Here is a 72,089-nt window from a genome sequence, read left to right as displayed (position 1 = left end):
GAACAGAGGTGGCTTTTCTCAGAAGGGAGAGCAGTCCTTGCAGAGACACAAGCTGTTATTTTCCTTAACTCCACAGAAATGAAGAAATCCACAAAGCATTTTTAGAAGGTTGCATTTGTGGTCCTGCTTCCCTCTCAGCTCTGTTCCATCTGAGAAGTCCCTGTCCTCTGCCAACTCTGGGACAGCATTGCATTTCAGGATGTGAGGCATTAGTCTGTATCTAAATAGTCTGTTACATGAGCTGTGATTCAGACCTTGAGCTGGTTTGTGTGTTGAAATGAATGGAGCCATGCAGATTTTCACTGGCTCAGGATCTGTTCTTTTGTATGTTTTTTAAAAGTAAAGGGTCTGATTCACCAGTGAGGTACTCCCTCTCAGGGTATTTTCACCAGCATTACACTGGAGTGATGCAGTTTAAATTAATTGCACTTATATAAATTATAGGAGTGTAAGCAGTTAGCCCACTGGCTGAGCTGATTGAAGGATGTTAGGAATTGGATAGAAGGCATGTTATTACATGGTCCTGAAAGGATATTAGCAGCACATACTACCTGAGTGAGGTCTGCTGTCAAAAAAAGGGAGAGTCTGCGTGAGGAGTGGGTGAGTCAGAGTAAACAGGTGTTCTGGGTGTTTACAGCAAATGTGGATGAGAGGGCACTTGGAGATATGTGGCATCAATCCCCATTCAGGAAAAGCAATACAAAGGTCGAATGCAGAAAACAGGAGGTTTCCCCTCCTTGAAACAGCCAGAGAGGTGTAGAAGGTGGCAGGTGGCTCTGATAGTCATGCTGCCTGCAATCAAAGCCTTGCACCTACCTCCAAAAAATCAGGTCTAGAGCTTCCCTCTCACATTTTACAAGTAGTTGGTCTTGCAGGGATTCTTTTTGATTTTACTTTGAAAGCTTGTGAGCTTGTGTAAAGCTGTCTTGTTAATGCCATTGCACTGCTAATTGCCACTCTGCAAAGTGTGCAGGAAATGATACAAGCAATTCTGCTGCCTGAAACCTTTGCATGTGCTTTGCAGCAACTAAATGATTAGGACCAGAGTTTCAAACATGCAGCAGAAATGACTTTCTTTTTTTCTTAACATCAGGCCACTTGTTCATGTGCATAGATAACAAGCTGTGAGCCTCACTTTAATCTTCCCATTTCTGACAGCTCTACCAAATCCCTTTCCTTGTCAGGTTTTTTGAGAAGGGCAGCAACTTCGTTACTCGGCCTTCTGGAAATGGCAAGGTGCCAGAACTATGTTTATTATCAAAGAGGGAAGAAGAACCCAAGCTAAGCAATCAGCAGCTTAGTTCTTCTCATGACAACATTTATGTCCTTACCAAGCATCAATAAGCAAGCAAGAGAGTGGATCAGAAAATGTTAAATATCTGGATAAACCACAGCAGAATCAAGAAAAATAGTTTCAGAACAGTACATGAGTTGTGTTGGATCACTGTTCCCGTATTTCTCAGGCAGCACACTTAATCACATTTTGACTGCTATGGAGTCCACAGAAGGCAGCACAGCGAGGTTTGGAAGAACCCCCAGGAGGCACTGAGCCCAGCGGACCATACCAAAAATAGCACTGGAGGTTTATTGATGAAGGTGACGACTGTATCCTGGAAGAGGTAAAAGCACAAGTAACTCTCACCTACAGTGTAGCTCTTGCAATTCATAAGGCTCCTACATTTCAAAAGAAAGTGTGAAATTGTTAATATGAGGAAAAAAAAGGTGAGTTTTCAGTAGCCAGTTGAATGTAGAACATATCAACTCAGCTTCAACGTTACCATTATGCTTTCATATTTCCCTCTTAGTGCCACTGATATATCCTGGAAAGAATATACGCAGTGTAGCTTTCAGTAGCACTAGAAGCTGAGGAGTACCTCGAATGTGATTAGACTGGATGTCAGAGAGAAATAAGCCCAAAATTAACAGAGTAGAAGGAAACAATTAGGCAATGGTATTAATTTCTATTGCCCCAGCGTATATGCCTTAATTAATTTTGAAACACACTTTTAGAATACCTTTTCTTTCATGTTTTGCTCATTCTTCCAAATGCTCACCTGAATTATCAGCATAAATGGCAGCAAATTTAAAGAAGGACTACTACGAAATCATGTCAAGCTCCAGACTTGCAGGCTCTAAGTTCAATGGGTCATGATGAATGTATGCAGTTTGGAAAGTTTTTCCCAGTCAAGCAAGAAATCTCCACATTTTGAATGTTTTGCACTAATAGACACATTTTCTTCTAAAATCAGTAATTTTGCAGAGTTTGGACCTCTTTAAGAGACTGTCTTTGAAGAGCAAAAGTCTGGTTCAGTCTGAACTTTCCAATAAGTCAAGGCTCTTTGAAGTGGGTCTCTTAGAGATCTAAGCCCATCTCTACTTTATATATATCTATATGAAAATAATTTTTCTTACAAATAAAGTTGCATTTATTAATAGATGCAAAATGGTTCCTTTTGGATCAAGCAGTTCAAATAGTTCTGGCTTCTGTGTGCTCTCTCTTTCACACCTGTCTAGCTTCACTGACTTAAGAGAGGTCAATTTAGAGTCAAATTAGCCCATAATAAAAGAACCTGGTCGCAGTTCAATTTTCCTACGTTGTTTCTACATTAAGATATTTCAACAATGGGCCAAATTCCCCTGTCATTCCCATTTGTAACATCTCCACTGGCTCCAGCTGAGCTATTTCAGATTTACTCAAGCAGAACTGAGATGCAATTCTAGTCCAATAAATACAACTCTGTTTATGTGTGTAGTGCTGTGACAAGTATTCGTTAAACAAAAGTGTGTTACATCCCAGCTCAGGCTATTGCACTCTGGAAAGCAATGCTGATCTTCCAGTATGCCACTGCATTATTCATACGAGGAAGAAAAGATTTGAAAATGCTGACCTTGGGATCCAGGGACTGAAGCGAGGGCTCGCACAGCGTTATGTGGTTGGAAAGAGCCACCTGCTGGGCACAGCTGCCGCCGAGAGTGGGATGCTCCGCGGAGCCAGCACCGGGCCGGCCGCCCCACCGTGTGGCCAGCCCGGGAAATGGGGATCCTGCCGGCATCGGGACGGACCACCGCCGCCCTGCTGATTGCGGGGGGCTCTGGGGAAGAGAAAGACGGAGGGGCCAGCACTGGCAACGAAAGGGCTAAATCGCTTTCTGAATTTTGTAATAGGGCTAAGACCTATCACTTGTGCACATTTTTCATCATTACTTTTCGTTGCCTAGAGCAGTGAGACGTGAAAGCATCATAGGAGATTTCCTCTTCTGGGAAATGCGTATCTATGTGTGTGCGTGTGTGTGTGTGTACATGCCCAATAGAGATCAAAGAAGGGTTTGTGTTGGAAGGGACCTTAAAGATCATCTAGTTCCAAACCCCCTGCCATAGGAGGGACACCTTTCACTAGATCAAGTTGCTCAGAGCCCTATCCAGCCTGATCTTGAGCACTTCCAGGGAAGGACCATCCACGACTTCTGGTTTATACTAAAAATTTCTTCCTAACACCTAATCTAAACCTACTCTCTTTCAGTTTGAGGCCATCTTCTCCCTTGTCTTATCACTACACGTTCCAGTAAAAACTCCGTCTTTCCTATGGGCTTTCTTTAGGCACTGAAAGGCTAAGGTCTGCCCTATATACTTATTTGCCTGATATTGTGCAAACCTCATTACAGTCTATAACTTTCTCATGTGGGGAAGCAGAGGGGCAGGATTTTATCTCTTCTCTCTAGTGGCTAGCGACAGGCCCAAAGGGAATGGTATAAAGCTGTGTTACAGGAGGTTTAGGTTAGATATTATGAAAAATTTCTTCACCTGGTGGGTAGTTTGGCACTTCAACAGGTTCCTCAGGGAAGTGGTCACAGCCCCAAACCTGCCAGAGTTCAAGAAGGGTTTGGAAAATGCTCTTAGGCACATGTTGTGATTCTTGAGGCTGTCCTGTGCAACACAGAGTTAATATTTCTGTTTCAGTACAAAGTCGTCATTTTGCTGTGTCAAGAGAAGGTGAGAGCTGCTGGATTTTCTTCAGTGTCATTCCTCTGTTTCATCCTGAGGCCTAAGGACCTTCCCTAATCCTTGGTGCTCAAAATGACAGTAGTGCCACAAGGCTGGTTCACCACCTGTATCGCCTATTCTTCATTCCCTCATTTAATTTTATGTATTACATGTACACTGGATCCCAGGTAAATGCTGTACTTGACTTTTCTTATAACTTCTTAGATGGACTTCAAGAACTGGGTCTTTCTCAAGGTCTGTTTGGAAGTTCCCAGAACCCCAGAGATTTCTGATGGTGAAGATCTGTCTTCTCCTGAGAACCAGCTTCTTTGCATTCAGACTAGTACTCTGCTTCTGGCTCTGTTAAGCTTGATAAAGGCATCCTGCCGTATCTTCTGCTATTGCTTTAGACAATAACTGTTGCCAGCTGCAGGCCTGATGTCTGAAAGTCCTGTTTTGTCTTTATCTGTTATCACTGGAATAGCTTTGAGGGCAGGCTGATGTCTGGAGCCTTTGTTTTTCCTTCAGCAGTACCTGGCAAAAGGCACAGTGCAGACTGTAAGGGACTGGGTGATTCAGCATGCCAGAACCTATTTTTGACGTTGCAACCAGAGATCTTTTTAGTCCCAGACAAATCAAGCAGTATATCTTCAGGATTACCACACAGTGACTCCTTTGCAGGGCTCTGTTCCCTGATGGGAGGTTTCCCAAAAAACCAAGACATTTTTGAGGGCTTTTCACCACTGTAAAAATGCTAAAGGCTGCAAAAATGAAAAGACACAAATGCCAACTCTGGTTTCCATGAGTATGAGGATGTCTGGGCTTTCTGCTTTCCCCACTTCCTTCCTCAGCAACTCCACCAGACCTGAGGGATGTCTGCACTTTGAGTTTCTTACTAGCTTTTATGGGAGCCTTCATCTGACTACAGCATGTGCTGCAGGAGTTGATCTCCTTACAGTACATCTCTGTTAGGCTGCTAGAGAGGGCACCGAGTGACCATAATCTTTTCCTTTCATGGTGTGGACAGTCAGACACAGTATTTCAACCAAACTGCTGGTTTGCTTTAGTAATGTTCTCTGGCAATCCTACGGTGTTTGCATCAACTATTGTACATTTCAAGTAATAGTAACTTTTGTTTGTTTGTTCGTTTAATTTCTGTGTTAACATCTGGCTTCAAAACTGTTTTACTGCATACTGCCAGCACTTGGCCACATTTCTTCACCCTCATGTTGTGCTGCCTCTCGGTACTGGTGGGAATGCGCTGCATCTGTCTCTGCACGTTGGCTAGAACTGGATACATCATTGATCTCAAAGTCCATTTGTAGCTCTGTTGGTATGGCTGATTTTTGGATCAGCTGAATTTTTGCTGATCTGTCTCTCCAGCATTTTTTTCCATGGTTCTGAACATTTCTTCTGCAATGTCGGTGCTCACATACTTTTCCTGTTCTTTTTTTTAGAAACACTTATGCAGGATTACTGTTTCTTCAGTAGTCGGCTCTGCAAGGTGGTATGAAGTGCACAGTGAATGACTGTCTCTAGGCAGATCATTTGTATGCCTCCAATACTACATGAAGGTGTCTTCATTTTTTGATAAGAGTATCTAATTTTTTTCCTTTTTTGGGGACATGAAACCTGTGTTTCTCTGTAGTCCTGTTCTGTTTAATACTGCTCATTCTGCCAAGGAACTGTGACCTGGAGATGTGGTCTCACCAGCATCTCAGCAGCCTTCCCCACAGAGGCTGCTGAGGATTTACCCTCATCCCTGCTCCAACTGCATTTTAACTCGTGGAGTGTCTGTGCTTATAGATAGCGTATACCAAGAAGCCTTGTTTCATGTTGTACTGCCTTTTCCTCTAGTTCTTACCATTGCTTTAGTTCTTAGTGAATTGTATCTTTTAACTCCACTGTTATAAGAAACAGAGAGATAGATCTTTTCTGAACTCACCAGTGCCAGTAGGGTTTATGAATAAGATGGATAAGAAGACTGAGAAACTGCATTGCCACAGATAAACTGTATATATATGAATAGATATTAATATATATTCCACATGGAAGAGGTTAGAGACTGCCTTGAGGCTTAGCATCACAGCTGACTTCATGTCTTCAAATGTAAACTGGTCTTTTTTCCCCAAAACCGGGGGGCTACAGCTAAACTGTCTATTAGAAACAGTCTTGTAAAATGATGAATAATGTCTAGCCCTCAGCTGGGAGGACGCTAATGCTTACTGTCCAAAGCCATGATAGTAAAATGCTAAAAATGAAATAGTGTAGACATTTGTAATCCTGTGCCTTGCCTCTGTTTTATCTGCTAACCCAGACATAGTTCACATTCCTGAAATCAGACTGATTCTTCATTGAAGGAAATATTTCCAAGGTGTTGAACGCAGTTATTAAAACAGGACAAATCTTCTCTCTAGTGCCTCATATACACATTTCTTTATAAACTTCTCATCTTCCTAACAAGTTATATGCATTGTACTGTGCATTATGTCCTGACACGTATCTGTCCAGGGGGAAAAAAAAGAAAAGAAAAAATTGATATATTTTACTCAAATTATGGTGTAATTTTCTTATGTGTAATTTCAAAACTTCTATATGAGCCAGAGTGAATTTCTAAAATTCAGGCTATAGATTTTTCCACCTCTTCCCCTGTTTTTCAAAACTTTGTGTCAGCTTCATCCACTCATTATGAAACATCTATTTCTGCTTATTTTGTATCAGTTTTGTCATAGCCTCTTATCCATTGTTATCCTCCTATCCTCTTATCCATACAGCTATTGAAAAATCTCTAGATACTTGGTAAATGACTTCAAGAAGATATAGATATTCATGATGTCTGGAGAACAACTACTATTGATCCTGAATGTTTCACTCTTCCTCATGGCAGATGTGATAGAGGCAGGTGATAAGATGAAAATGCTGAGTCCCATATTATAAGCATCATCAGGAAGAAGAAGGAGTAACCAGTATGATCAGCTGACATCTTTTGAAGTGGAAGTAATAAAAACTTGCAAGAGGAGGTGAGCTGTTGCAAAATCACAACTGACAAACGTTCTGTGGCTGGTACTATTTCAATAAAGAAAGCCAACACTTTGTGCTGACACTATATATGTGATAGCCTACATTTCAAGTGCACAGATGTTTGAACATTGAAAGAGTAATATCCTTAAAACTTTAAAGATTACCCTACATCCTTGTGACAGAAGAGCAGTCCAAACAGCAGGTTTTCAAGATGAAAGGTAACTATATTTAAGGCTTGATTCACTTCATCCTGAGAAAAGTTTCATGTTTCATCATCCCAAAAAAAAACACGTCCCCGTTCTTCAGCAGTTTACTACTCTTCGTGTTTTGGTTGCTTTTTCTCATTTCAAAAATGGAACTTAAGACATTTTCCTATCTTCTAAGGAGTTCTCAGGACTACTGTTTTAAAGCACAGACAATACTAATGAGGAAATTAGTGGTGCTTTGGAGTGGATTAAAACCTGGAAGAAAATTCAGATGTGAAGAGGCATAGGGCAAGCAAACAGAGGGAGGAGAAGAGAGATGCAGCTGGAATGTGCACCCTGGAATTCCTTCAAGGTTGCATCATTTCCCAAGCCAGAAGCAAGTGGTGGTGCCATATTATTTTATTTTTTTTTTAAGCTGCCTTAAGTGTGCTTGTCCTGCCTTCTCCCTTCAGCCACTCTGCTCCTGTACCTTTTGTTCTTATTCCTTGGTAGAGTAACTGTCTGAGGTACCATTTTAAGAGATTGTGTGCTGGACAAAAAAAAAAATCTCAAGCTGGAACTGAGGCTTGCCTCCTGGTGAAGGAGAGATATGAATGAATTTCTCCTTCCATGTGTTATTGCATAATTCATGAGTTGAAATAAATGTGAAATACTTTGCTGAAATTTTACAGATCAGCCAAGAAAATGTGCATTGCAAAATTCATGATTGATAAACACAGAATACAGAAAAGAGAAGCCTTCAGGGTTTTTAAGAGGATTGCTTTTTTTTTTAAGAGGATGTTTTTTTTTTCTTTATTGCAATTTTCTTTTCCCATTAATTAGTCTTAATATGCAAGTCAATATTTATGTAGGTGATAACACTGGCTTTACCAGCTGCTAGAAATTGCTCATTTCAGGCAATTACCTGTTTCGAAATTGCTTAATCCCCAGTTTATTTATCCCCATGCAGAATAAATTGCTTTGAAGTTGAAACTTTTTTAGTGACTTGAGCAGATTGCAGAGGCTGATCCTTGAGGAGGTGAAAGGCAATTTTACCTTAAGTTTTGTCTTGATCTCTGCCCCCATCAGCGGTGGCTGCAAATTGCCTACATTCCACATGGTGATTTTTCTCATTTGATCACTTTTTCCTTATGGAATTAAATGATGTACCCAAAAATAACCTTGTGGTCTAAGGAAGCTTAAAAAAACCCCAAACCCAAACAAAACCCTAGTAAAATGAGCTCAGCATTACTTTTAAGCCATCACTGAAAGAAGGTGATTCCATCAGCAGGCCTTTGGTTTGCATGCAATTGGGAAAGTCCCCAAGTGCAAAGACAGCTGCGATGGGCAGTGACTGAATAGCACATTTTGCTATGATCTGTGTAATCAAGTTATTTCTCCAGTTACATGCAATGTCAACTGATGTGATACCTCACGTCTTGTTAAAATCTAGAGAATAAAGCTACCTGGAGAATCGGAGTAACATTTGAGAAGACATAATAGCACAAAAGACCAAGGGAATTCACTCTTAAGCACTGTCAGGGATGTTAACAAAATTACCAGTGAAGAAGAAAAAATGAATCAATGATGAATAATCATGTACTATATCAGGTAAGTCAAGCCTTTGTCTCTGTGGTAATTAACTGTTCCAATGATATGGGCTGGCAATGTAATGAAGAAGCATCAGTGAACATGCACTAATTACATTTGCTTTCAAATTCAACAGAAGCTGAACAGCTGTTTGGTGCAGTAGGTAAATTAAGTGCACTAGTCAGATCCAATTTTGAAGTGAATCCTTGATGTCACTCAATGATTAATGTGTAGGCTGAATGTTTAAGGGCATGATTCAGCTAAAAAATACTTTCACTCTGTGTCATTACTTCTTGCTGTCTTGATCACATCTTCCCTATACAAAAAAACCAGTTGGGTGTATATGTCTGAAGGGGGTAAGAAAGAAGCAGCTGAGGAAAGTGATTTCTGCTCTCCTTGCTGAATTTTCTTGTCAATCATTTGTGGGGAGCAAAAGAAGAACAGAATTTATTCTTTCCTGATGAGAAAGCAGCTATGGAGATAGTTTGAAAGACTTGCAGTTATAGCCTGTACCTGGAGGTAAACTAGGGCACTCCTCAGAGGAAAGGTCACATTAAAAGACATTTTAAGCAGGAAAGGAAAATTTTAACTATATATGTTAACACATGAAGTCCTCATGAATTGACTGAGTGGCTCCATGACCTACACCATTCCGTGTTCCCAGCTTTTCTTTTACAGACCCAACGCCTCTACTAGGGACTAGGACTCTGGCCTGTAGTAATAAACTGTAATAACAAGAATTTATCTTACTGTCTCCTGCTATGTCTGAAAAATATATTCCAAATTCTAGTTATCCTGGTTTCAGCTGAGACAGAGTTAATTTCTTCTTAGTAGATGGTACACTGCTGTGGTTTGGGTTCAGTATGGAAATAATGTCAATAACACACTAAAGTTTTAGCTGTTGCTAAGTAGTGCTTACTGTAAGCCGAAGACTTTTTAGTTTCTCATTTTCTCATGCTCTGCCAGGGAGCAGGTGCACAAGAAATCGGGAGGGAGCACAGCCAGGACAGCTGACCTGAATGGGCCCCCTCTGCTTGTGGTTAGTGGGAGGTGAGCAATTGTATCAAACTGTTCTTATCTCACCCACAGGTTTTGCATTTTTCCCATTCTCCTCCTCATCCTAAGGGACGGGAGAGAGAGGAGGGAGTGGCAGGGGAGGGATGTGTGAGGAGTGAGGTTGCCATTTTGGACTGTTGCGGTTCAACCCCAGCCAGCAACTGAGTACCATGCAGCTGTTCACTCACTTTACTTGAAATAAAGTGAAATAGAAAACTGCTACTAGTATTAACAATGAAAAGAAGAGAAATAAAACACTAGAAACACAAGTGATGCACCATAACGTTGCTTGGGAAGAGCACTGGAAGCTGTAAAGTCCTCGGCTTAGGGTAAGCACTCTTTAGCAACAGCAACAGCATCAGTGTTATCAATGATTCTCATACTAAGTAGAAAACAGAGCACTTTACCAGCTACTAAGTAGAATATTATCTCCATCCCAGCCAAATCAGGACACTGATGTTGGGCATTTTTTCTCCCCAGCTTGTAATGATTTTGGAGGGACAGTAGTTTTCCTTAGGAGCTGATATTGCAATTGACGTTGTCTAACATGTCAATATGGACACTGCAATTGAGTGCACCCTCAGCAAGTTTGCCAATGACACCAATCGGTGTGATTGACATGCTGGAGGGAAGGGATGCCATTCTGAGGGACCTAGATAGGCTTAAGAGATGGGCCTGTGTGAACCTCATGAAGTTCAACAAGTCCAAGTGTAAATTTCTGCACCTGGGTGGGGGCAATCCTAAGCTCAAATACAGGCTGGTCAGAGAATGGATTGAGAGCATCCATGCGGAGAAGGACTTGAGGGTGTTGGTAGATGAGAGGCTTGACATGACCTATCAATGTGTCCTTACTGCTCAGAAAGCCAACCATATCCTGGGCTGCGTTAAAGGAAATGTGACCAGCAGGTCAAGGAAGGTAGTTCTGCCCTTCTACTCTGCCTTTGTGAGACTCCACCTGGAGTGCTGTGTCCGACTTTGGGCCCTGAACACAACAAAGATACTGACCTGTTGAAACGAGTACATGGAGGACCATATATATGATAATATGATCAGAGGGCTGGAACACCTCTCTTATGAAAACAGGTTGAGAGAGTTGAGGCTGTTCAGCCTGGAGAAGACTTCAGGGTGAACTTAGAGCAGCCTTTCAGTACCTAAAGGGGGCCTGCAAGAAAGATGAAAATAGACTTTTCAGAAGGTCATGTAGTAATAGGACAAAGGGGAATGGCCTTAAGCTGAAGGAAGGTAGTTTTACATTAGTTTTTAGGAAGAAACTCTTTACTATAAGGGTGCTGAGGCACCAGAACAGGTTGCCCAGAGAGGTTGTGGACTCCCCATCCCTGGAGGTGTTCAAAACCAAGCTGGACGGGGCTCTGAGTAAGTTGGTCTAGTGGAAAGTTCCCTGCCCATGGCAGAGTGGTTGGAACTAGACGATCTTTAAGGTCCCTTCCAACACAAACCATTCTATGATTCCATTATTCTATGGTTCTATGATTGATGGTACTTAATCTCTCGTGACTTTTTTCATGCTTCATAAAAAATCCTAGTCTCAGAGTTTGATTTGGAATGGGTTAGCACTGGTCAGTAAGAGCTGAAGAGCCACCATAGCTGCTGTGTCTCTCTGTAAAGGTTGGTAAGACAGAAATCAGGAGAAAACACATTTACTGTCAACCATGTGCATTGTCAGAGAGAAAAAAACAGGGTTTACTTATTTAACACCTTTTCTTATTTGCATTCATCTTTACATAATGTATGAAGGCTATTTTCCTTCTTCTAATTTTTAAACCCAGAGTAAATCCATAGTAAAACACTAAGTGTAATGAATGGCATAATCTATTATCCTTGTATTAGCAAAGGGATTTTCTGGTTAGTGACATGTGACAAGTCATTGCCTTTTGTCATCTGAAACTCAGGTCTTGGTCTTTCTCCATTGAGAAAGGCCTTGATTAGCAAGTGCCTTTCCTTTACCAGTTTATTCAGCCAGTGCCCTGTTTTATCTGTTACAGTGATAGACTCCTTTTGATCACTTAACTCTTATTTTTTAAAGGAAAAAAGACTCTTTCTGATAGGTCAGTGCTGTTTTTGAAAATGAATTAGTCCTGTTCAGAGATTCTTGTCTCAGGGCAGCACAGAGAATATATAAGGAATTACATTCAGCATTCTTGTCTGGATGCTACTTCCCTCAGAGCTCATCAGCAGTCCTGATCCAAGGCACGACTTTGATTTAGGTGCATTTGTTAGCTGCATATAGATGAGAATTAGTTTTAGGATTATTAATGAGTCTACAAAGACAGAATCATGGCAGTGAAAGACAGAACACTGCCTGTCATCCTCCTTTCAATGAAAGATTGTATGGTTTCCAGAAATGAAGTAACTTGGGTGAGTCATATAATCAGTACTCACAGGGTCAGATGCAAATTTATGGTCCCTAAGTCCTCTCTAAATGAAAATAGTCTGACTAGAATCAGTACTTTTCTAAAGAGTCAGGTATTGGTGATTTCAGCATGTACTGATATAGGCTTGGTTAAAAGAGCTTTAGTGGAATCAAGCTACATCTTTAAAACTGATCTTCTTGTCATAAAATTTTAGTTTCTCTGTATAATGCCACAGAATCACAGAAAGCCAGGAATAAAGAAGTCACTACACTCAAAACTTCTTAGACATCCCTCTTCTGGAAGCACAACAAGGGTACAGAAAAAGAAAAGGTTATACAGGCTTGCTCAATTAACCCTATGTTGTAGTCAAGATATGAAAATGTGGTCTGCAAGGCCACACTGAACAAGATCACATCCATCTCAGAAAATAAATTGCAGATGCTTTGCAGAGCTCCTTGAAGGTTAAACTGAAGGTCTGCAGAATTGATCACCAACTACAATCAGAAACAGCAAAAGCCAACAACTACCTCCTCTGTGCTTAAACACAAATACATTGTGGCAAACTGCCTCTAAGAAATGTGCATGTGTAGATATATGCGTGATTGAGTGATCAGAGAGAACTGACCTTGAATTAAGGAGGCTATATCGACCTATAAGTCATAACCTTGAGGTTGGGATTTCCCTCTGAAAGCCAATCCCTCAGTGAAGAGGAGGAGGAAAATAACTTCAGCTGCCTCTGGTTTGGCCAAATTACACCATTTCTGTCACTTGTAATCTGTGACATAGACACACTGGGGACAATATTGGCAAGATAGAGAGCCTAAAGCTAAGAAGAGCGCATGTTGAGGGTGTGGAGGGAGACCATAAGGGAAAAGCATCTTTTTTTAATTCCTTTACAGTTAGATAACTTACTCCATCCTTTTTTTATTGAATCATCTTTGGAACTGTTACCTTTCAAGTCTGCCTAAAAATATTTGTGTTCTGTGGCTTCTCACTGTTCATCTATCAGTATGTCTCAGTATGTCTCCAAGTGTCGTGAGGAAGGCATTCACCTAAATTGGTATACAGCACATGTATTATATCATACATTACTTATCATGCCATCCAACAGTGAGAAAGAGTAGTGCTAAAAGAAAAGGCTTTACTGACATCTCAAAAATTCTTCCTATAATCCTGCCCTATCAACATTATTTTAAAAGCGGAAACTATTTAATGGAGATTAGGACATAACACCTACAGACTTGCATTGATGCTCACAGAAAAGATGTAGACCAAGAGAAGAGAAGTGGAATTCAAGGAGAAGCACGTAGCATCTCTAAGTCGGCGGAAATCCCTATGCTTAACTTCCTTCTCGAGGGCTGGTCTTTTCTTAGGGGTGCTAATACACAGTTTATTTTGTGAAGGGAAATGGCTTTATCATAATGTCAAGTGAACAGCTATGCAATAAGTGCTCTTTGCATATACATACATACACTCTCTCCTGTTAAAAAGTAGTGACTTGTTTTCATCCATTTGTATAATGTCTACCTTTTGAAATTTACTACTAAACCCAGCAATTTCTAAGGAACATTGTAGATTCTATTAGGTTTGAAATTTACATGAAAGTCTTGATATTTGTCTCCAAATCCAAGGAAAAGATTAACTTAATGGCAAAAACCACTTTTTGAAATAGGTAGGATATTCTCCCTTCTCACCAAAAGTGTTAGATAATGAAACTGAAAAAATGAGAATCTGAAAGGAACTGAAAACAGACTCTGAAAAAGATTGAGTAACATAGAACATAACAATACAAATGAATGTGGTGGGTAAAATCACATTGGACAGAATAGAAATGAAATTAAAGGAAAACAGAGTTTAACAAGATAGGGGACATGATGTCAAATGAAAAATATGGACAAAACCATAAAGGAGATAGGGTGGAATAATAATATGATGATTGCAAAAGATACTGAGTGAAAATGGAGCAATGTAGAAGAATGTAAAAGGAAGCAATGACAAAGTGTAAATGAAAGGGAAGGAGTAGATAAAGAAATTTAAAGAGGCCTACGTCCCAAGGCACTAAAATGAATAATTTCCATCATAATGTTAAAATCCATAAAATAAAATAAAAATCTATAGATATGGATAAAAATCCATAGATGTACACTACTGAAGAAAAGTAGGAAATGGACATTGCAATAAAATAACTGTGTTCAGAAAGTGGACCTTCTAAGTTTTGTCTTCGGAAAGAGATGGAAAGACAAATGTAAAGACATTAAACACATCTGTAGGTTTCCCTTCCATGGGTATAGCTAAGATATGATAAGCTAACACTGACAATAGGACTTTTCTTAGTAGCTACGATCTGTTGAATTTTGGAAGAAAAGAAAAAAGTATAGCATATCACAGTGTTAAGAGTTTGATTTCAGATAAATTGTGCCTCTCAGCTTTTACATGAAATGAATTTTGCAGTCCCAGGGTACTCAGGCGTGGATGAATACCAAATCATGCAATGTCTGTGGTACTGTGAGAACTCATCACACTTGGGAAATCCATCCTTTTTCAAACCTAAGAGTGTAATAAAAGAAGGGAAAGAGACTATATTTAAGATGCTGTAGCATAGGAGTATATTGGATAAAGCTTGTAAAATATAGCCACTGTGTCTGTGACCGGCAGCTCTTTTGCGATTTCCTTAGTATAAGCCCAGAGAATAAGCAAAATTGTTACCAAATAATTCCAACAAAGACCCACAGGTGTCTATTGTTATGACTAAGAAGAAAAAAACAGGAAAAGTTTTTTTTGCTGAAAATGGCATCTCATTAGCAATAAGACCATGAAACAGAGAGTATACTGTTACAACTGACCTTTTTCCTGTTTGGAACCCTGCATTTAATGTTATGAAAGCGAGATATGACTGTATCTCTCAACATCTGACTATCTTGTGATTCTGATATCCGACAACCTCTGCCCAGACTTCGGAAAATCACTTAATCTTTAGTATGGTTTGATATGTCTGAAGAGACTTATGACTCGTAAAATACTTAATCCATTCGTATTGATATACAGAAGTGATGCATTTTGCTTTTTCATTGACACTGTCATACTTTCCATGTATTCCCTACAGAAAAGTAACTTTCTGTTTGGATGCCTTTCATTCTAGAGCAAAGCCTTCAAGAGATCCAAAACAAATGTTCAGATTTTTAAGAGAGAGCATAGTATTTTCATATCTGCCTGTCACACTGGCCACCTTGAATTCATTGTACTTTTGCTTTTCAAAATTCAGTGGGATCAATTTAAGCTGCCTTTCAAAAAGAGGTACAAATCAATCACATTGACCAGTTACATATTTATATATAAAACTGAGGACAAATGTTCTGCTATAAAACTAGTAAAAGAATGATAAAGAAATAAAGCTTTTTAAGCTACTCAACAATATCTATGTGATTGAAATCCATAATAATCTGTAATTCACTCACAAAGTTTTGCCATTGTTTACAACATAGAGTGATGACTAAAACTCAGATTTGCTCACTATCTGCCTGCCTGACTTTCTGCTTTGAGAAAAACAAGTGTATATTTTACTAATATAAAGAAACCCCAACAGATATAAAAAGGTAATGTTCATCAGTTTATATTATTTCTGCAACATCATCCAAAATTCAGAAGGAAAAAAAGTTGTAAAATGCACATAGGTACGCTATAGCTGTAGTGTAGGGTAGCTATAGCTTCTCTGCTTTAAGTTGCCAGAAACTGTAATTTAAATCTCAATATCTTTACCTAGCTATTATTTCATATTTCTCCAATTTTTTTCTAAGCTTCCATTGTGATACACTGAAATTTGTGTTTCTTGACAACCTTCAGTGAAGTCTATCACTATACCTTTGGTTAAGACTGAGGAAATGCCATATAATGCTCAAAGGTTTTTTCTGGTTTAAGAGTGATTCTCTTCTTCTGTAAGATGGAAGGATGTATGACTCACAGGAAAAAGCCTTGCCCATTTGTGATTTTGAGCATAGATGCAATTTGTTTTTGAGACTCCAATTTCATGGGTAAGAGTGGAAGTGAAATATCACTTGCTGTCTGTTCCTGCTCATGCTTGCTCTCAGGAGCTCTAGAAAGGGCATTATCAAAGGGTGAGTTAGGCAGGGTTAAAGTACATGTTGCGGTCACATGGTGTGGAGCCTAAAACTTACCCTCCATACTCATTAGAGTATTCTATGCAATATTTTATACAGTTTTTCCAGTTAAGTCTCCAGGTTGTGTGTAGTGGCATCACAGCTGTACACTCTGTCAGCATAGCAGTGTACACATTTAATACAAAAGACTGCATTGACCCTCTAGCTGTGATCAGGATTTTTTGCATTGCAATTCAATGTATTTCCTTCTGGTTGCCTTGTCTTTCAAAAAAAAAAAAAAAAAATCCCATAGATTTTATTGGTCTTCAAGCCCAGAGAGCCAAACTGTGTATTTCTGAAATTTTCTTGTTTGAAATGCTAAGGAGCCTCACACAGCTATCTCATGTTGACATCAGTGTTGATATGTTCCTGCCTTTCATAAAGTGTTCTTTGAAAGAAAGCCATCTCACCAATTTTGCTTTTAACAATGAGCTATAGGAACACTAAAGAAAGAAACCAAGAAGAACTGCAACAATGTGGGTGCAATTTTTTAAGCCAACCAGGTCAAAAAGAAACTTGAACAGGCCCTCTGGAAGGCTAGTGGCAAAAAGATGATTGTGTTAAAGCTCACATCTGCTTCAGCATGTGACAGGAGCAGCTGCTTACCCGCACCAAAAGGCTACACAACGCAGCACTGTAATAAAAGACTTGAGGTTAAATGTTAGCAGTATAGTCTTTTCTGTAACTCATTTAATGTAATCTTGACATTTCAATATGCTTATACAGTAAAATAATTTTTTGGCAAGGCTTTTTTTAAATACACCGTAGTCTTAATTAATTCACTTCTCTGATCCAAAAATTGGCATATGAATGGCCACAGATATGGCAGAACCAAATACATATTCATGCAAATTAATGATATGTAATGTCAGTTGTATTTTAAGGGAATTTGACACTTTTCATCCTGAAGTTTATATATGAAGCCTAAACCCAGAGTAACATTTGAAAGCTACTAGCATATATCAAATGATCACGTTTGTGTTTGGGTTTTTTGTTCATTTTTCAGCAGTTTTTCTCTTTGGAAGTGGTAGAATAACACACTGAGATGATTATAATTTTATTTTTATGTATAATTTAAAATGTATTTAAAAAGTAAACAAAATAAAAAAATAAAGGAAACTGTAAAGTAACAGAGGTATTTCAATGTCATCAGTGGTTTACTATTATAATGCCCTTGTGCAAAAACAAGCAGCATCATGGAAAATAGAAATGATGAAGTCTGGTTTTTAGAATTGCTTCCTCTGCTGCTTTTGCTGCTGTCAAATAAGCAGTGAGTTCCAACTACAGCATTTCCATGGCTGGATATTTCATAACATTCCTCTTCTCAGTGGATTTCTGAATGGTTTTTTGAGAGATCAAACTACATGCTCTCAGTGAAGGTACTAAGAAAACCATCCTCGTCCAAATGGCTGATTTTTTTTTCTTTAAATTTTAGAAACTCAGAATTTGTTCTCTGTCAAATTTAATAGTGTATACTATAAGCAAAAATTACAGGCCGTGCAAACTCACATATGCTATGTATACATAAAAGATGATTACATAAGTCTTGTTTCTTTTTGGATAAAAATGAATTATGGCTTGCCAGAAGCTTGAAAAATAATTTAAGGAGATTAGGAGAAAAAAAATAATTTAAACTGCTTTATCCATCCACTTTCTGGTGTTTATGTGCATATTTCCCTACACAGAGCTAAGAATTACATCTTCAAATTTCAAGATGTTCAAAGTGATCTAGTACCTGTGAGAATACGTAGCATGCAACATAACAGAAAATAATTTTAATGATGCTATGACCTGCTAATGGATAATTTATTAAACAAAATATTTTTGTGTTTTTTACTTAGCACTCTGCAGCATGCTCTTGAACAGAAAAACCTATCATGCAAAACGGTAAAAGGTTACAGTGTCTTTGAAACAAGTATATCTGCTCTTTAAAAGCAGACATTTGGTATTGCAAAGACATAATGATTGCAAGGAAGAATTTTAAGTCTTATCCTTTGGTTTACATTCAGTAATTTGACTAGTGTCTGTAAAAATGAAAATCTTCTTAGAGGTTAGTTTTCTGTTTCTTTATTTTTCAAGGTAATTATTCACTAACTGTTCGACAATCATGCTAAAATTACCTGTGCGGTAAGAGAGAGGAAGAATGTCAAGGTTATATACAAACTCTGAAATATTTGAAGGGCAACCCAAATTTAGCAAGAAGAGAACAACATCAGGAAGAAAAAAACAGTTCTTGTCCTTGAATTTTCTCTTTGAAAATTGTATATGAAGCAGGCTTAAATATTGCACTTCATACACTGCATTTTATGTTTCTTTTGAGCTGCTATTTTTAATCTATTAGTAAAACCAGTTAAATAAAATTAGATTTTTTTTAAAGCAAAATGCCCAAATCAGTGAGAGATGCTAATTAACAATGAGTGCTCAGCTCACTGGAGTTTTTCTCCTCTTGATTCTGAATTTCCTACATCTCTTCCTTGCCTCTATTTTTTCCTAACTTCTCATGGATGAGGTTGAATCTGGTAAATACAAAATTGTTGTAGCCTAATGGAGAGATTCTTCTTAAGTTATGCTTTTGAAGTTAGAAGATTTACTGATCAAATGAATAATTGAACATCATCAACAGTATTTTGTCTCTTTACACGAATGCCTGTGAGTCAATGAATTTGGAAGATTTTGAGAACTTGAGGCATCATCACAGAATATGCTGAATTGGAACGGACCCACAAAGATCATTGAGTCTAACTCTTAGTCCTGCACAGGACCATCCCTAAGAGTCACACCATGTGCCTGAGAGGATTGTCCAAACACTTCTTGAACTCTCTTAGGCTTGGTGCTGTGATCGCTTCCTTGGGGAGCCTCTTCCAGTGCCCAACCACCCTCTGTGTGAAGAACTTTTTCCTAACATCCAACCTAAAGCTCTCCTGACACAACCTCAGGCCATTCTCTTGGATCTTATCACTGGTTACTACAGAGAAGAGATCAGTGCTTGCCCCTCCTCTTCCCCTCAGGAGGAAGTTGTATTATGTACACGTGAAAGATTTTATGGTTTATACTTAATTAGACAGAAGCGAAAATACCACGCTCCTGCAGACTTTAGCATTTTCTTCCTAAGTCTATTACCCCAATGCAGATCAACAGAGACGTGGCAGGAAGAATGTAACAAGGAACCATGGGAGTTGTAGTCTCCCGGGTTCTCAGACAATACTTGATTGTCATTGGTTGGAAGGTCATGTGACATGTTCAAGCGTGGTATTTAAACCTAAGCAGTTTAAATAAACGGTAATTCTGCTCTGGCACTCGTTCGTGTCTGAGTGGGGTTCGTGCCTTGAACAGCACCTCACAGAGAAGGTATTTCCCACCAAGTCATTTGATGTTGGTATGTTCTTGAGCTCAATGGCAGTTTACAGCCCACCTCTCTCTGCATCTGAGATTAATGAGACAGTTAATTGGCTAGCTTCTACTTGGTAAAGCAAGTGAAAGGGGAGCACTGTGAAGAGCTTCGTGGGGCTGTGAAGTGGATGAGAGTAGACTCCGTAGCAGGATGGACCCCTCTGCTGTGCCTTGTCATGAGTACATGGGTGTCACCAGAGTGTGGTTCTGTGGTACCAGTCTGCCTACAGCTCTGCCATGTCTGCCTCACATGCACTCCCATATCCCACCTTATTGCATGAGAAAATGCAGGTCTGGAAACTTTGCTCAGTACACATTTGAAATGGAGGAGCATGGAGGTAGATCTGGGCTGTGCACACACTGGCAGGATGAATAATTTTCCTCAATTCTATGCACATTTTTTTTTTAACATTGAACTTGTGGTTCTCAAGAAGACTTATTGATATATCTGCAAACTGATAGTCCAGGTGATATAACCTGATGTTAAGGAAAGCAGACTTTGGCCTCTTCAGGGATCTGCTTGATAGAGTACCATGGGATAGAGCCCTGGAGGGAAGGAGTCCAAGAGAGCTGGTTGATAGTCAAGGATCTCCTCCTCTAAGCTCAGCAGCGATGCATCCCAACAAAAAGGAAGTCAAACAAAACTGCCAGCAGTCCTGTGTGGATGACAAGGAGATCCTGGACAAACTCAAACACAAAAAGGAAGCCTACAGAGGATGGAATCAAGGACAGCTAGCCTGTGAGAAATGCAGATGAATTGTCCTAGCAACTGCGGATCAGGTTAGGAAAGCTAAAGACCTGATAGAATTAAATCTGGCCAGTGATGTCATGGGCAACCAGAAAAGCTTCTCTGGGTATGTTTGTGACAAAAAAGAAGATTGGGAAAAATGTGGTTCCTCTCTGAAAGGAAATGGGAGACCTGGCTACCAGGGATATGGAGGAGGCTGAGGTACTCAATGACTTTTTGCCTCAGTCTTCACCAGCATATGCTCCAGCCACACTGCCCAAGACACAAAAGGTAAAGACAGGGACTGATGAACCACCCACCTACTGTAGGAGAAGATCGTGTTTGAGACCTCTAAGAAGCCTGATGGTGCACAGGCCCATGGGACCTGATGAGATGCATCCATGGATGCTGAGGGAACTGTCAGAGGATGTGGTTAAGCCACTATTCATGATATCTGAGAGGTTGTAGCACTCCAATGAAGTTCCCACTGACTGGAAAAGGGGAAGCATAACTGCCATTTTTAAAAAGAGAAATAAGGAAGACCCAGGGAACTTCAGGCCAGTAAGTCTCACCTTAGTGCCTGTCAAGATCATGGAAAAAATCCCCCTGGAAGCTATGCTAAGGTACATGGAGAATAAGGAGGTGATTGGTGACAGCCAACATGGCTTCACTGAGGGCAAATTGTGCATGAAATATCTAGTGGCCTTCTCTGACAGGGTTACAGCATTGATGGACAAGGGAAGAGCAACCAACATCATCTACTGGGACTTGCGCAAAGTATTTGACACTGTCCTGCATGACACCCTTGTCTCTAAACTGGAGAGACATGGATTTGACAGATGGACCACTTGGTGCCTAAAGAATTGGCTGGGTGGTTGCACTGGGAGGGTTGCAGTCGATGGCCCTACGTCCAAGTGGAGACCAGTGAGAGTGGTTTTGCTTAAGGGCTGATATTGCAGCTGACACTGTTTAACACCTACCCAGCAATATGGACAGTGCGATTGAGTGCACCTCAGCAAGTTTGCCAGTGACACCAATCTGTGTGGTGTGATTGACACACTGGAGGGAATGAATGCCCTTGATAGGCTTGAGAGGTGGGCCTATGTGAACCTCATGAAGTTCAACAAAGCCAAGTGCAAATTTCTGCAGCGGGGTTGGGGCAATCCCAAACACAAATACAGGTGGAACGCAGAATGGATTGAGAGCAGCCCTGAGGAGAAGGACTTGAGGGTGTTGGTAGATGAGAAGCTGGACATGACCTATCAATGTGTACTTACAGCCCAGAAAGCCAACCACCTCCTGGGCAGCATCAAAAGAAATATAACTAGCAGGTCAAGGGAGGTGGTTCTGCCCTTCTTCTCCACTTTTGTGAGACCCCACCTAGAGCATTGCATCAAGTTCTGGGGTCCCCAAAATAAAAGGGATGCAAGCCTTCTGGACCAAGTCCAGAGGGGAGCCATGGAGGTGATTAGAGGATTGGAATCCCCCTCCTATGACGACAGGCTAAGAGACTTGGGGCTGTTCAGCCTAGAGAAGAAAAGGTTCCAGGGAGATCTTATAGCAGCTTTCCAGTACCTAAAACGGGCCTACAAGAAAGATGGCAATGGACTTTATACAAAGACATGTAGTGACAGGACATGGGATAATGGCTTTAAACTAAAAAAAGAGTAGGTTTAAACTTCTTTACTATGTGGGTGGTGAGACACTGGAATACGTTTCCCAGATCAGCTGTGGATGCCCCATCCCTGGAAGTGTTTAAGGCTAAGTTAGATGGGGCTTTAAGCAACCAGTCCCAACCATTCTGTGATACTGTGAAAACCTGTGAATAATAGACTTTAAAAATGCACATTAAAATTAATATTTTTTAAGGTAAAGGTTATGTTAAATTATTCTTACGATGGCAGGAGCAAACTTTTTCTTTTCTTCACACTGTTTTCAAATAGTTAACTATTTGGAGAGTGCTTTTGTTAAATGGACAACCTGGGCAATTTGCTCAGTGAGGGGGAAAAAAAAAAGAGCAAGTTTCTCTAAAACATCTGTTTTGGCAGATTTTGACATTTTTAATATTCTGTGACAATATGAGAGTGACCACAACAGCCAAAAAGACTAAGGATATTCTTAGGGTAGCAGATTATTGACTTGTAGATGCCGGATCTAGCCACCAGAGAGCATTGTAAATCCAAAGAAGGCCAGCTTCCGTAAATTATGTTCATGAGACCCGAATGTGTTGTTTTCCCCCACTTCTGTCAGAAAGCTCAAGAAATTATGACTATGTTTATTGATGTTTGCACCAGTCAGATAATTAATTATTTAGGGTTTTCCTGAGAAGTGAAAAGGTCACCTTCATTACACATAACTTTGAAAAATATTGTGCATGATATTGCAGATCATGAAACATTAAAATGCAAACAGTAATTGAGAATTTCAGCTCATGACTTACATGTCCTTTCAGGTTTGAAATGCTTACATTTATGCATTAATGAATGGTATGCATTAACATGTGATTAACAAACCCTGTGTTGGAAAAGTAAAGGCTGAGTTCTTTTCTGTTGTGTCTGTAAGGAAGATGAGAATTGCTGAAAAGAAAGTCTGAGAGAGATTGTGCAGTATTACTTTTCAGCTTCAAGAAAGAATAGAAGCCTAGTAAACAAAGGGTCCATAAAAGACCAGACAAGCAAGAAAAATGAAAATCAGGAAAGAAAAAGGAAAAATTTCCAGGCAAGAAATATTTAAAGGGTAGGCTAGAAGGCAACATAAGAAACTTGATTTCCAGTTGTACATCCTGCCAGCCTCTGGGCATGCACATGACTGCTCATTGCACATCTCTTTTTCTCTGAGCTTCTTCAGTAAACAATGACTGTATTCCAACTCCGCTGTTAGCTGTTGTGGTGGTGCATCCCCTCCACCCCCATCCTTGGCCCTGATCTCAGAAGCTCCTGATAAGCCTTGACAAAACTGTCTGAGTGGTGAAGTATCTCTTGACCTTACCAGTTGAGCTGTGAGGCATGCCCTGATCGTACTAGGGGCTCTTGCATGGTAGAGGTGGGAACTATCAGAAACATCAGCTGCCCAATCATGGTAGGAAATAAAGGATAAACTCCTCTGTAGCCTTGGCAAACCATTTACCTGAATCATAGGCTGAGTGCAGCGGTATCATTGTGAATTTTAGCCTTAGTAGAATGGTACCATTTTTACTGTAGTCTGGGAAAAAAGCCTGTTGATTACTGATTTGGCTTATGGCCAGGATGAAAACCAAAGTCAATCATCTTGTGACACTATATAGAGAAGTCCTAAGTGAGACCCTCTGAGCTCTTCTGGATTGTAGTAAGCTGTGTCAGCACCTCCCTCTGAGTGAGATGCCCCTCAGAGCTTGCAAGTATCAAGCATGTGATACTTGAAGAACCGTCGCTGATAATGAGGCCCAGACTTACAACTCCCACACACACATCTCCACACTCCTCAAGGTGTAACCCTTGCCTCTTGGGAAACATAAATTTGATGTGTTTCATTGAGACCAAGGGGAATTTTTGATAGATACCTTTACACACAGAAATAGGCGTATACATCGTTTTACCAGTGTGCTTGTGACTTGATTATTGTATGAATGTTACTATCTCAAATCTATAGAAATAGTTCTAGTTGTAATAAACCCTATAGGATCACTTTGTAAATGTTAAAGTACTTAATGATTAAGTGCTACTAAACGTTTTTGCACTCTTATCTACATCTCTATCCTTTGCACCTTTACCCCCTTTCGCATTACCAGCTTCATGTAAATCATTCCAAATTGCTTTAATTTGATCTTCCTTTGTATGCTTTATCCTGTGTAGTAAGTAATAGAGTGAACCTTCAAACCCTGTCAAGTGCTATCAAACCCTGTCAAGTTGCATTTTCACAAAGTCATGTTAAACCTTGCTTTTGCCAAGATCTTTCATGGTGTTTCTTTAAGCAACCAAACCAGTCATTTGCAACAGATGTCAGATGAGTTCTAGCAGCTCTCTTTGATTTAGCCTTGGGAAGACCTATATCCTTCTTCCCATGTTCTTGCTAGTACTGTGTGGTGAGGCTGCTGAGAGAGTCTCACCTTATTTACTCAGCTTCCTTGGGCGTCATTTCCAGATATGGAGTTATTTCTTGTGTAAGGTTGAAGAAAGAGCAACAGCCTTTCTCCACATTGCCTTGCAATCTCCTTCTCTACTCCCATGACATCCCACTGCCATAGAGACCTGTGACCATCCGCAGGATGGGGTTGATTTCTGGGAGACATAATGTCCTGCCTGGGAACATGCAACTGCAAAAATGGAAGAATAGCACAGTAGGACAAGTACCTCTGATCAGAGTTTATGCCAGAGACATTTCGGTAGGGAAAAGTTGGCATAAAGAGCGGGTTGAAATAATGGAAAAGATTTAAAAAATATAAAAATTTATGTATTATATTTCCCAGGCTAATGAAGTCTATTTAGAAGAAATTTCAATAAATGCATGCCAAACATGCCAGTTGCAGGGTCTTCCATCAGTGATTTTTCTAACATTTAAGTATACAAGCAGCTTGAGAGTTTTATCCAGATACATAGAGTACAAGCTTCTGAAACTCACTGAAAATAAATAATCAGTGTGAATAAAAGGATGGTTCTATGATATAAACAAATTATGTAAATTCTGTAGAGATCATATTTTAGCCGTCAGAGACACCAGATTAAAATACTCTGTAATTTATTTCATACTTTATGTCTGTTCTCTGCTAGATGGCTCTAGCCCTTTGGAAGTACCTTGACAAGGAGAAATAGAAGGTATAGGACTGTAGGACTGGAAATGAAACTGAGAGAAACAACTTTAACAATATGACAAAGATAAGATTCTGCAATAAATTTCTTGATTATTTTTGTGCCTGAACTTATAAGAAACTTGAAATGAAACTAGTAATGAAATTAAATTCGCCTTTCAGGGTTGTTTACAGTGAAGCTCAGTGATGTACAGTGGGTGCTGAAAATGGAATTTCTTCTACTAAAGCTGAAATATTCTTGCTAAGGTGAGTGTCTGACCCACTCTGCATGCAAAGCTACATTTTTATGACCATAATTGCAAGATTTGGTGGTGTCATCCTGGTGCCAGTGGCAGTTTGGAAGAGGTCCTCAGTAGCACTCGTGGTCACTTATTTGAAGGGTTATATCTAGTGACTGGACATATTGTGTATTATGCTAATTCAACTTCTTCCATACAATGGAAGGATAAACAAAGCTTCCATGTTATGGTTACATCTAAAAACCAGTGGAGGCAAAGGATACATTTTACAGCTAAAAACTGATCAGGAGGGCACATGCAGTAGTTAAGACTTCTGGCACTTCTGTTTTAGTGCTGGTATATTTTCCCTTCTACATTAGGTTGAAGGCTGACTGGAATTAAGTGGCTTTGGGAGGGAATTTCATAATAGAAGATGGAAGGACCATCATTCACATCTCAAAAAGGTGGTACCAGAAAACAATGTATAATATTTTCACCATTTACAGAAAAGAAGAAAATCATATACAATGTGCATTTAAAAGTGATGTGAGAAGGACTTGCATGGTTTGACATCTGGTGGGGTAAATGCTTTGAAGTATTCTGACAGAGCATTGAAGAGCAGGCTTAGTTGCTAAGTTCATTGGTCCAGACCAGAGGAAACCCTGTAGATTTGCAGTGCAAGATGTGAAAATAATATTTTTTTATACTTTAAATATACCTCTTCTCTTAGATGCTCTCAAAATCTTTCTTGATTACCTGTTTGGTTATAAACTCAGCAAAATACAGACAGCTATTCCACTTTCTTTGCTCGTGATCTTAATATAGCTGCAGGTTTGTTATTTACAAATCCTTTATTAAAAAGTTATGTTTGTTTGTTTTTTCATTGTGAATTTCTTTAAATATTACTTGCTAACTGTCCTGTAAGTGAGAATAAAAAATTTGGTAGCTCTCTAGGAAAAGTAAAGAAGAAAGTGGGGAAAATAAGAGACCTTGAGGAGAATATCTGGGGCAGCCGTGAATCTTTAGCTGTGGGCTTTTGTTAATGACCCTGCGCTGCTAAGAAGAGAAGCCCCAAGGCAGGATGTAAGCCTGGTCTGTATGTTCTGCCGAGGACAGGATGGGTACTTGCTGTTCAGACGTGAGGTTTGGCAAATACAAATACTGGGTAAGATAAAAACACATTGAGAACACTGAGAGAGCGATATATGCATTGTGAATGTAATGTAAATCTGAATCTGATCTTTGACAAGATGCTATCTGATGAGGCAAAACAGAAGCTCTGGGTCTTGATAACTGAGCCAGGAGGGTCTGTCACAGATGAAAGACTATGAAAGTTAGGATGTCCCCAGAGCCTTAAGAATCTGGAGAAACTATTCGAAGTAGAACTGACAGGGACGTTGATTTCACTGAGGCACTGATTTTGCTGCAGGCCGAAGAAGTTCCAGTTTCATGAGAAATGTCAAAAAATGTTGGGTTTAGCCTCATTCAGACCTAGCGCTTCTGCATTTTCATCTTCACCTTCTCACTAGATATCTGTGTGTTCCCTGACTAGCACATCTTCTAACAGATAGCCAGAAGAAATTGTGAGAAGGACTAAAAACAGTTGCTGTTCTCAAGTTCATTACATGCCTAGCATGAAATGCTTTACACGTAACTTATTTTCATAATGCTTGGACCACTATTTGAATAAAAGAATAAGCCTTTCTTGTATTCATGTTGAAAAAGTGACAGTCATTAAAATGAACAAGTGCCTGTTACCTATGAAGTAAGCCTTGGAGCAAGCTTCTCTCTGATCCAAACATCCAAATCAAGAAGGAGATGAGAACAGGAATCGTAATGAGAAAGTGGATGGAAGTTAATAAGCAGTTGCCTTTGGCATGTTTTTATTAATTTTTGGTTGATATGGGGAAAAGGGAAAGTGTTTAGTGAAGTTTTTGTGCTTCACAAAATTATGATGAAAATAGCAGTTCCAGTAAATAAGTGTTGAAGTAAAAATTGCTCAGGAACTATTTATTTGAAGAGTGAAAAATCAGGCAGCATTTTTTTTTTTTTTAAAAACAGCTGCTTTATGTAGTTATCCCTATCAAAATAACAATTAATATCCAGAAAAACGTTTTCTGGCTGTTCAATAAAGCTATCAAGAGAGAGGAAAAGCCAGGTCGTTGTTTCTTTCCTAACATTGTGCTGTTGAATGAGAGGAAAAGTCAGCAAGTCTCCTTGCCCCAGACTGTGATTATATTTGTTTTAAACTTTCTTCCAAAATCTTACTTCCAAGAGTTAAACCAAAAGAAAACATTTTGATATCGCCAATGTAGGGGGACTTTTTTTTTAAAGGTAAACTCTTTTTATTTTTTAAAGTGAACTTAGTGTGTTAGAGCCTGCTTTGGCTTTTGCCAGTTTTATATTTGCAGGTTACAGGTCTCTGTTGTTGCATAGAAGGAAACACATTAATTCTTTTTGTACTAGGAATCACCCTGGAAAAATCCACTGAAAGTTTGATTTTTTTACTACCCATTACGATACCACAAGACTGGAGCTCCTTCAATTCTTTAAGTTTCTAAAACTCTCAGTGAAAATTTCATCAGCAGTAATCTGGTAGTCTGAGCACAAATGCACTTGGGCAACTGGCTACAGAAGGCCTTTCCATTGCATTTTTTTTTTTTTCAGATAAGCAGTTCCATTGAGCCAGAGCTCCTTTTTCTATCCTCTGTGTGTCACTTGTATGTCTTTTGTTGGTGCTTGGAAACTCTTGTAAAAGAGTTGCCTATTGCAATGCTGGCAAAATTTTTTTCCAAATACAAGACATTGTCTTGGTCTGTGTAATTATATGCTCTGACTCTGTCAGTGCCTTTGTAGTTAAGGTATTCTTTGGGTAGTGTTGTAGATTCTCTGCTGTGTTCACAGGCAGACATACACTGACAGAGATGAATGATGTGGAAAAATGGAAAGCAAGAACAAAAAGCCAATTGCATACTCAATAAGCCCACAGTTCTCCCAACAGAATAAATTACTTGTTTTGGGAATGTGGAATTTCTTTAGACTCATAAATGCTTTTACATCTTTTTATGCTTATCTGAGTTTTGCATCTGTAATCTGTATAAACTACATCTGTTGCAGAGGTGAGATGGACTTGAATTACAACAAAGAACTTTTTTTGCATTACAGGAGAAAAGAAGTACACAGACTTCTAATTAAAATATTCTTTGACACTGTATATTATGAGTAGATTTGATTCATGTTTTGAAGAATTTACAAAGGTAAATTTTACAAAGGAAAGGACCTCAAAAAAGGGACTTCAAAATGAAGAGAATCTTTTCAGCTGGAAAATAATGAGCAGCATAAAGAAATTGTGCATTACATATAGCTTTCATCATGGAAATAGTCTGGTGATATTTTCCTTGACCTTTTTTTCCTGTAAATTTGGGTGTCTGAAGCTTGGTCTCCCTGTGTGAACTTTTATACATTGAGTAGGTAGGCTGAATATACTAGACACGTTAGACTTCAGCTGAGCATTTCTGCAACATGAGAGTTCAGTATGGATGCTTTTCGCCAGCTGGATGCTTTGTGCAATTTCACATTTGCACAACAAAGATATATTAACCTGTTATCATATTAACTTAATTTAATTTTAATATTGTTGGAAAAGTTACTTGAGACAAATATGTTTAAAGGCTCTTTACGTTTCCGAATCAAATGATTATCAGATTAGGTCTTGAATAATTTCAGACTCTCATGGACAGGTGCTATTACATTTCAACACTGCAAAAATTTTGAATACTCTCAAGAAATAGTCAATGAAATAAATGAACAGTTATGACAAAATTATTATTTATTTTCTTTGAGATTACCAGGAATATTTTGCTAAGGTTTATGTTTATGATGAGATGTTCAAAATCTTTCAGTCAAACACATCCATATAGAATCATAAAATCATTTAGATTTGAAAAGATGCTTCAGATTGAGTCCAATTGTAAGCCTAACACTACCAAGTCTGCCACTAAACCATGTCCCTAATTCCCTTGTCCACATGTCTTTTAAATACCTCCAGGGATTGTAACTCAGCCACTCCTTGGGCACCCTGTTTCAGGGCTTGAAAACACATTTGGTGAAGAAATTTTTCCTAATATCCAAACTAAACCTTGCTTGACACAACTCGAGTATGTTTCTTCTTGTCTTATCACTTCCAACCCTATCACACCCACTTGGCTACAGCCTCCTTTTAAGTAGCTGTAGAGAGCGATAAGGTCTCCCCTACGAGCCTCCTTTTCTCCAGGCTACACAAACCCAGCTCCCTCAGCTGCTCCTTGTAAGAATTGTACTTTATATTTTATATTCATAAAAAAATAACTAATTCTCAAATAAACATATTCATACTGTATGTGAGATTAATGTGGAGTCACAGGACATCAAGTATATTGCATTCAGTGAAGGCACAACAAAATCGATGAGCAACTTAAAGTATGTTGAATATTATAATTAAAAATATGTATTTTAAAATATCACTAAGCAAGATACTATTGGCTGTTCTAAAGGCAGATCTTGAATCTGTAATAATGACAGATATGCACAAAGATTGAATAGCATTTTACAAACTGATCTGCTAAGGTTTAAGGTGAGAAAGGACAGACTTCAAAAATTTTGATTCATTTCATTTTAGGATAAGTCCTGGAAAATTTGGATGTTATTTCATAAAAAGTTTACTGCAATATATTGCTGTCCCTTATTATTTCTTTGACATTCTCCTGTCTTGACTTCTGAAATTTCTATCTTCTATCAGTTTTGACCTTTACGACACTCAGATAATATGCTGCATCTAAAATTTTTACCTATTGTGTGAGTCAGCACAAGCAAGCAGCTAGGACAACCACAAGCCCACAGCTAAAACGCAAAGGGTAAGTTTATTTCTGTTATTCCACTAACTGGGGTATCCCTGAAGCAACACCAAGTAAGAAGTACATGCAAGTGGAGATGCATGCACTGTTTAACTCAGTTCATGCTAGAGGAATACTGGTTTGATGTTCAAACCTTTTTATTGAAGGCTATTTCCAACTACAAAGTCACTTGAGTATATTTACAATCCTCCTTGCCAGTCTTCCACTTTCAAGCTGTTCTTCCCAACATCTGTAGTTTAACGAGATCCTATGAGGAAAGGCTAAGAGGATTGGGATTGTTCAGCCTGGAAAAAGAAGGCTTAGGGGGGACATAATTGTGTCCTTCCAGTTACTGAAGGGAACCTACAAGAATAATGTGGAGAGAGTATTTACAAGAGCATGTAGAAATAGGACAAGACGTTATGGCTTCAGACTGAAGAGAGCAGGTTTAGTTAGGATATTAGGAAGAAACTCTTTATTATGAAGGTGTTGAGACACTGGAACAGGTTGCCTAGAGACGTGGATGCCCCATCCTTGGAAGTATTCAAGGCCAGGCTGGATGTTGCTCTGAGCAACCTGGTCTACTGAAAGGTGTCCCTACCCACAGCAGGGGTGTTGGAACTAGATGATCTTTGAGGTCTCTTCCAACCCAGGCCATTCCATGACTCTGTGACTCTTCTGATGAAGTATATAGCTTCTGCCAACACAGAGTAAAGATGTTGAAGATTACAAGGGCTATGTCTACACTGGCAAGCAGAGCAGAAAAATAGCACTAGTTCAGTAGGCAAAAATAAAAAATAAGGTATTATTTAGATATGAAGGGGCCTCTGGAGGTCACCTGGTTCAGCATGTTGCTCAAAGCATGTCCATCTCAATCAGGTTGCTAAGAAATTTTGCAGTTGTTTTAAGTATCTGTAAAGATGGAGATTTCCCACCAACTCTCATAGAAAAATAAACACATAAACTACTAGTATGGTGATATTATATATTTTTATATTTTTTTTTTTCGTATTTTGTAGTTCTTCTAGTCTCATCCCATGACTGAATATCCATAAGCAGCAGGAAATTTTAGGTTTGCTTGTAGAGCAACTCTTTAGGCTTACTTTTAGCTAAAGAAATCCAGTGCATGTAAGAATGGTTTGCCATGGGAACCAAGATAAGACAATCACTTCAGAAGGGCTCTTCTGAGCTCAACTAAAATGTTTATGCTATTACACAAGGTTTTCTTTTAGGAAGACCATCCTATCATGACCACCTTGTGATTCATTTCAGTTTCTTCATCTTCTCTGTTGACAGCTTTAATGAAAAACATGTCTGATTTTCTGTGTTATGATCTGGTAACAGTGATGACTCCTCCAATTTTGTGAGTGTTGCTAGAGTTGGAGTTCCCCAAAAAAGCTATAGGAATTTTGATGTCTGCTAGAATAAGGAGATGATACAGATTTCTTGCTTGATAATGATATCTGTTGAAAAGGTATATCCCTATCTGATTCTCTCTGAAATGGCAGATTAAGGAGAAAATTCTGGGATAGAGTAATATGACAGGTAAATATAAGCTACACCAAACAGAAAAAATTTTTAAATTTAGGCACAAATTAGAGATTTTTTTTTCTCCAACAAAAGAAACTTTTTTGAACAACGGAATTTTGATTATATATTCTTATCCCCACAGATAATTGAGAGTCAAGTCAGCTTTTGCTTTAATGATGTGAACCGTGCTAGGGATCCAAAGAGTCAAGACATGGAGTTTTTCAGGAAAACAAGTTTTTCTCTGCCTTACTTTGATTCTGAAGAAAGTACTTATCATGTAGTCGTTCAAAACAGAGTCCTAACTGAAGTTTAACATTTTGACTGTTAATTGAAATCTGTAAATTATAGCCAATGAAAAAATTATGCTCTTGGTTATGCTGTATAGCCAAGCAGTCACTCAGGGCTGTTATATTTCTCACAGCTGGAATACACAGTAGCTTTCAATCTAAACTCAATTTAAGGAAAAATAGGCAAGCTGAGAATGAACCTGAAACTTTATGACAATATAACATGAATTTTCTGTAACACAGTATAAAAGTCTCCTTCAGAAATGGCCTTTGCCCCTGCACAAATGGCTTTATGAGGATTTATAGGTATAGCACCAAAGAAAACTTTACAAATATGTAGCTACATATACTGTGGTTACACTGTGGTAATTTAAACCTCACAGGCATGTTTGTACACTGAAGTCTTGTAAAAAGTTTCAAAAATTTTGGTGGCTTTGCAGTATGTTACTTTGATGCTGAGTTCTCTTTCTTCCCATTTGAGTACTTAGCCTCAGGTCTGACTATGAGGTCAATCTTAATAGATAAAGCTATAATACTCAGAAAATAATACAAAACCCCCTCAACTATTTTCTGGTTTGTTGTGATTTTTTTTTCTTAGTCTTTAGGTCCCTGGTCTTGTGATAATTAGCATTAAAAAGATAGTGAATATCATGGTAGCATATCAGGTCTGTTATCCTTTCTTAACTGAAAACCAGCTCTACATTCTGTTTAGGTGCTGAGCAAAATGCTATTGATGGTTCCTCCTAGTTACCATGTGTGTGTGACCGATTGTGGCACCTCAGGAGAAATGACAAGAGTGACATGAACAGAAACAAACACAACAGGATGGATGCACATGAGCAGGAATGGGAAGGAATATTTGAACTCTAAATTTCCCACATTATCTAGTGCTGTCTGTCGGTCTGTTTCATATTTGCATGAGTTCCTCAAGCACTCCAAGCAGTTTACAAGACTCTCCACAGAGAGATGCTTTGTGATACCTGTTGTAGAAATAAATATATCTAACATGAAAATATACAATTTAATAAGACGAGCAACATACAAAATGTGAAGGAGAAAAAAATGTAATTCATTAAAATAACAGTGGTGCAATAGGAACTGATATTAGTTTCAATTTTTAAAAATTGGTGTCAAAGGCTATGACTCAACACTAATGCGCTGAGTTATTTTTGCCTTTACTGCTACCTAATGGTAATGTGAATAACAGTGCAGGACTTGAAAATAATTCTGCATTTTATCAAAACTAAAGTGCTACTCAAAAGCTCCAAATTGTTCCTCTCCAGAGCCAGTGCTTAATAAATCTGACAATCTGAGGTGCAGGAAAGGATATGCAGGTGAATAGCTTACCTAATTTGAACTCATGAGGGAAGATTTTCATATACAAGTGACTTAATCCAGATATAATTTGGTTATATGTTTAGGATCATTTTACAGAAGAAACCAGAACAGGACAGATAAGGTTCCTTACATTCCTTTAACATCATACTCAGTGATACATTTTCTCTGTCAGGCTGAAATGATACCTTTTTCAGGCTTCATCTCTAGTGCCCTGATTATTCATTCTAAATTAATGCTATTTTTTCATTTGGGAGACTGGAAAAACTAGGTGTGTTTCAGAAGTAGGGATACATAGTATGTGAAGGCAAAATCTATAAGCATTGTCCAAGCATGTCTTTTGTGGAGGGAAAGTCCAAATATGCCTTGTGTGAACCACTACACTAAGATCAAGTCTCACTTTTCCCAAAGCAGCTGTTTTAGCACTTTGTCATTCTCTTTATTTTGTGTTAAGCTAGTTTCCTTCAGTAGTAGCAGAGACTTTTACCTAAGACACCTCAAAAAGCAATCAGAAAAAAACAGTAGAGTGTTTCCTAAAAGTCTGATGCTAAAGGTGGCTGAGCATCTTGCTGCCTCTCAACATAAAAGGTATATAGGGCAGAGTAGGTTCAGCACCAAGAGAAAGCAGGTGATCTGCATGAAAATCCATAACAAGAGGAAGCAGTTATTCCCTTAGCATGGCAAGTTTTGGCCACAATGACACCTTGGTATCACTGACTGTCCTAAGCTTTCTGGGCATGAGGCCAGCTGTGGTCAGGTGATGATCTCTTTATGCCCTATATCCATCATACACATTGGTTTCAAAGTTGTTTAATAGTGGTGTTATAAACTTTTGTACTTTGCTCATATAGGAGAATTTGGTTAGGTTTCCTGGATGATAATGAGTACAATAAATGTACGCCTTGCTATTGCCATGTGTATTCAAAAGCAGTAAGTTGCTCATCATTATTCTATTGCAGAAGTGAAATTAGAAGACTCTGCCATTAGCCAAATGATGATGGCTATCACTTTTTAATCAAAACATATAATTTTATGGCTTATGAGTTAAGTAATGGTTGTGGAGCCTGATTTGAGGTTGATACATGACCATAACACAGATCTCAGGGGTGATCCTGGTTGATATGACAAAAAAAATGCAAGTTTTTTTGGGTAGTGCCTTGTTTTGCATTAGTAGTAATCTTTTACTATTTCTAGAGGCAAAAACGAAGACAGGTGTATCTAGATTTGTACTGCGATAGTTATTCTCCTTAATATAATCTTTTCTGTCTATAGCCCTCTTTGTAGTAAAGTGGGAGGAAGACTTCAGCTGTCAATGTTTCAAGAATCCACAGTCCACCTCTCACATGTCCTGGCTGCATAGCCTTGACCCAGGCTGCTGAGAAAGTTGCTAAGTTGAGACAAAGTTGTGCCAAAGTCTGCCAAGTCTTTAAGAATTTTTGAGACATAGCTAAAGAGCTGCTCAATAATTTGATGAGAATAATATTGGCCCAACAGTGTGCAAAATCTTAAAGGTGATAAGGATTAGTCCAGCTGTCAGTGCTATTGGTGTGTCGGTATTGATGGAACTGGTGGATGAGGGCAGCTGAGCAGCAGTCAGCAGCTCTCCTCCAGCTCCCTGGAAGAAAGCAGCAGACTCTCTTCCCCCGCAGCTGATCCTCACCTCACCTCACCAATAAAGTATCTTTAAGTATCTTATTGGGGTGGAGAAGGTGTTAATGCCTAGCCTAGCAGCCTATGAAATCCTAGCCAGCTTCTATGTGAGTTGACTAATAAATCATTGCTTTGTACTTTTAAGTATACTGCTTACAGATCACCTTTGCACAGCCCAGGATACCTAAACAAGTTGGCTCCCAAACATTTAAAAAATACTTTTTTTTTTCTTTTTAACATAGGTCTGTGCACCCCTTATCAGGAACAAAACACTGAGTTTGCCTAGAAGAATACATAAGAAAACATACGGTTTCATGCCATTCCCTCGGGTCCCATCACTGGTCACCAGGGAGATTAGTGGCTATTCCTCCTCTTCCTCTCATGAGGAAGTTGTACACTGCAATGAGGTCTCCACTCAGTCTCATCTTCTCCAGGCTGAACAAACTAAGTGACCTCAGCTGCTCCTCATGCAGCTTCTCCTCTAGACCCTTAACCATCTTTGTAGCCCTTCTTTGGATGCTTTCTAATTGCTTTATATTTTTCTTATATTGTGACACCCTTAACTTGGGTAAGGAAAAAATCATGAAAATCCACTTCCTACTTTGGAGGTCCAGATATTATTTGAATAAATGAGACTAGGCAAAGTTTCATTTCCTTCACTTGAAAATCAGAAAGAGAACAGGAAGCTAAGACAACAAAGGGTGCCCTTAGTATTTAGAAGTGGAAGCAGGAGTCAGCAGGTTGATCTACACCTTCAAATCAATCTTTTGTTTATTCTCAAGCTTGGATTGTATTTTCTGATTTGGAGTGATTTTTAACTTCTTTACAAGTTGAGTAATGGTGTAAAAAGGATGAATTGCCTATAGTACAAGATCAATACCGATACTGAATTGAAATAATGGAGAAGATTTTATGCTTTGGAAAATGTCAGAGGAGCTCAAAGAGAGCTTGACTATAAATACCCGGGACAGGATTTTACCTTGTTCATAGAGGTGTCTGTAGCATAAGCAGTTTAACTGTTCAATGCGATGAATGGAGAAATGGTTTCTACTTTTTTCTACTATCTTTGTTCTTTATTTTCAGAACTTAAAAATTTTTAATTCTGTATATGTATTTTCGAGCAAGTTCTACTGTTGCAGGGGTGTACAGTCTCTTCTATTAAAATCTGTTCTTAAAATAGTGTTGTAGCAGTGTTATCTAATGAGAGTGCTGCTTGTCTCTCTCTAGACTTCTTGATGGAGGGTGAGGGGTCCAGGGCACTTGTGCTCTGGAGGACAGTGAGTGGCTGTGAAGCTGGCTAAAACCCCAAATTTTCACTAAGGGGGAAATTCTGACACTCTGTAATGATTTCATCCTAAATAATAAAACTTAAAATTTCTCTCAGGAGATAAATTTTCCAGAGAATTTTGATTTGGAAAGATCAAAATCATCATGTTAAAATGTTTTCTTCTCTGAAGTTATGTCCAAATGTTTAATTTTGATAATGTCTGCTGTAATAACACTATCTACAAATTCCCATATATGGAATACATTTTAAGATTTCAGACGGAACTGTAGAGAGAAATCAAGACTAAACGCTGTGTTTTGAGTTTGAATAAATCTAATAGTTTCCCACCAGAAACATACTCCAAATGAACATTTTGGTTTTTGACCAAAGACCACTTTTTGTAATAGACAGCTGTGCTGTAAAAATAAACATTTTAACAGTTCTCTTTGTTATTTCTTAGTTTCAGCCTCATATTGCTCAAGTCAGCATTATGAAAAGCTCTACTATTTCAGCATGCAGGGGTTGGTGCTAACTGCTCTCTTTGCTTGTTATTGAGCTTTCTTTTTTTTTTTTTTTTGAAGATGGAACTCAACCCTATATATATTTAAAACTCAGTGTCCTTAAAATATTAGAATGATTGCAAACTATTACATTATGTAAGTGATACACACAAATAGAATTACTCCAGGATAAAGTTCTCTGTAGCTTACATCTGCCATCAAAATGTGTGTATCATGGTTCTTTTCTGCTCCCAAGGCTCACTTGTGTTGTAATTTTTTTTTACATTGAGGCCGGTTCATCATAAAAAGAACAACTGCTCTTTGTCACCCTTAATCTTTTGAAGTGATTTAGATTGTTGTGGGGTTTTTAAAAAACATATAAGAGACAAATAACTGTCTTAGGTACTGAGGGACCTGACACTTTTTTTCCATCCCTTCTGTTCCTTAACAGATATTCTCCAAGCAACCCTGACAAGTAATTTCTGCCCTTTCAGAACTGAGCAGGTAAATCAGCCAATTCCCAAAGCTCTCCTAGTGCTTATGACATAGATCGTAACGGCAGAAAATGAAATAAAAACATAGAAGCACACAAAAGCATAAGCACAAGCTTTATCAGCTTGAAGATGAGTTGGTGATGAGCATTTCAGTAATACTAATAAGAATGCAATTGCATTGGCACATGTTGTGTCTATGCTTTGAAGATTAACAACCTTAATTTCAAAACTGATGACTACAGTAAAAGTCTCAGATTGAAATAACAAAAAATTATTTCATTGGTGAAATTATTTTCTTACTGGAATTATTATTATATTTGTCAAAAATTTTCATAGAAATTGAAAGGGAAAAACGTTTTGGAGAGACAAAATTATTAGATGACGCTGGAATGTAGTTCAGTTTTTCCTTAATGAAAGGGGAATGTAGTTCGGTCTTTTTCTTACATGTTGAAGTGTGAGAAATCTCAACATTATTGGCAGTATGTAAATAATATCAAACGCAAACTCTTGGCAAATTTCAGCTGCAATTTCTCATGAAAAACAACTGTAAGTTCGGAACCGGTAGTACAATACAAATTGCAAAGATTATTATTATTTTTAAATTTTACTAAGCCGTGCAAATATGGAGAGCAAATTCTGAAGTATTACAGAGTGACTTCTAGCATTTGTGCCATGTGTAGAAGCTGACTCCATAACTACTCAATAACACAGGGCAAGGAAACTAGCTCAAGAATCATCACATAATTACAGCATGTTGTTGAATCAAATAAAAAAAAAAGTAAATTGTTAGTGTGCTTCCTGGCATGGCTTCAGTTCAGGGCAAATAATCTTTCCCACACAATTCCTGAATGTGGTCTTGGGACTGGCATAGACCAGGATTTCTGTTACAGGTCAGTGTAAGCAAGGCAATCTGCTCTGGAAAGCTGAAAGTATACCCACATGGTTAGAAAGTATGCCATGACCTTTCCAAGAAACCAGACCCTGTTCTATTTGTTTTTAAGTATGCATCCATTGATCTCACTATATTGCCAACTGACCTTAAATGACACTCCCTCTTTAATGAGTCATGTATATAAAATAGGCTCTCTCTTTTCTCCCACTTGACATCAAGTATTACGAGCCTTTGAGAAGAGGTACTAGGGACCTGATACAATCTTGAGCAGGAGAAGGAGCAAGAACAAGCACTAATAAACATGTTCTGGCTCTAATTTTCTTCAGCCTGCAGTAGGGGAGAGGTGGTAGGTAGGGGAAGATTGTTTCTGACCTCAGCAGTTCCCCTATATATCAAGGACCAGAAAATGAAAAGGTCTCATTACAATCAGATGAGATAATGGGGAAAAAGGTAAAGCACTAGTATTTTGGTATTGACTGAAGCTAAAAACTCAGCTAATGCTATGAGTTCACACCAATGAGTTCAACTCTGCTCCCTTTCCTGTTATTTTCAACAAGACGAGCATAATAAAAGACTTTTCTAAATTCTAAGCATACATATGCACATGCATATACACCTATTTTAATCATAAATAAAGTGGAGAGATATATTAGATGTTTCATGAACAGTACTTATATTGAGTACTCTTAACGTAATATCCTTAGCATGTTCTTCTATGAAATAGCTCACAGATCATCTGTATGCTTTAAAAGAAAACAGTTGGGGCTGGTTTATGGTGAAGAATAGCTTACTTGGTTATGTCTCTTAACAGAAAGTATGTAAAGATAATTTATGTGCATGGCAGTGACAAGAGATTTTGAGCAGAAAACACTCCACTATAGTGTCATCAATTAATTTGTCAACATATTAGAACTATTTCAACGGCACAGAAGAATCTGCCAGGACATCTTGTTTACAAAATAACATCTGAGTAGCAAGTAAAATCTGATTCTTACTAACTTTGCAAAAGATGTTCTGAGTGTATAACTGTATAACATAAAGGAGAGTCTATTAAATGTCTAACACAAGTTAATCTGTGAACAACAGAGAAAAGCTGAGACAGGATTACTAAACAGTCAACAGAAACTGATAATTACCATTAAAAAGGCCTGAATGCCTTTGAAGAAGGTAATGAGCTGGATGTGTTGCCTATGGCACTATGCATTAATACAGAATTTATTTTTGCTCTCAAGACATCTTTGACAACATTAGAAATTACTAAGTTGAAACAGTCTGCCTTTGCCTATCTCACTGTGCAGTCAGGACAAACAATTTAAGATGACCTACTGAATCACTGGGCTTAGTCCTATGCTGTTGTGGATGAGAAAAACAGGGTCATTGCCAAAGATGCTGCAGTCCATCATGTGGTAGTGTTCATCCAGTCAGTACAAAAAGCTGCTTGTGGATTACTTTATGCTCATTTGGCTGAGCCACAGTTTCTTCTTATATTTCAGCTTGGCTTTAATTGCCAGCTTCAAACAACAACATGTAAATAATTGTCTCAGTACATGATCAGCTCTATCCTTCACCTTTACAGTTTTGACAGATTTGGGCAGAGTCCTAATCCTGGACTCTGGCAGAGCTTTGAACTTCAGATTAAAAGGAAAGCTGAGGGTGACTATGTTCCAGTACTGTAGAGTTACAGATGAATGATAATACTGTATATATAGGATGAAGAAATGTGCATTAAACTGTCATTACGCTTAATGAAATGGAATTGGTGTCAGGAAAAAGATAAATTACAAGACTTAAGGGTTTTTCCATCTGAATACAAAAGAAATACAATATGTAAAAGCATACTTCATATCTAGAGAAGCATCTTAGCATGGAGAATCACAGAAAACTGGTCTGGAAGGGATCCAAAAAGGTTAGTTAGTCTATCCCCTGTTCCAAGGCAGAATAAGTTATATATAAATCATCCCTGACAGACGGCTGTGTTATGACCTCCTGAAAAAAACCCCAGTGAGGCAGACACTACAGCTCCCTGGGCAGTCTACTCCATTACTCAATGATCTTTACATTAGAGAGTTTATCTCTGGCTGCAGTGTAAGACCCTGCTTCTTTTACTTTTGTTGCTCAAAAGAGGTAAAAAAAAAGAAAAGGGTTTATTCCCTTTCTCTTTGCAACCAGTATGTGCTACAGAAGAGCAGAACACTCTCAGGGGAGTGCTCTGCTGTGATATGGGCCATATTGGTTTCCCAATTTTAGCAAAGTCAGCAAGTAGCCTATTCAATTAAAGTCATGTAATGAGTTACCTATCTTTCCAAGTTCCTGAACAGAAAGTTAAAATGTTCATTTAAATCTTGCTGGCAACTCCCTGCCACCTTTCCCTGTGGGTACTTTTAGCTCTGACCACACGACAGGTGCACACATGTACTCCGTACTCACGCTGTCCTGGCCGCAGACCAGGTGTTCGTGAGCCATGTGTGATGGATCGTGTTAGCAGGACACGGATATTGAGCCTGCAAGTCTGTGCGTCACCTCATATAGCAACCAGAGCACACTCACACCCTTCTTGAGCTGTCTTTTTTAGTACTAAAGGACTGGCTGTCTAGGGAGGTTAGAGTGAGTCAAGTCAAGCCAGAACATAGGCAAGGCAGGGCATGAACTGATCCATAAGAAATGTCTGTGTAGGAGGCATGCACAGAACATCAAGTACGAAGGAGTGGCAGGTTGACTAATTAAAATACTTCTCCCTGTTTTCCTGACCCAATTATGAAACTCTGAGTGTCGGGTAGAAGTCAGACTGCCATGTGTCTTGGCTGATCTGGCAAGAGCTCAGCTACAAAGTGACATGGAAGAGGCACAAGGATGTACATGGAGACAACCTGGTGCTTAGAGAGGCCTGTTAACTTCAGAGCCTTGCACAGAGGTAGGGCTAATGGCCTTGGCTCCTGAGAAGCTCTAGATCCTGTATATGAGGTGCTGTTTGTTGTTGAGTCAATGCACGAGTGGGTTCATGGGTGAACTGGGCCATCAGGAGCAGGGTGTGTGAGGGTCTCAGTGTAGTGAGGGCAATGTCCTCTAATTTCACACACTCCCTTATTTCTCAGAAATGAGATGTCACTCCCATATGTTAGCCCTAGAAGTACTTTTGTGTGATGCAGCTGAGTTGACATTCAGTATAGGGCAAATTATTTCTGTCTTAATGTACATTAAAGAGGAACTGGAACACGACATAACCTAGCACACTGATGTCCCCGTGTAGATGTGCCCACATATGTAAAAGTAGAATTTTGTTCAAGCATATTTGTCTTTCACCTGACATTTTATCTTTCCTCTTTTTTGATTTTTTTCACTGTGTTTCTTACTGGCCTCAGTTTCCTCAAAGGAAGGTAATAATTCAATATCTTTCACACGTGATTGAAATTAGAGTTCACCTTTCTTTAATATTAAAGGTAAACTAAAAAATTAGAAAAGTACATAAATTTAGGTTTAGTACCTTTTCTAATCTAAGATTAATCTAAATCTTCATCCTTTATAACATATATAAGTCATAAAACTATGTAATGTATAATATGATAATTATAAGAACAAGAAATACTGCTAAGTGGTTGTGTCAGCAGTTTTTGTCCCAAAAATGAATTTTCTAGCTTTTAAGCTTGTGTTCACATTAAAACAGTAAATACATTATTCTGCCAAAGAATTCCCATTCCCACCAACTGAATAAAATAATAAGCTAGGCATAACTTTGAGACATGCACAGGTACACACTTTTTTCTTTCAGAACCTTACAGTATTTTCTTCACTTCTATGCATACACTAATACTGTGAACACATGACATGATAATGAAATAAGACTAATGGTTTGCAGTAGGATTCTAGAGCTTCTTAATGAAATTGAAGAAATTGGTGATAACATTCAATTGTATAGTGTGTTTAAACTATGGATTCTGTTCTGTTCTTGAACAAGTCTGAAAACAACTCTATATTGATAGACATGTAACAGACACTAGAAAAATGCCTCCTGCCTTCAGAAGCAGTCCACCTCAGTGCTTTAAACACAACCAGTCGAAGCTTTGCAAATTGTGCTCTTCTATCAGTCAAAGAGGTGATTTTTTTTTTCCTCAGAGCATGTATATTTTATGAATGTAGAAGATTGGCATGTCTGTACCTAAGAAAAACTTTCCTGATGAAAGCTTGCCTGAAATCCATCTTTCTTTGACATCTGGGCACAAGGGTGAGGAAGAAGAAGAGTGGGGTTTTTTCACTTTATGGAGAGTATTTTGTTTTCCTCTGGCAAATTGCTGATTTCAGTCTTATGATAAATTTTTTAGATGTCACTTGTATTTATGAATAATTAAGTTATATATATGTGTGACTTTTCAACATTTAGTTTTAAGGTGGAGTGTATGTGTTAGAATACGTAAATAGAGAGTACATTAAGAGAAAATGTTGTTTCTACAATACTGTATTTTAAAAAGAATTAAATGTGCACATAGGGAGAGATTTTGTACAACAGAAAATAAGTTAAGGACAGAATATCCCCAGTGGTTCTAGCTGCAGAGATGCGTTCTTTCTCAGCTTTAAATCCAATATCAACAGACTTGGTTAAGCCATTAAAATCCACAGAGATTTGGTATTGTTCATGTTGCTAGGAATCCCAGAACATACACATTATTAAAACAATATGTTTTCGAGAATATCCCACATTGGTTTTCTATGAAAAATACATTAAAACCTAAAATAGAGGAAAAAGCCTAAAATATGGCTTCAAGCCACAGAGACAAAGAACCTTACATGAGGCACAATGTAATTAGGAATTTGCAATAGAATAATGTTTAATGCCTTCCCAATCTGCAGGCTAATCAGAACGGTGCAGATCATTTATTCTGTGGCCTGATGCAGCCTATAATTATTGCCTTTGCACCCTTGTCCAGTCTGCAATGGCTGCTTTTCTTACTAGTCTTTCAGGACATGGATGTTGAATCAGGGAATAGTCTTGAATTCTGAAATTGTGACTGTGACCTTGACTGACTGTTTGAGGGTAAATACTCCTTTTAGTCAAGACTACAATGACATATTGCATTCTGGGTTTTAATATTTATAAAACCCTTAGACAAAAGGTGCTGCATATTCCAAGTTACAGTTATAGGTCTATGCCCTGAAGTCTTTCTTTTCAGTTAACCTGATCAGTGGGATTTTAGTTGAATGTGCCTATTTTCAGGAGGATTTAAGCTGTTCTAAGCTGCATTAAAAAAGGTGAAATCAGAATAATTTATTTTTCTCATAGTTAGGGTGATGTCCTGAAGCACGTTAGCTTGATACACATTAAAATTCCTTGCTTATACATTAAACCAAATATAGAGATTTATAGGGAATAAAGAAGAGAATGGATAGAAAATGCTTTAGCTATGACTTGTGATCATGAGTGTTGAGTTCAGAAATCTGAACTTGGGTTTGCCTAAATGTCAGAGGATGTTGCTTGTATGTAGTATTAAACTTTCAATGTTTTCCTCTTGCTGTTTTTGCTGTATTCCATTGGGTTACTTTTGCCCTACAAAAGGCTGTTTATTACTACATAATAAGTAGAGTACGTGATCAGCAAATTAAAAGCAGAGAAACACATCTACAGCACAACGACCTATTTTAGTACCCAGTGAAACTAGGGTAAAGGTTACAGCTGGTTAGCAAATATTTTGGCAGCACATATAAAGGAGCGAAAAAGGAAATTTAGAGTGCTGAGCTTTGCACTATCAAATGCTTTTCAATCCATATTAATTTTTAAACACCATAAATTGCTTGGCTTGAGCATACAGGCATAAAATAGCATTGACAATGTTTTTTAATATGAAGGCTTGAAACAAGGAGCTGCTGACACAGATCTTTTGAATACAACTCCACCATTACATATCAATGAAGAAAATTTACTTTTGAACTATTTCATATCAAGACAGTTGAATACCTTGGCTGGAAATATAAAATAGAATCAACCAGTTTATTCCTGTTGCCGTGCTCCTCCCAAGTATGGTTCAGCAGAAACAGGAAAATATTCTTTTAGGGCTTGACTTTACTGCACTGGTTAGCTTAAATTACACTACTTGAACAATATCCACAAGGTTTAATTCAAAGGAATGTAAATAAAGAGAGCAGAGAGATGGGCAGAAATGGTTTGGAGTGCAGAATGTAGCAGTTTTTACAGAGGCACCATGTGATTGCTCCCACTCCACATGAACATCAACACATCTGAGTTGAAAACTGTCCCCTAGTCTGATAGCATAAATAGCCCCTCGTGTACGACTCAGTTTGAACTGGAAGGCTTTATTGGTATGGATGGGTATTCAAACAGGCACTGAGCTGGCCTTGGACTTTGGGTTGACACTCTTGGGAAGACAGGCCATTAGTCCTGAGTGTGTCTCACAGCGTGGGAAGACCTTTACTCCCGCCCACCTTGCAAAGCCAGGCTTGAGGCAGCTCTGAGCCCAGCAGCCAATCTCATGCTCAGTCTATGGGGTGGGGTAATTCACTGCAAGTGAATAATATAAGAATTTACAATAGCCTATGGAAAGTGTATTCATCACTAATTATTTACTTATTACTGGAGACTGTGTTTGAGTCAAGTCAACTTTTCCTTAAAGAGTACTATGTAGAGACTACTCACAGCAGGCTGGGCAGACAGTAAAACTTTGTTTACACCTGAAAAACAGAGAGTTTCAGGGTAAAGTTACTTTGTTTTCCATTTCTCAGAATATTAGTGATCTTTGACCAGTAGTATGTAACTTGGCATGCTGTGCTTCCAGGTGCTCTAGTGCATATTTGCTCTGGTTCTTCCAGCAACCCTCTGTATCTCACTCTCTTGATCCTGGGAAGAGAGACAGGAGAGGTTACATCTGAAAAGTACATGATGTTGTTTTGAACACATTTTTGGGAGATGGAATGATATTCTGAACTTACTCACAAGTTCAGTTTCTCTTCAACTGAATTAACACCAGGGACTAACAGCAGCAGTCCTTGATGCAACAGAACCAGTGTTTGGGATTTTGCTTCAAACATAATAAAAGTATTTTCCAAAAGAACCTATAAGCAATTTAAAATGTAATATTTGGCCTACCATATATGAAGCAGCTTTATATAAACATGATATAATATGTTAGCAGGGGCAACCTTTTGAGATATCCAGTTAGATGAATAGTCAGTCCACCTTCCAAGGAGTTTTTCTTATAATTACATCATGTGATTTTCAGGCATGTTATGAAACATGCAGTGGCAGAAGAGATTGCAGACTCTGAGTAAATAGAATCTATAGGCCAAACTACACAACAGATGTATGCTATTACAAGACTTCCACAACATACTTTTACATGCATTCAGTAGGTGTTTTGTACCAAATATGTCTTTGAAAGTTACTTCCCTAAAGAGGCTCAGCACAGAGTCTGTACCTAGATTTTATCATCATCATGTTGTTTACCTTGCTTTCCTGACTTGTAAGCACAAACAGTGAAAAAAACTCCCAACAGTACCTCATCATGGTTTCAAAGCAGGGCATGGCCAAAAATGTTTTTTCTCTGTTGAGTCTGCCGTGTTGGAGAGCGAGGCCTGGTAAGGCCTTGCCGACCTTGGGAGACAGAGGTTGCCGGTGATCGTTCCAGAGCGACTCTCGGTTGTCCCAAGGAGAGTAGTGAGATATTTCTTTGCTAACTCTTTTAGTTGTTAGATATTGGGCTACTAATCAGGATATATATATATATATTTTATTTTGGTTTGGTTCCTTTTCCCTTCCCCCTTCCCGTTCCCTTGTGAAATTGTATATATATTTCAATTGTATATAACTGTAACATAAGTGTAAATATATTTATATATATATTGCTTTAGCTCTCTCTCTCGTTTCAGGTTTTCTTGGTTGTTTTTTCTCCCTCTTCTCCCTGAGGTCTGGGGGGGGGTACTTCTTGTGGTAAGGTTTGGAGACTTGGCAGGGAGCCAGCTTCAAACCATATCAAGAGGTTAACTTGGAGTTCCATGCAGAGGGATTGTCACAGAGAAATGTTGTCTAAGTTCACAGAGATCCTTTCTAAGATGAATTAGATGGCACAAGAGATGCCCTTTTGTGCTGAGCATTAGAGTTAGAGAAAAAACATACAACCCAAACTTCTTCCTGTCCCTGTGGAATTCTATATGTCCCAGCAGAGAAGTGAATGTTGCAGCCCTTGTTTCCTAGAGTGTAAAGCCTGCAGTGATACTGGGCCTACTTATCAAGGAGGTAAGAGCATTCTGGTGGCGTTTATTCAAAAATAGAAAAGGATTCTGGGCCTTTGAAAGTTTTTTCATGAAAGCTGATCATGCTTATTCTGCCATATCAGAACTCAGCCAGAAAATTTTGCTTTCTTAAACTAAAAAGTAAATTCCATTAAAATCAGCTGCTGCTCTAGTTGATGGGATTGCTTTAAGAAAGGCTCCTTTCTTGTGCATCACCTTTGCTAGAGCTCTCTATGTGTTTAACAATTAACAGTGGTCAAAAGTAAGGAAAGATATCATTCTGCATGACATTGTCTATAAAACGGAAAACTGAGATCACAGGAAAATGCAGACAGATTGGCAAAGGAAATGCCAGAGTCTCCCGCTTTTGCTACCTTCAATCATATCTTCCTGGAAGGTATGATTCAAACAGATATAAGACTTTGGGCTCAGCAGAGGCCAAAATCCTGTGGCTGCTGTTGTACAAATGCTTGGATGAGTTTATTTACTATGCCTTAAATTTAATGAAAGTATGAAACACAACAGAAAGGGCTTCAGCCCAATCGGTATGGGCTGTATGAGCTGAAAGAAAAGCAGCAATGAGGAGAGGAAAGAGATAGAACCTTTCCAGCCTTACAAATCAGAAGTGAATCCCTTGCTGCCAATGCTCTTACATTGATGTAACAGCAAAACAAGATGTATATGCAGCTATGTTAAAAAGCCTTGCAAGGAAGGGAAAATACAGTGTTTCTCAAACCTGGGGGTCTCCAGAGGCTTTGAGGGGAAAAAAAAAAGTAAAAAAGATGAAATAAGCAGCCATTAAGGATTTTTTACCTTTAGTAGTATATAAACCAACTTAGTATATTTTTGGATGTGTACAGGTAACAGTATTCCACTGCTGCATTTCCCCAGTATCACATGATCTGTGAGTAAATTTTTTCCTCCTGCTAGCTTATAAAACATTGATGGTAAGATACGTGAGTAGTGCCGTAAATACTAGAAAAAGGATTGGAGTGCATATTGCAGAGAAGCAATAAGCAACCAACAATGTATGGGTAAATGTGAAATGACTGGCTGCTCTTCAGCAGCGCTCTAGGAAAATTGTGGTTTTCAGTTACGATCTGTTCAGTCAGATTAAAGTCTGATGACTGCCTCAAGATGTTCATTTATCACCCAAAATAAATCAAACTGAGAGAACAGGCAACAATACGTGATTGTATTCAAAGACAACACATCAGCACCTATGGGTAAAATTTCTAGCAGCAGCCAGATAACAGGGGCTAGAAATAAAAGTACAACAATAGATCGCATCAGGACAGGATATTATAGAATCTCATCTTGGTTCATAAATATAAAATAATGAAGTACACTTTCATGGTCTTACCTGCCAAACTGTATTAAAAACTTGAAAAGATGTTATTGTTGCCTGTTAAAGCTGAAGGTTTGGTCAAAAAAATTAAATAGATTGTACTGAAATGGGTAGACCTGCTTTTTCTATATATGCAGACCTGAAAACAAGATGAAGAAAGATAATAGAGTATGTAATGCTCATTTTTAAATTATGATTTTCTCCTTGATTTTTGTTTTTGGATTCAGATTAAAATCTTATGAAACCTTTTGGTGATCTTCAAATTTGAAAGTTGTACTAGCAAACCTGAAAGATTCCCCAGAGCTATGGTCAATTACCATGCAAAAGATCAGGAAAAAAAAAACCTGAAAAATTAGGTGAAAGTCTGTGTGGAATTACATATCTTCCTCCAAGCATTAGTTGGAGAGCATAAAGAGTGTTTGAGCAGAAAGTCTGGCTACCAGATGGAGGATCAAGGTAATTGGAGATAATGCAGATTAACAGATGGAAGCCTAAAAAACAGCTGAAAACAAAACTTTAAGAAAGTAATTTTTTGTACCAAGCCCTTTTCATTTTTCCTTCTCTTGCAAAATATGCAAGTTGCAAAGCAAATATGTGCCCAAAGTTGACATGGAAGTGCTAGGCTGAGTATTAGAAATGCAAAAAGTACTTCTTTCCCACATGTCAAACAGTTTCTCTGTAAGTTGGTGCAGGCTTGTGGGCTATGCTCCAGCACAGTAACATGTGCCCTTCTCAAGCACTGATATGAAGGACTTCTACCTCATTCTATTTGAATCAGCACTGAGCTTCACAACAGGAGAAGGTCTACACCACTGCTCAGACATCTGTCTATATGTACACAACCTCATTCCTTGCAGGACTCTAGAGTACGAAGCCTAATTTTCCATGTTGTTCAGTCTGTGAAATGTTCCTGAGGGTGGACTGAAAGCAAACTCTAGAAGCACTCCCACACAAAATCTGAGTAGCTTGCCAACTGGACCTTCCCTACTTAGACTAGGACCTCTGCATGAAAAATGTTTTTGAAGACTGCTGACAAGAAGGGACAACTTAATTAGACATGAATGAGAAACTGCTTCCAGGTAAGGCTGCACAATGAGGTAGGATGAACCTGTGTATGTGCTTAGGATTTACAAAAGAACTAGATAAACATTTCTACTTCTGCAGACCCTCAGGCTAGAAGAGAGCTCCCTGCCCTAATTGCACAGTCTCTGAAATACTCATTACATTTCAGAGAATGTGATAGCATTTTCATAGAAATGACATTTTCTAGGAAGGGCATGTCTTGCTCCCTAGCACCTCAATAACTATTCAGATTTATCTATGTGTCTGGAGTCCCCAAGGACACAGGAGTCAGCTGTCTGAAGAGGACATGACTATCTGAACCATGTGTGTAGGCACCTACACATCACAAATACCAATTTCACTGGGATGAGTGTGTTCCCTCTTTTGGACAAGAAAATGCAGTAATTCTGAAACCTGTAGTAGATGTGTGCATGGCTCAGTCTTGAGTGCATGAATTGCCTGTGGCTTCTCAGCTTATGAGGCTGTATTAAGCACAGGCCTTGAAAAGGGAAAAATGTGGGGTAAAATGTCACCGTGATATCCTACCCAGAACAGATGAGTGTGCTATCCCATCTGAATACAGCAAAGATGTCCAGGACAGCGTAGACTTTCACCAGTCAGGAAAGTAGCAACTGGTATGGCTTGCAGGCTTTCATTGCATCCACAGCCTCAACAGATTTGCTAACACCTGAGTGCTGTATCATGGATCTACAGGAGTCTGGCAGAAACAGATTTCAAGAAGAAATGCCCATACATTTCTAGCTTTGGAAAGGGGAAACAGAAAGAGGTGTGATACCTCTCCAGCAATGAGCAATTTTTGAGATAGACCCATGAAGGTAATCTTTTGTGTCCAGAAATTAGCAATACATGAATGTAAATCATCAGGAGAGGCTCACGATGCATATCCAGGACTATTAAGACTTGGGAAAACTGCGTTTGTGGTTTTCTGATGCTCTAAAAGCATGACAGATGTCACCATCAGAGTTTCAGTTGGTGCTGACACAACTTTTGAAGAGTGCAGTCTATGAGATCCAGTAGCCAAATGGCCTCCAGAAACCATACAGGGGTATAGGCTTTACTGTCCTTGAATCTGAAGATACCTGGAACTTTTTGCCACCTCTGTTGTCCTTTGTTAGTCTCACAAGTTGTAGCTTGCTGTAATACAGTGATCACAGTGCAGATGCTGTAAGATAGCAGCAGGCAGTGGTCCTACAGGCCCTGTAGTCTGTGCAAGAGCAAAAGACATCTTCCAAGGGAGATATGAGTTTGCATGATTGCAATCATGGCCTTGAGGACTTTGTCCTTGCCAAAGCAGGAACATACCTGTGACAAACTAAGGGAATAACTGCAGACCCAGACAAGGCACTGCAGCCCAGGGCCTCTTTACTATAATCATGGAAATGGTGCCAACAGGAGTTAATTCTGCCTGCTTGCCTTGCAGCACTACAGGTCCATGAAAGAAATAGCTGAACAGGAAAATATCTACGTGTCAAATTACCATGCAGTTCAGATATGTACATATATAGAAAAGACTAGTGCTAATGATGCATTTCTAAGGTTCATTACAGATTTCTTAAGGTTCAAATACTTGCTTCCAGATCTTCCAGGTGAGGTTTTTTAGGTGCCTATTAAGGTGTTTTTTTCCTCCCACAAGCCCAAAATGACAAAAATTACTATAACGATCCTTTGGCAAGATGCAAATTTGCAGAAGATGGAATTTGGAGCCATAAGGCAGCCAAGAGATGTTTCTTTCCAAGCTGAGCTTGCTGCCAGTTCAGAGAACAGGGTGAGCCAAATCTCGTTTAGTACCTGGAAGAGCACAGCAGGGAAACAACAGGGAGAGGAGTTTGCTCACTGGTAACACAGCTGCTTCATAGACACTCTTGTGCTTCTGAGGTGCTCCCAGGGCCACCTTGGTCATTCTTGTTAACCCTCCTCCTTTGGCAGATGCCTGCACTTGTTCAACCTCCTGGTTTTGAGCTCCAATGTTTGTAGTGAGGGGTTGACAGGACCAAATTACACAATTAGCTCCTAATTTCTAAGCTTACTTAAGTAAAACAAAAATTAAAGGTTTGACATAGACTAAGTGCTTGAGTTTAAACAATTAATTTGAGAAACCCTAAATAAATAAGTCAAGAGAAAGGAGACAGTGCTTTTAAAATTATCAAAATGCTATCAATTTCAGAACTATTAAAGTTCCTATCAATTTCAAAGCCATAAAATCACTTACACTTTGATACAAATCACTGTTAAAACAATATTTTGCAACTATATTTTGTGATAAAACTAGAAAGTTCTCCAGTAAGATTTTTTGATCTTACTTTTGCTCATTTTTTTGTACTTCTGGTAAATTAAAGAAGTCATTATGGTGTAATAGAAAAGGAGATAATTTTGGACTGGGTTACAATTGAAATTAATTAGGTTAGTGAACTGTATCTGAATCATTGCTTTCATACTCAGAAATGCTGTTTGGTTCAGATCATATTTTATGTCTCTATTATAAGTACTACACTTTCAGACAAATCAAAACCTGTAAAACTGTATCTGTGATACACAGACAAAATCACAGTAATTATGTGCAAAATCTAAGTATCTGAGCACAGGATTTGTTCATACTTGTTGGCTTTTAATTTATCTCTGACTAACTGTTCCTGCTCTATATGCCTCTTGTGACTGATGTCCAACTATCTTGTCTGCATTTGCCTGAAATTCTGCAGATTGCAAATTGTGCGTAAAAGAATATGTTTAAAGATGTAAACAGCTGAATTTGAACTGCACTTACTTGTGAATATTTTCCTTAATGAGCTAATTAGGAAACAACATTTTATTAAAAAGTTACAGGTTTTAGGAAATAAAATACAAAAGTGGGTTTTTGAGAATGAGTGTCTCCAATAATATTCATAAAAGAAGCTTTAACATCAGGTGTTTGGGTTACCCAAATGAGATTACAGAGCTAGAGCTCTGTTGTTAAACCAAAAAATACCTGTACCCAGATCCTCAGAAGTATTTAGAAATACTCCTCTTGTATTCTGTTCAGGCACTGGTCCTTCCAAAGGCTGACAGCACCAAGCTGGTGAGTTATGCAGCAGATGTGTGAGAGCTGAAGCCAATGCTGAGTAAATGACTTTGTTCTGGCAGCTTGCTTAACTTCAACCTTGCTGTGCATGACCCAGCTCCAATACCAAAGCTCTTTCAGACACATAGAACTACTTTTTCCCAAAGGTGACGTGTAAGAAAACTGTAGCTATAATGGGAAGCTGCTCTTTTTAACAATTATTTTCCAAACTGCAGGCCAGTACCTTTCTGGCTGTCCTGAAAGGGCTTAACGTGGATTGGTCAAATATCATGTGGCAGCAGTTCTTTCTCAGATTGGCAGTAGCTGTTGCAGTAACAAGCGATGACTCATGGCTGCAGGATTGATAACAACCCTAAACTGCTGACAGCAGTTCATTTTCTCCAAAGTGAAGGAGTGAATATGAATACTTTTAGCCAATTATAAGATATGGGCTGATATGGACTGATAGGGAGCATCTTAGCTGCTGGAAAATCTAGGGGAGGCAAGTGAACCAAGCGGAGGAGATTTTTTCAGAGTTGCATAACGCTGTTCTAGATATTTCTAGATTCTCTTGCTGTGTTCAAATAATCTATTGTCTGCATTTGTTCTGACAATGATATGTAAAATTTATCCAGCACTTCTACCGGCTTCTTTTGCTCCCACTTTTCTCTGGTGGGAGAGCAAAGTTCGTTACAAAATGAGAAAGAAAACTTAACCCATAATGATGCAACATGAAGCCTCAATCATTTGAGCTTGATATTTTATATTGACTGAGAATTTACAGAATTTGTCAGGGATGAAGACAGACAATGAAGGATTTGATCACATAGTTTTTCTGTCCTGAAGAGAGCCTGCCTTCTGGAAGCACAGAGTAGGTCAAGACACTGCATGGCTCATTTGTGGATAATAATGAGATCTTCAAGCATTTAATGGGACTTGTAGATAATTGCAGGTATCAAAAAAAGGCAAATGTTTGAAAAGCGTATATCTATTTCCACATAAAAGTCTCTGATGGCCTTCTTTTCATAGACAGAGTATCACAGGATATTCCGAGTTGAAAGGGACCCACAAGGATCATCAAGTCCAACTGTTAAGCAAATGGCCCATACAGGGATTGAACCCACAACCTTGGCATTATTAGCACCACATTGGATGCTGGCAGCGCAAATCTCCCGTTTTACATGGTATTCTTATTACTCTTATTCTAAAACAATTAGGATTAGATGTGAAATGATAGGATCTCCTCATTTCTTCGGTCATTTGCTCAGGCTGTCAAAATGGATCCAGGCAATATCAGTTGCATAGTGGAATTTTATCTGTGTTACCATATCAATTTCACATGGAAAGAACTTGTGACAGTTACTCATGTCAACAAATAATCACTCAATCATAACCGTTATCATCATTGTAAATGGCAACTTTTAATCAAAAACAACAAATCTATTGCTTCTCTTGAGCTGACAATCCGCAGACAACAATTTTCATTCTATTATAAACTACAGTAGTGGTACTGTGTTATTAAATAGTCAGTATTTTGTTTTCAGTGACTGAAAGAATTAAACGTATGTATAAAACATCATAGAATCATAGAATTGTTTGGGTTAAAATGGACCTTAAAGGTCATTAAGTTCCAACTCCCTGCCATGGGCAGGGACACTTTCCACTATACCAGGTTGTTCAGATAAACATCCAGCTTGGCCTTGGACAGTTTCAGGAATGGGGTATCCACAACTTTTCTGGGTAGCCTGTTCCACTGTCTCACCAACTTCACAGTAAAGAATTTCTTCCTAATATCTAATCTAAAGCTACTCTCAGTTTGAAGCCATTCTCCCTTGCCCTGTCACTACATGCTCTTGTGAAAAGTCCCTCTCCATCTTTCTTGTAGGCTCCCTTCAGGTACCAAAAGGCAACAATTAGGTCACCCCTAAGTTTCCAGGTGTCTCTGGATGGCATCCTGTCATTCAAGTGTGTCAACCACACCACTCAGCTTTGTGTCACCTGCAAATTTGCCGAGGTGCACTTGATTCCTTTGCCTATGTCATTAATGAAGATATTAAATAGCTGGTTAAAACACAGACCCCTAAGTGACACCACTTGTCACTGGTGTCGACTGGGACTCAGTCATTTACCACTACCCTCTGAATGTGAGCTAAGGCTGACTATCATCCCTGATTTCCTCCTGCTTGCTGCCTGTGTTGCAGATGATAAACTTCTATACCAAAGCCTCTGAGAAGTCTGTATCACAAGATTTGTGAATTGTTAATGCTGAGCAGTGCACAGTTATGAAAGGCTTATTATACAGTTTCAATTGCAGCATTGTATTTTTTTGGACATGTATGATCTATTAAATTTTGGAGAAACTCTGGATTAATGGATCCCTTGCCATCTTTCATTTCCTCTTCTGTGTTTCTAGGACTGTAAACCTGTACTTATACAGTTTTGAGCTTTATCTGTACTGGTTTAGCTGTAGTGAATATGACCTTAGGTTCTCAATTGCATGCAAACAGTATATCCTGACACAGACAAACCAATTACATCCGCATTATGGCCCCAATTTGGTGGGATGTTTGTGGGTTTTCATTGCAGAATTTGTAGTATATTTATTTATTTAAATCTGTCTGCCACATTCACATCCTGAAACTATGAAGCACATTCAAAAGAAGAGGCCCTGTTCTCTATGGTTACTCTGGATTTGCTGAAAAGAAAGATAAAATCTTCAATTAGGAGTCTTCCCTCATGGCTATCTGTGCCCCCAACCTATTCTGTGATTCTGTGAAATATAACGTTTTTCCTGTCTTGAATGGAAAGAGAGTAATTTTCTGCTAGTCTGACCAAAGGTTGTGACCTTCAGATCTTGGGTTCTGGCATACCTGAGAAAGATACCTCTAACTGTTAAAACTAAGTTTCCAGTTCAAAAATGCAGTCTCTATCTGGGCCATATTTCTTTCTCCTTTTCTGAAAGCCTTTCTCATCCTTTTGGAGTTCCTCACTCTGTTCTTTATGCTGTCTTCTATTTTGGGACCCTGAATTTCATGAGAGATTGTTGTACCGCCTTGTAGGAGCTGGTCATGCAAGGAGACGAAGCCTTAGGAGCCCTAGAATTACTTTGAAAGACAAGATGGATCAATAGACCCTTAACAGTTCAAACACTTTTATCCAAACAGGATAAGGGAAAGCTAGGTCAAAGACCAATTACAAACTTAGGAAAGCAAAGCAAGATAGGAAAACAAGAGCATGCAGATAAGATGCACAGTACATCACATAACAAACAAATCATGTCAGCAAGAGCTTCCAGAGATAAACATGAGGATGTGTAGACAAGGGGATGTGAAGAAGTCCCTCATTGTCTTTCCTCAGCTCCAGGAAATGCTGCCAACTATGCCTTCATTGCCAGTCAGATGAGTTTGTAGTAAGAGTAAATTCTGCTGGGATGCTAGGCACTTTTATCTTGTGAAGTGCTCAGCTTGGCTGCCTTTCCTTTCTCATGAAGTCAGCTTGAAGTGTAGTATCAGTATGTCATGCTTAGAGGCTCAGCACTGGTGTCAGTTTGGACTGAGACCGGGAAGAATGGTTTCCCAAAGAAGTGGCTTTTATGGTTCTTTTCTCTCTCTCTCTTTTTTTTTTTCCTAAATTGTCACAGAAGCAGAGATTGGCAGTACCTGTTCTCCATTTTTTATTGTTAACATGTTGCATATTTAAGGCAGAAAACACTCCCAGTTGTCTGAATGGGACTGTGCTCCAGCTCTTGCTGGACTAAGACTCGGCACTGTAGCAGCCTGAGCGAAAGACTTTTCACCAGCAGCATTCGTGGAGAAGGAAACTGTATTAGATTAAGATCTAAGGAAATACAATAACTGGACCCTAATTAGCCATCTACACGGAAATGTTCAACATGGTATGTTTGCAGATGGATGCCCAGAAGAGACTCATTTGTTTGCCAGCTTATCAGGCTCTGGATTTCTTACACTAGGCAGCAGTAACATCACATCAAATTAACTAACCCTAGAATTAATACCAGGGTACCTTGTCAGGGAACAGAACATGACTGTTCATGCTATTAAAATATTGAAAAGGTCCTGGAACGGCTTAGGGTTTTCTCTGGCTTCTTCCCAAAAAAGTCCCAGCAGTTAATGGGAATTAACACAAGCAAGAGACAATTCGTCGCAAACATTTTGGATGTAAACATATTACTTTGCAGTATAAAACAATGTGGCTAGAGACCATTCTATACCAGTTGTCTTCAGGGCCAAAGAATGGTACCAAGCGTATTTAAACTACTAGTTCAGACAAATTCTAAGCGTGTGGAACTCTAGAAAAAATGGCGGAGTCTCTGGGTCAGTCCTGACGGTGTTAGCACTTCTGAGGCCAATAGGTTAAATTGTGGGAGAAGAAGGAAATAACAAGTATGATGAACTGAAGATCTGACCTGATGTTGTTGTGTGATAAGTCCTACACAGCCAGCGCTCCTCCTCTGCATGCTGGTGTGATTTGCGAGTGGATTAACACCTGCATGTTTCTTCAGATGTCCCAGTAAAAATGGAGCAGGTACCTGAGACATATGAATGACATGCTGGATGTGTTTAATGCAATAAAGAAGATGGAGATATGCAAGGACATACCGTGTGTGTTTACTCTATAGTGGCTTTGGAGGAGACAAAAGGAGAACAAGATGTTAAAGAATGAGCCCTCTATGCCAGGCTATTTGGTCCTCCTGATAACATGGTTTTCATTAAATCAGCAGACATTTGTGACATATGTAGGGCTAAGATAACTGTCATTTTCTTCTTCTTAGGTGTGAGTTCCCATTCACTGCAGCAGAATAAGCTCCTAAATTAACAATGAATGCAAGCGCCAGAACTCCCGGTAAGGACCTGCTTTCACTACCAGGAGTGGTCATTACTACAAAGCTGATGATTTGCAGTGGTGCCACACACTGCAGTGATGAAGAAAAAGGCCTTTTTTGTCCCTTCTATGCTCAGATTCTCCCAAGCAGCTTTATGGTCCTGTGTCTCTTTTGCAGGCCACATGCAACATAAATTTCCATTCCCCTCCCAACTCTTACTCTGCCATTTAATTCTTCATCAATACCTCAGATTCTCTTGGTTTTGATAGATGAGCCCTGCATTCCTGCTGAGCTGTTTGACTTGGAGTAAAACAAATGAATGAAAATGGTAAGTGATGACACTGGTCCTTGGAAGTAGCTAACAAACCAAACAGGTTTCAATAATACTTTTTGCATAGCAAAGTTTTGTTACTTTATATAGTGGAAGTACTTAATTTCTTCAATGAAAGCCTCTTTACAGACTCCTTCCAAAATTTCACAGAACAGGTATGCAAAATAATTTGTTGAGATAGCGAATAATTAGAGTCACAGAAAGATCCATGAAGGAAACATTTCTGAAAATTCTCTAAAAATGTTAATACACCCATTACAAAATACTACCCAGGAAAGTTCAGTCTTCTCATGGAGAGTCATCTTATGACACAATTCCCTTAAAATAAGAATGATTAATGATGATTAATAATTTTTTTAAAAAATTTGATTGAAATGCTAATTGCATATGGGTAATAAGACTTATTAATAAAAAGATGCAAAATCTGCTCTTACAGAAGCTTGTTATGTGGGAATATTCCATCCTCATGTTCCAAAACAGTGTCTTTCTGCATATCCATGTGGAAAGATACTTTCACTCAAATTGTTCACATCTCTCAAAACATTATTAGAGTACCCACACAATCATTCAAAGAACACAGCAATGAAGCAGCTCTCTACAGTTTCTGATGCTACACTACACTTACAGAAGTTTAAGTAACAAGGAAAATTAAAAAATTTTCACAAAAGTTCATGGAAAGAAAACACCAAAAACAAGTCCCCAGAAAGATGGGCATCATGCTTACAGATATTCCAGGAAGTGAAAGAGTAGGCAAGTTTATTAGATAAACCTTGTCTAGTGAATAATTAACAGGTCAGCTTTAAGGTCAAGCTTAATATAAACTGTTTGTTTGGTTTTGTTGTTGTGACTGTGATGTTTTACTTTTCATGACTAATAAAGGGTTACACCAGGTAATCCTGGCAGAATTAGGTGGGAGACCTATTTATTTAATGAGTCATATTGATTCAATTTTTAAATTTAAGTTACTGTTTTGATAAGTGTCCGTGTTTCATGGGATCACATATACTTCAGTGTTGTGCCCTGTTATAGTTAAGCATACACAAATGTTAAATGAACACCATTGTTAAGGTCACAATATTAGTCAGGCAAAAGGCTGGAAATGTATATGTTCTGTAAATGCATTTTTATAAAATTGCATGTTATGTTTTATTTATTTCATAGGGCCCTTGCCTGTTTTTGCATGAGTCAGGGATATGAACTGAGTTTGTAATGTTAAAGAGATTATGGTAGGCATTTAGTAGGATTTCATCCATATTTGTGACAGAATTTGAGTAGTGATGCAACAAAGGCTTCCAGGGAGAAAAGAACAGGTCAGTGGACAAGGCAATTGAATGCTGCCTTGAAAGCTAAATTGTAACCTTGCCCCTGAGTTTGTAATTGATGCTATGTGAGTTACTTACATTTATCATAGGTAGCCACTAACCATTTTTTTCAATGTCTGATGAGAATCTGATTTATCAACACACTGAGTACTTAAATCTGGATCTGAAGTGAATGACAGTTAAAAGTGAGTAAATGAAGTATGGCAAAGTGCTAAATAGTTATAAAAAAATAAAGGCCTAGACAGCTCTCATATGAGACACCTAAGATTTCTGGATTCTTTTATCTTATCTCCTTTGGATCTCAGAATTCCCATGTGTTAACTGAAGATAATAGCATGCCTTGGTTTTGTAGCAGTGCTTTAAAATAAATGTGCCAGTGTTTTAGAAGCACTCTGCCAGAATGACCCTGTAAGAAAAAACCCTGGTGAAATCTGTAGTTCTACATTCAGAAAATTCTGCATTCTTACTTGAAGAAAATCTAAGAGATAGAACATAATGCCAGATCGAGTGAGAGAAGTGATGGAAAATTTCTCATTAAATAAGTGCTTTCTGTTCCAGTGCAATGCATGAGAGAAATCTCCAGAACAAAACTGGTAAATGGCCATGTATGTTAAATGATATAGTAAAATAATATGCATGCAGCAGGGAAGCAATTAAAAATTTCACAGACCTGGTGTTCCCCAGCTCTTGAGTGTTCTGGCATGGCTCCAAAATGTTGTGGTGTTTGCAAGAGTACTATTTAAGTCAGTGTTCTTGCCAAACACAGTGCCTAGACCATGGGTATGTTAAAGCCTAAACAGCTTTTCTAATAGTGTCCTTGACAAACGTATGAGTAGATTTAAACAGGATTTCAGAGCTGAAAGAGAATGACAGATGCTATTCTTGATAATGTTACTAGCTCCGTCTAGAACACAGCGTTATCACTACAAACGCCCACTACCATGGTCCGAGAGGAGCACTTCCTATGGCTCTTGGGGGAGAAGCTTCTCTTCTTTGATGGAATGGATCTGACAGTTATACAGAGTGCTCAGTCTGAGGGCATTTATGTTGGTGCAAATGTTTATTGCCCACAAATAGAACAAGAAATGTTGACCATTTCAAAATGGAAATTCACTATTAAGACAGGAAAAGAGGTGATTGCTGTATGACAAGCTAATAGTTCAGTTACATTTAGGTGTCCATTACCAAGTAGTAGGGATGTAATTTTTACTCTTACAGTGCTTTTTGACATAACAAGATAAACATATGAGGTAACTGGTGCTCGTGCTTGGTACCAAACCATCTGCAAAGTATTTTCTGTGTCAATCTCGCAGATTTCACAAAGATGAGCCTTCAAGCTTTGCTTGGGAAAGACCACAACGTTGTCATGATAGAAGGTCAATAAAAAGGCCTAGGAAAATACACAATGCTTATCTGTTACAACTGCTGTATGAGTATTGTTTTACAGGAAGTTTCCCTGTGGTATACTTATACCCTTACAAATATGCTAGGAGCTATTATGAACTATGTCCTTATCATTTGAGATAGAACGCAGTATTTAAGCAGATACGTGGCAGTGACATGGTATCTCACACCACATATGGCTCCGTTCTTACCCACAGCTCCTGCTAGGAAAAAAAAAAGAGAACAAACATTTTGTTGTGGAGCAGGAGAAAGTCAAATAGCCAAAGCTGTTTGTTACTTTTTCTGTTGATCATTATGCAAGATAAGGACACACACTGTGGGACAAGTTTTGCCACGATATGGGATTGCAACAATGTAAAGGAGCTGTGCATTTATCTGTGGGAAAGTAAAAGTCATTTTGTTATCTATCTTGGATTACCAAGTTTTTTACCAAGACTGTGCTCGTGGGTTTTGCTCATTACCGTGAGAGTGGACATCATTCCTCTGGCCTCACTTTCTTTAGTGTATATGCACAGTCATGTTCTAAACAGCCATGTTTTGGCATAGCCAAAAATCCCTAACGAAACAGGTGCCTGTCTGCTCACTCCTCTCTTCCCATTCCCCACAGAGAATAACGAAAGCTGCAGCTCTTAGTCCCCGCCCGTGGCACTCCAGAGAAGCGCTCAGAGATGACAGGCAGGAAGAGAGACCGAGGGGATCGGGGCGGGGACGCGGGGCTCTCCGCGGCTCTCCGGGACGACCCGAGCAAGGGCTAGGCGACAGCAGCCAGAGGCTCTCGCTCTCCTTCTCCTCCTCCCTCGCTCTCTCCTTTCCTTCCCTCGCTCTCTTCCGTCCCACCCCACCGCCTCCTGGGCGGGCCGCCCGCCGTGACCCATATAGGGGCGGCTCGGGTTGCCAGTGGCACAGCGCATCCTTCCACCCGCGGTCTCCTCTCGGAAAAGAGGCGGATTCCCAACTGCGCCGCTGCCATGGCCTCAGTACCCTCCGCCGGCTGCCTCCTGGCCAAGAACCAGTACTACAGAAGTGAGTGTTCAGGGGGGCTGGGAGCTGCCTGTCGTCCCCAAACACACCCTCCATTCTTCTCCCCCTCTTCCCTTCTCTCGGACTAAGGGAGGCTGAGCTCACCGAGCCTCTCCCGAGGAGATGCCCGGGTTGTTGGCACTCGGGAAAGGTCAGAAAGTGTTTCAGATGATGTCTGGATGAGCTAGAGGCAAAGGCATGTCTTTGTGCAGTAGTTTTTAATTTCTTGGAGAGGTTTTCATACCAAGGAACTTAGTGTTAATGAGCATTTGCTTCTGGTTATTCACCTGTTCACAGCTTCTACCTGTGCTTCGTGTTTACTTTGCAAGCTTAAACACAACACAAAATCAATTCACATTTTGTTTCTAAATATGTGAAATAATCACCAGTTTGAGAGTACATGTGGTGTATTAGGATTCCATTGTACAGGATGGACACTGTTGTGTGAGTGTAGTATATGGTTGTATTACAATGGAAACTATAGCAATTAGGTTGTTTTGGGCTTGAATGTTCAAGTATAGACTTTCTTGTTTTGATAGCAATGTGGAGGATCATAAGCTTTTTCAGTAATTTTGGTGAAAGTTATCCAAATAGATATCAGTATGCTTTTAAGTGAAGCAAAGTAGACTGAGAGAGTAACTGATAAAAAAGTTTTTATAAAAACAACTGTAGTAGAATGGTGTATATAATACAGAAGTTATACTCTGTAGCTCAGTAAACTTGATTCCTTCAATATAGCAGCAGGTCTGAAAAACTTTTGACATAGAAATAGTGCAGGCTTTCAAAGCACTTTTTAAATTATGTGTCTCTGTTTTCCATGAACAGCAAGACTGAACTCTGAATCCAGTGTTTCTTCCAGCTCCTCCTGCTGTTCAGATGCCACGAACGTTACAGACCAGGAAAAAATATTTCATGGTATTCTTCCCTTCTTTGAAATAGTCTTCAGTTTTGCCTGTTTGTTATTCAGACAGTATCTAATAATGTGGTCTTTTTCTCCTTTGGCAGGGTTACCTGACTTAATTGATAAATATTGGTGGATAAAAAGCTTCTTCCATAGTGAACCATCTCCACCACCTGTTGGCAGAAAAACGCTATCAGCAAGCAGGTGAGTTCTGTTTTTACAATGGTGAGGATAACTTGCTGCATTTTCCTTTTGCTCAAACTGTTACTAAACAAGTCATAATCCACTAAAACCCTCTGGAGGGTGCAATGCTATTTTCATGACTTACACTTGGAGTATCTTTTGTTCAAGGCTATAGAAGCTTCCTGTGTTTTCATTTTAATAAATGGAATCATATGCTACTACACATTATGAAGGTGTTACAGTCTGTTACTGTTTCACATTTATGGTGCTATTTATTTAATCTTCTACCCATAGAACTTGCACACCCATTTATACAGTTTACCCATTTTACTTTATGTTAAAAAGATAATATGAATGCATTTGAAAATACTTAAACAGATAAATATCTTTGAGGAAAATACAATGAAAATTCTACTCATAACAGTTTTATATGTATTTCTGCAGTACCAATAGTTGAAAGAACAATGTGATGGCCTTACTGACTGAGATGCTATATACAGACCTGTTTTTCCAAGAGGCTTGGGATCTTCCTAATGTCTGGGTTCAGCTGCGAGAAGAAAACAAAACCTTTAGGAAAGTGGAAAAGTGTATTTTCAAAATATTTTTCAGTAGCTTAAATGGTATTGCTTAATGGATATGTCCATGGCCCACCGTGTTCTTTACAGAATTGTATAATTTGAGATGTCTCTCTAATGGAAGTAACCAGGATTAAATATCCAGATTAACTGAATAATTAGAGAAAAAATTACAATAAAGGTAAGATTGTAGGTTTAGGAGAAGAATCTGTATTGGATGACTTTGCAATGGGTTAAGTTACCTTTAAGATATCAGCTCTACAGGCAGTCACACTGATACAAAGATTCAGATCTATAGTCCGGAGTAGGACTGCTATATGATACATGTCTTCCATCAAGTATTTGTGTACCAGTTACAGAGAGTAAGTTTACAAGAATGATTGTCAATTGCTTTGATTTTAGAAAGCCCAGTTACATGAAGAAACAGTAATCTGTTTGGTCTCTTTGGTCAAGCAGGGTGCATAGATCCTAACCTCAAATACCCAGGTACAACTTTCATTCATATCTATGCATGTTGGTTTCTGAGGACAGAATATAGGAGATGGACAAGGAACCAGTAATCCTAGTGGACACTGACATTTTCCAAGGACAAAAGAAACCTTAATCAGAGTTCATACTCCCAGCTCTGTTCTAGATTTCTCTCACTCACTTTGTTGTGGCTTGAAGAGCTACTTGTTCTTAGGTGACTAACTCTATCAATATTCTGCTCTCTGTCAGCTTAGTTATGTGCTAGATCTGGCAAAGTGTTCCACTCAAGGTAATGACACTGTTATTATCCAAGTCAACCTTTGTTGTGATTCGTGTTCTTGAAAGACACTGTAATATTGCAATGCTGAAGACCAAATGAAGCTAATTAGTACATCAGGTTACTTATTCTACCAGGTACAACTGAAATGCATCAGAGAATATGGCAAATAATGTATTTGGCTGGATGATAAAATTTATATCAATTATCTATGCAACTCTTTGATGTATTATCAGTAAACCTGCCTGATGTTTGTTCATCACTGGATGAACTAACAGTAGCAAATATTAATGTAACCAACATGTTTTTACTATGGGTTAATGATTGTCATGGCTGTGCATAACTTCAAAGTGTATCAAGTGGCTTCTTCAGGAGGCTTACAGTCTCCATGAAAACAATAAATGCATGGCAGGTGACAACAGACAAGAACACAATTCTGAAAGCATAATTTCAAGGGTCTTTAACTTGTTATGTGTCTTACTTTACTGCTATTGTATAGTTTCATCTTTGTCCTTTAAGTGTACAGAATGAGCTTTTTTATGCTAAGATTTTTTATTAATAAATATTTAATCAGTAGTTGGTCTGGTTTATTTTTGGCTTTCAATAACAACCTGGTGTTCCATGTTATTTGTGGTGCAGTTAGTGGGTAGTCTGGGGGTTTTTGGAATGTGTATTTTTTTTTTTTTAACATGAAGAATTTTTAAAATTTAAAATTCCCTCAGAGTTCTGTGTTGTGTGTGTCACATTCTTCCTTTAGTCACTTCAAAGTCTGATGAGAGGTGAAAAAAGGAACACAGGCTAGGAAAAAGACCCTAACAACTTTTTATATAAGATCATATTGTAAAGGAAGAGAAAAAGACAACTTACGCGTTGCAAGAAGGTGATTGTGTCTCTCTTTGAAGATGCTTGAAATCACAGAAGAAATAGATGCTGTAGCCCTATTATTACACATGAGAAATACTCATTTCAGAATTGACAAGCTTCCCTACTACTTGTTGAGCTTAAGGTGTTTCTGTTCTTATATAGTCAAAAAATGGGGTGCAGAAGAGGCTTAAAGAGCTGATAAGCTGTTAAGACCCACAAAAAAATCAAAGCACTTTTGTTGTTGTTGGGGCAGCAAGGCTGGTAGTAGGCTCTATGAGCTACTTGTTTTTGTAATGGCATTATGGTGATAGAAACCTCCACTCTAGAGAGGTGTCCTCCTGCCATCCACATCACCTTTTACTGCGATCAGCTCAGCGTTGGAGAGGCACCACTGACAACTCATACTGATTTCTGCCAGTTCTTCAAAGTATGCAATGAATCAACTCAATTAAATAACCTCCAATGTTGTTATAACAAACTCCTGAGAGTATATGGGTTAATGGGACATGAAAGTGCTTGCTATCAAAGGGCTGCATCTTGTTACTTCATGGTGATAGGGAAATGTTAATTTTCTTGATTTAAATGTCAATACAATGTAACTTTGGGAGGAGGGGAAAGCCAAAATTTAAAAGATTTAAAGAGAAGCTGTGATAAATACAAAAGGGAAGCTATATTGTATAGTTTAAATACAACTTAGAATAAGAAAAATAGGAAAATAATATGATTTCATATACCTATCTGGGCAAGACAAGTACAAATGTTTAATTACAGTACAAAAAAATGCTTTTTCCTGTTAGAAGGTCTATAGGTAGAGATTTATTTTGATGAAGTTAATTTGTGTGTTGCTATCCATCTGGAAAAAAATAAGTATCAGAAACAGGACTTGTGCCAGTATGGAAGTACTAAGTTAGATCCAATTATCAAAACCAAATTAGGAATGGAGAGCTGGACTTGAGAAAGACTTTTTTTTTTTTCTCAAACATGCATATAGCAGTGATATTTAATAATGGGCTTCCGTTTCTTTCCCAAGAGAAAACTGAAGTCGTATTCTGCTGATCCTAGTAATGCTCTATTTTAGGAGTCAAAATAAAAGAAAAATCTTATATAATTTGTTTTGGTTCAAGAAGGGTGAAATCTTTCTATTGACCACATTTAGAGAGAGAAATTCATTATAATGAAGTATTTTTCCCCCGTTTGTTGTGGTTTGGAAGAAAAGCCATAAAGTTACATTTCTTTCCAAAGGCTTTTTTGCCTGTGTGTGAGGTAAGCAATACTACATATTGTGGATGGACAATAGTGAGGATTAACTCGAAAGACTATAGCTATTGCAGTCTAATGGGATTTTTTGGCACAATTGCTTTTTCTGCAGAAGCAAGAATGATAAATAAACCCAAGTAAATAAAACTGGTTTTCAAATAAGAATGAAGAGCAAATCAAACAGCAAGTCAAACTCATTTTGAGTTGTTAGGAGTAAGTAATATCTCTGTAATTTATTTGTTAGGGTCATTTCTCTTTATGATATTACAACATTCTGATATTTTAAAATAATTGCAAATCCCTCTTCATTTTTTTCATTATCTTGACTAGTCATGCATTATTTCTTCTTGAAAGCAGACTCTCCATAATTGTCACTTCTCAACTCTTCCATGAAGGAAAACCCAAGCAGGGTTTTTCAGCCATTTCTACCAGGATTAATGCTGTTTGCAAAACATTTCTCGAATTATTGCACTTACAACTGGTGGCTGAAAATTTTGACCATGACCATGCTCGGTGCCCTGGCTGACTCTTCAGTGACGGAGGGATTTCTGTCATCTCTCTTTCGTCATGCACTCTGTCATATCCCATTTTAAGCCATTCTGGTAGTACCAGATGTGAAATATACTGCATGTAATCACTGGAAGATAAGTCTTTGTAATAGAGGCTATCACTAATGGGGAAGAGAATCATATCAGCGTATTGGGAGGAAGTTGTGGAAAAGCATATTTTTTCCTTTTTTCCCCATTCCATCTCTCTCAGAAACTCTGAAGAAAGAGATCAGTTTCCCAAACGTACACCAAAAGAGTGTACTCTTTCCCAGCTGCAGTACTCAGTGGTACGTTCAGAGGCACTTGATTGGCTTTTTCTCAAAAATGGAATTCTAAAAGTGCTTGTAGTCACAATGGCAGGGCATGATCTGGACAGAGATATACTGCTAGAGTAAATCATAACCAGAAAAAAAAGTATTCGTGCAGTCAAACTGTTTCTTTTCTCAGCTATATTAGCCACTGCATTTCTTTTAGACTTGAATCATCTTTGGCTTCAACAAAATTAATTGTCATTTATACCTGTAAAGCAGAACCTATAATCTCCCTTTACATGTTTCTTTGAGGTGGCCCTACTGGATGCAAGATAAAACCGTTTTGTCAGTTTGTAGAGGAGCACCAAGCTACAGCTTGATGTCAATCATCCTACAGGGATCATCTCCTGGGCATACTGAAGCCAAGATGTCCAGGAGAAATGCATCAATACTGGAAATAGCTTTTTAAAAAGACATTATTCAGATTTTGTTTTCCTTTTGTTTTGTTTTCTGTGGGGTTTTTTTTTGTTTGTTTGTTTTTGTTGTTGTTTTGTTTTTTTTTTTTTTTTTTTTTTTTTTTATTGTGAAAAAACAACTCATCCTGACTTTGAAGTAGTCAGTGATGGAGAGTTCTGTAAAACACCCTAGTAAAATTTTTAGGCGTTGATCACCCTCACCTTTAAAGATCTTCCCCACTGGTACCAACTTGAATTTCTCTGTGAACAGCAGTTCAGGGGTTATGCAGGAATGCATGACCCAAATAACAAGTAAAGTTTTAAAGTGCTGATTCTACCTCCTCTTTGAGGATCTTGACACTGATTTCCAAAGAGGTTGTATCATTTTGTTTAATATTCAGCTACACTGTCTTCAAGAAGTATTTCGGCACAATAAGAGTGGATCAATAGGTGGAAGCAGCTGGAGATGTGCTTTTTGCTTCTGTGATTCAAAGCTAAAAGCCAGGCTCCTCGGGTATGTTTCAGGCTCTGTAGTTTACAAACTAAGGGAGCCAAATGAGAAGGAAAAACGTGATGGTGCAGTTTTGACATGGCATCAAAATGTTGGTCAGTTTGAAATCTTGGACCCTGAAGCACCACTCAATTCACTTGTAAATGGAATTTAATGAATACATTTCTTAATATCACAAATAATAATGTGTTTGAAGAGTTCTACTCATTCCAACTAACTAGTTGTAAGAAATATGACAAAAATAAATTTTTTTAGAATTTAATTTAAAAAAAATTCAATCCTGTCTTTGATGACACGTATCACACTGTTTTTGTTTTTTAATTCCATTATTACATTGTATATTAAGTCGCTTCTTCATCTTGAAAATAAACATTCTACATTTTAAATATATTTGGATATACATTTCTAAGAACCTACACATTTCACATTTCACTATCTCATAATAGTGCAGTAGTGAAAAGATAATACTAGGGGTAAAATACACAATGAAATAAGTTCCTTTGAATAGATATTTTCCCATTGTATTGTACCCAGGTTAATTTAATGCTGTCATGACTCCAGCTCAGACTTACCATATATTTAAGTTCAGATGAAACCAAGAATTGCTATAGAATCAAATTGACAGGATGTGTAAGTGGTTACATGATTTCTCCATGGCAGTAGCAGATTGAGTGAAGCCTTGAATATAAAAGGCAAGGTAAATGTATGTTGTATGTAGTAACCCTTTCACATTCTGCCACAATAAAATGCCCACCTGCAAAAACCACAATAACTTTAGGAAATAAACAACATAACCCTCCACCTAAAAATTCTCTTTCTTCTCATTTTGTGCATTCCAGAAACATATGTTTCTAATCAAGCATTAGTTGCTTTATAATTCTTTCTAATGTTGTTGCAAAAAACTGGCAAGCTGAAATGCATTACCCAAACAGATTGTTACTTTCACTAGTAGTTTTAATTGATGTTAAAATTATTGTCCTACATTAATCTTATGCCATTATTGTTTAATGTATTTAGTGGGGGAGTTGTTCTCTGTTTATCTGTCAGCATACTGCGAATGTAGCTGGTTTGTCGTCTGGAGGGGGCAGCTTTGTGGTATAAACACTTTTTAAACACCTACACGCCACTAAAATAGAGCTCCAGTTACTAAGCGGGTCAGCTCAGACCTTCTGAGATAAATGTGCATAGGCTGTAACTGTCTTGTGTAAGGACTGATTTTTATTCTGCATTTTTACAACACAGTATTAAACAGTAATCTTGAAAGGCATCAACAGCTAGGCATTATAAAATTATATGAGGCCTTTATGACTAATTCCGAAAATGGATGTCCCTTCTCTTCTCTTTGGACATTAAACATCCACAACATTTATTATATATTTTAAAGAAAGACTTGCCAAGAGTAAAGACTAAAATTTATTGGCTAAAAAAATTCTTCAGCAGCCCTTTTTCTGTACAATAACAGTCAAAAACTGATATCCTCTGTATATTTATCTTGCTCGCACTGACACCATTTAGTTCCACCCCCAAACAGGAAAGTCTCTTGAGATTTTTTTAAACTGGAGGCATTTCTTCTTCGATGTCACTTAATATTGAAATACACTGAAATCAAAAGTGCTTTGCATAATAAATAAATGTAAACTCATTGATGGTGGATTTGAAGTAAAAAAACCCAAAAACATCACAAGGTGAATGGTGTTGATAGTCATTTAGAGTTACGTGAAATCCTAATTATATGTAGGGAGCACTATGGCTCAAGGACTCACGGAGATTAAGTTGATCTCAATGCTCATTCAATCTTTCTCCTCTCCCCCAGTTGTTCTCTGAACTAATTAAAAAAATCAACACAGAAACAAGCACCATTTTAGCACTTACGAAGAAATAATAGAGAAATCAGATAGAAAGGATAACCAGGAAAAACAGCAGTTCTTTTAATCCTGGAATGGATCAGCCTGTCTCCAGGACATACATCTTTCTGTCTCTGGTTAAGAAAAAAAAATGCCAACAAAACCCCAGAAGTATTTTGCTGTGGCCAAGAAATAATCTAGATCATATTAGAAGCTCAGAAAGATCAGGTACTTGTATCATTTATACTGAGCCAACTCTAAAGAAGGAAAATGGACTGAAAGAATCCACAGTGTGGCTGTAAAACAGGGGGCAGGATTGAAGCACAATCTTTTGCTTCAATAAAACCTTGACTTTTAGGCTGAAAAATAGCATTCCTGAAACATGCTGACAGGATATGTTCCTGCGATGCCTAGCGGGAATTTTGTTTAAGAGCTCTTTTATGGGCTAGTCATCTCAGAAATTGCTTCTCTTGTTGGCGTGTTGTCCCATGTCTCCCTCAACCCTTTCCCCCCATGTTTTATGCACATGTTACATTAAAGTGGATGAAGTCTTTATGGGGCACATGGTGATGGGCTGCAGGCAAGTAAAATGTCCTTGAGACATACCCCAAGTGTGTATCTAATTCAAAATGTTGTGAATTTCAGAGAAAACATAATTCTAAAAAAATATGTAGTATTTCAGTGAAAGAACATAAAAAATATATGTCAAAACATTTTGACTGCTCATAACAATGACTGGTACAAGATGCAGTGTGGGGAATAAACTGAATTTAACATTGACCTGCAACATCAGAGAGAGCAAAAATTTTACTAATCTCTGATAAAGCAACCCTAAAAGCAACAGTAAATGACATATGAGGGCTTTATTCTCTCTTCCTTTCAATAAACAGCACTAGCAGTGATGTCTCTACTTAGACCAGAGCCATCAAAGGGGCAGGCTGAGAGCAGCTGAAGAGGATGAATAAATCAAGCTCTAATTGACAGCTGCAGATTATCAGAAGGAAAATCTGCAGGTTCATCTAGGGCCTGGACTTAACATGATGAATTTCTCATCACAGAATTACTGAAGGTTGTTCACTCTTTTACAGTAAGAGTTGGACCTTTTTTTTATTTATTTATTAAACCTGATGAACACTTTAGCTATAGAGACTGGAATCTCTACTGAAATGAAAATTCTCAGCCAAATGGATCCTGAGAAAGTGATGTTGATAGCTCTTAGTTCCTCAGAATTTATGCCTGAAACACAGCTATATATATTAAATATCATTTTGATGTGCATTAGTTTAAAATAATCAAATTCATTAATTGAAGTTATTTTTTAATTTACTAATTTGTAATTTGAAGGATGACTATGCAGGGTATGGCAGAATATATGTAAGGACATATTTTTAGAAGGATTTCTTCTATTTTGGTATCCCTTTTGTTGATGAGAGGAAAGAACGTTCAGTGTGAAAAAATCAAGGATATTTTCAGGATTGAATAGACTGTACAGATGAATGTAAATTTCAGTTAGTAAACCTCACTTTCATTTCTCTCATGTGAAGGAATGACCCTGGAAGAGTACTGGTTATATTTGGCTGCTGAAATAGTGTACTACAAATATAAGACAAGCAGTTCATCTCACATAGCTCCTTATTTCCAAGAAATCCAAGTACCACTAGTATATACATAAATCATCCTGGACACTACAGCTGAAGTTACTGTGCTGAGGCTTGCTTAACACTGTTCTATAATTAGTTAGAAAGTCAATTCAACATTTATTTCAAGTGTATAAGGGAGAAGCAGGTTCATGAATAGATAATAGACAAGGCATAAATTGTCTGAACATGTTAGTTTAAAAAAGTGTTCGTAAAATACTGTTTTATTGAAAGTGTGCATTTGAAGATCTGAGGTTATTCCATTTGCAAGTCAACACATTATGTGCATTACACTTATATTAAATTATTATGCCTCAGCTAAATAAAGGCCCTCATCCCTGCTGCTTCACTTTTATGAGCCTCCTACATTAATGTGTGTAAAGGCACATGGGAGAGGAGGAGAGAAAGAATCTTTGTACTTTCAGTGTTTATTGAACCACAGTTTTTGGGTCATCTCAAAGAGTAGGCACAATTCGAGCAGTAAAAACATAAGCAAGATCTCCCTTTTGAGAATTCTCTTTTGTGACTTGCCAAGATTTCCTTTAGTGTTGTGTAATTATTCCTGCTTTCTGACAAAGCATGAAATGAAGATACAAAGAGTTTTCAACTTGTGGGGCAGCGTGGGGCTGTTTCATGAGTTGTACATTAAAAAAATTGACAGAATGCAAGACTTACAGTCAGTATTTAAAGATATACAAAGCTAGAAATGTTTGAGAAAGGAGAAACAGGAGCAGAGAAGGTGGAATATAAACTCTCTGCCTTTAGTTGTCTTCTTTTGCAGTTCTCTGAAAATCCTGAAGTTTGTTAGTGATTTTTTTCCACATTATAACTGTTCTACTCCAGTCAGTGAAGACTCTGGCTGGACAGGAATAGGAATACTTAATATGAGTGATTTCTAGCATATGGGTTCTAAAGGTTGGAATTAAAACCTAATATTAGTAGGTACAAGCTTTTTCTTACTGGGTAAATGTTATTGAAAGACCTATATTAATATAAAGTAAAGCAACAATATTATATCTTACCAAATGCAAAAGCCAATATTTCTGGAACTGATTTAGAAATTTGATATGCATACATACTTTATAATGCTCATTAAAGACTATAATATGTATTTATTGAACTACAGCCCCTCCCCCTAAAATTAGCAACACACTGTTTAGCGCTTCCATAGAAACTCTTACTAGCATATGACAACTTTTTTGGATGCTTAATCTTCAAAATGTATTAGCATCTTTTCTTTCATATAAAATATATAATGCTACATGTATTTCACAGAGCAATCTATTTAATTTGCCAGTTCCTCCTCTTCAGTCTCATACCAAACCACCAAAGCACTGCTAATGATGACTTTGCCTAATTAGTAGGGCCTGTATTAGAGGAGTTTATGATCAAGGACGT

At 38.3% G+C, this 72,089-nt stretch overlaps 1 protein-coding gene and 1 long non-coding RNA gene across 3 annotated transcripts; both read left to right on the top strand.

Annotated features, from left to right (window-relative positions):
• The first annotated feature begins 19,651 nt into the window (after window positions 1–19,651).
• Window positions 19,652–56,854, top strand: LOC108506378. Its single transcript, XR_001877755.1, has 4 exons — window positions 19,652–19,707; window positions 25,422–25,505; window positions 37,369–37,421; window positions 56,793–56,854. It is a non-coding gene; the product is annotated as an uncharacterized LOC108506378 (long non-coding RNA).
• A 296-nt stretch (window positions 56,855–57,150) lies between these two features.
• Window positions 57,151–63,903, top strand: CUNH8orf22 (chromosome unknown C8orf22 homolog). Of its 2 annotated transcripts, XM_017833306.1 has the most exons (5): window positions 57,151–57,171; window positions 60,508–60,923; window positions 61,750–61,835; window positions 61,926–62,025; window positions 62,449–63,903. In XM_017833306.1, the coding sequence occupies exons 1-5, from the start codon at window positions 57,163–57,165 to the stop codon at window positions 62,459–62,461; spliced, it is 624 nt and encodes a 207-aa protein (XP_017688795.1). In that variant the 5' UTR covers window positions 57,151–57,162; the 3' UTR covers window positions 62,462–63,903. The 2 variants fall into 2 exon arrangements, with proteins under 2 accessions (XP_017688795.1, XP_017688805.1); XM_017833316.1 differs by lacking the exon at window positions 57,151–57,171 and having other exon boundaries at window positions 60,783–60,923; window positions 61,746–61,835.
• The last annotated feature ends 8,186 nt before the right edge of the window (window positions 63,904–72,089 follow it).

This window comes from Lepidothrix coronata, unplaced genomic scaffold (genome assembly GCF_001604755.1).
Source record: "Lepidothrix coronata isolate B3197 unplaced genomic scaffold, Lepidothrix_coronata-1.0 Scaffold6, whole genome shotgun sequence".
Classification (NCBI taxonomy): domain Eukaryota; kingdom Metazoa; phylum Chordata; class Aves; order Passeriformes; family Pipridae; genus Lepidothrix; species Lepidothrix coronata.
This window is presented reverse-complemented; position numbering and strand designations above follow the sequence as displayed.

Excerpts from the sequence above, each read along its gene's own strand:
- CUNH8orf22 (XM_017833306.1), top strand. Across the intron at positions 60,924-61,749 it reads CAAGAACCAGTACTACAGAA|ACTGAACTCTGAATCCAGTG; the intron begins GTGAGTGTTCAG and ends ATGAACAGCAAG. Across the intron at positions 61,836-61,925 it reads CCAGGAAAAAATATTTCATG|GGTTACCTGACTTAATTGAT; the intron begins GTATTCTTCCCT and ends CTCCTTTGGCAG.